This window comes from Blennius ocellaris (genome assembly GCF_963422515.1).
Source record: "Blennius ocellaris genome assembly, chromosome: 21".
Taxonomy (NCBI): domain Eukaryota; kingdom Metazoa; phylum Chordata; class Actinopteri; order Blenniiformes; family Blenniidae; genus Blennius; species Blennius ocellaris.
Window position 1 is genome coordinate 14,959,540 of NC_137670.1, and position 72,089 is coordinate 15,031,628.

Here is a 72,089-nt window from a genome sequence, read left to right on the forward strand (position 1 = left end):
ATAAGTCACTTCTTATCCGTATAATCAGGCTAAAATGGGATTTTAAAAAGGAACCGATTCAAATTAAGATTAAAAGATAAAATAGCAGCTTTATGACAATGAGTCAGGAAACACAGATGGTGTTAAATTTAATACAAACCAGCCAAAATTGCAACCACAGTCTAGATGGGCTTTGCAGATTGTCTTCAGAAAATGCTATTTTGCATTGAAATCTATTTTGTCTTCACGACAATATCCGAACGTTTCTGTCAACATTCCAGATGGACAATTACTCGTGTCACAACAAATGAGAATAAAAGTGTGGATCAGATCTTTCCGCCACCAGATCCAACGCACGTCTGTTTAATTCTCTCTAAATGTTTTCTCCAGGTCTCTTCATCCAGTCCTCCCATTCATTCCTCTAATAGACCTCTTCTATCCACAGTGGACCTATTAACCACAGATTTGTTTTCATCTCCCTGACACGCCAAGAGAGGAGTGTACTCCCCACACAAAGGAGCCCGGCAGAGCCATGAAACAAAATGTGAATAAAAAGACTAGAGGATATCATTATACACAAATTAAATCTCTGCTGAGCCATTGCCGGCCCGTCTTTGGCTAAGAATTGGAGTGTCTTAATTGCTTTCACTTAGCTTTGTCCATCCCAGCCATCGAGTTGCTTCCATTTAGTTGGAGTGCCACAAGATGGGGAGAAAGTGGCCTCTCTTTGGCCCTGGAGCATAATAGACAGTGGAGAGTGAGGATACACCCTCCAAATTGGAAAACACTGGGCTATGGATTAACAAAAATGAGCACCATTAGGCTGGCGGTAAGGAAATCAACCCAGCCCTCAGGTGTTTTGAAAGGCAGACTGAATGAAGTGGCAACTTTGGTTGATCAACCTGCCTCCAGTTGACCTCTGTGATTATTCAAGAGGCGAGGGATTTGAAGCAGTGTTTGGTATCAATTTACACTTTTAATAAATATCAGACAAGGACATTTGTCAAAAAAAAAAAGAAAAAAAAAGTCCCAGTTGAATAACAATATTAATTATGGTGGGTAATGATATGATCTGTTTTTCTTGCCAGTCTTCTGGGAAATACAAGAGGTCAATTCCATCGTGTCGTGAGGAAAAATCACTTTGTAATTTTCACACCTATCATCACGGTTGACATACTGTTATATGGGATTATTTAATTGGAAAGAAAGTCTAATTATTATATTTTTTATGTTCTGTCTTAGCTTGTAGCTATGGTTGTTTGTACTGGTACATTAGCCTAAAAGACAGAATAAACAGATCATATAGGAACATTATTATTGTTTACTTTTCATCATTTGTTTTAAGATGTATGCAGTTGAAACAGGCATATGAATAATTATTAGTTTGGCAATTAAGGAAATTGTCGTCTCATCAGCTTGCTGACTTTGTGTTTACTATTTTAACAAAAACCATGAAAATATTTTAAATTACAGGATAGGTGAACAGTACTACATTAAGAGATGTGTACTTTAGTGACAAGATATGAAGGCTAAAACTAGTTTACAATGCATAAAAATCCTTTAATAACACTGATGTCACAACTAAGAACCAGTAGTTTCCACTCTTAAAGCTTTGTTACTTATTTATAATTACAAGATTTCTCTAACATATCAAGGAGAGACAATACTCTTTACTTATGCAAACAGAGAGAACAAAGATATTTTTATACTTGATTGAAACTCAACCGGTATATAAAAGTTTTGATGGAAACTGGTGATATTTGATCGTCATAATCAGTTCATCCTGCTCACTGAACTAAGTAATTTCTAAAACTTTTGTCATGAGTTGCTCTGTTACAATTTCCTCATCTCTGTTAATCCTCAGCTCATTAATGCAATAATATGAAAGATATTGAGCAGTGACAAACATCGATGGCCGTCACCTCAATACGCGTGGTTCTGGCAGCGGCAAAACTCATTTTACAAATCCAATTTTTTGCCGTCTTTCTTTATAGTTTTTCTTTGTTTCTGCTTGTTTTGGTTGCATCTTTATTGAAGTCACTGTTCAAACAACTGCAGAAGAACTAGTCAAGTGAATTACAATGACCCACACAGCTCTCAAGTTAAACATTAGAGGAAGAGAGTTTAAACAATCGTTAGTTTCCTTCGGAACTGGATACTTTGTATTTGCAGTAACTGGCGAAGTAATTCCAAGTGTTTGTTTTATAGTGCGTATGTCACATGTATATCTTTTGTCATTCCGGCGAGTCAATGTTTAAAATGGATGCGCTCCGTACAGTATAGAAGTAGCTATATATGTTCTATGTTTAGAAATGTTGTTGGTCTGAATCAAACCTTCCTGTGATGAGCGTCTCAAGGCAGCAGTGTGATGTGCGGAAACTCTCGGAGAGCGACACAACAGACATCTGCAGACATGACTGTTCACTGATCTTGATCAGCAAGGGCTGTTCTCACACTCCTGCAGCTCAAGAGATGGAAGTGAGTGACAGGTGCAATGGAATAAAATCCATCATCAGCCAGCGCTTGCGTTATCAGTTTTTTTTTTTCTCGTTTTTTTTTTTTTTTCCTCCGACGTGGTAACAGTGCTTAGCGATTGCAGTATTATTTGTTTTCTTTCCGTGCTTAACGCCTGGCCTTGACGAAAGTTGACGGGATCCGTGTCCAACCGAGCGCGCCCCTCCCTCCAGCCTGTCCAAGTCCACCAAACTCTTCTTCCTCCCCACATCAGGTTAATCACGTGTAATTTAAAATCCAAGATTCCTGACAGTACATTTTCTGACGGTATTGCCTGTATGTTCTGCTTGGCTGTTTGGATCAAAGACTGGTTATCTCTCCTATTGAGCTGTTCTAACCTCTGTCCACTCTCATTACAGGAAGCCAGCAGTGAATTTCCTAAGCAATCAGGACTAACGTTCCCTGGCAGGTATAGACTACGACACTTTATCGAGTAAAAATGCAAAGCCAAGTAGAATATTAAATCAGAGTGAACGAGGGAATGAGAAGCCAGGAAGATCATCAAGCCTCCAGATGAGTTAAGGGCACACTTAGTGACGTGTCTGAAGATGAAGACAGCAGGGATGCACATGCAGCACCATATCACAACGTATATGGACATTTATTACATTACAGGCGTTACAGCACTCTTGTTACTGCGTACGTTTTCTTTTAGTACACACTTCGCTCTTCAGATCTGTTTAATGAGCTAAAATTCAGCATATACTTTCTTTCATTATATATATATATGTGTGTGTGTGTGTGTATAAAATGTGTGTAAAATTGAGCTTTTTTTGCTAAAAGCAACCTATTATTTATTGCTCATGCACATAATGAGGTGGTACTCCTGAGCCCATGCAGACTTTCCAAGTTCAGGTCCAGTAACTTACATTTCCTAAACGCAGTGGTGTCCAATGGTCTGAGGATTATGAGCATCCAATATTGACCTTCAGCCTTGTGCACACTGATTTCTCCCCAATTCCCATAAATCAATGCCCCCTTTTCATGTTTGACGTTTGTCATCTTAACAGTCTTCTCAAATGTTCTCTCCAGTTTTGACCATTATAAGACTATCTCTCACTGGCCATCATTATCTATTCGTAGACTTTTACATTGGTACAACATCTACAAATCCATCCTTGGACTGCTTCCACCAGCTTCCTCCTGCATGTTACACTAACAGACCAGTCACAGCCTCTGCTCACAGGCCGTAATCTCTTTCAATTTCCCCACCACACACACAGTTTGTTCAAAAAAGCATTTCTTACTCGGCTCCACTGCAGCTGCTTTTTTTTCATTTTTTTTTTTCAGTTTAATCTCACCGGCTAATTTTTTTTAGGATTTTATATATTTTTTTAAATCGCTTGAAACATCTAGTTGTTTCTAGTTTTCACTCTTCTTTTATTTAAATGTGTTTTGGTATGTGATTTAAGTGTGTTCTTCATTATGTTTAGGACTGTTTTTATTTATGTGCCTGTTACATTCAAATAATCTGGGTCAGCAAAGTAAAAAAAAAAAGTTATTTGATACGTATATGTGTATATCTTTTTAATGTAACAGTTTTAACATTAATTTAGCAACTTTTTGGGAATCGAACTTGTGAAATGGCAACAGCTGGTATGTTACCTGCGTTTTCAGGCTAAAAATAGAAGTTTTTATAGGGTTTTGTTATAATTTGAATTTCAAAATCATGCCTACTTATTGCAAATTATTATTTAGAATCATTGTTTAAATCTTTCTCTAAGCTTAAAGCTTGCCAACTCGGCAAAACTAACACCCGATGTGCAACTTATTTTTGCTTCATACGTATTGTTGGATAAAGAAATAAGAAACCTCCTCAACGAAGCGCAGGCAGCTTTGTTTTAAGAGGGTGCTAAACGGAGAACTTATCTCTGAGGCGCCGTTGTGGCGTCTCATAATGATCTGCAAGTTTCTTGCGACTTTTTGACCCCGGGGGGAATTTCCTGAAAGTCCTGATGAAAACACAGAGCGCTTGTAATTAGTTGACATCGGCCCTCGTCTCGCCCGCAGCTCCGATACAAGAATCGGCTCGCGCCACGAATCGGGGTTAAGCATGGTATTCTGGGTAAAACTAAAGTTCTTTTTTTTTTTTTAGAGGGGTGAGGCTGGAGGTGAGGGGAGATCTGAGGGTTTCTGCGCTGAGACGCGCCAGCTGTGTTTATGGATTCCCACTGCACCTGCTGGGGTTACGGAGCAAGTGCACTGAGGGATTAAGCGCCGGGGCGCTGGGAGACGTGGAACAAGGAACAACAGATTCATGTCGGGGAGGCATGTCAACACCTCCCCAGTGGGCGTCTGTGCTTAAGATATTCATTGTTGTTGGTCGCTACATAGGTTTGAAACTAATCTGTGCTTTTATTTATCCTCGGCTTGTTAATTAAATATGCCCGACTGAAAAGCAAGCGCGCTAAACAAAAAAGAAGCTGTGCGGGAAACGGGAAGACAAAAGCTGCTGGGCATTTAAATTTAGCATCTTTAGACATTTACGTTTTGCTGGAGTGTGCTAGTTCTTGATTACAGTGTTGACATTTTACTCGGAATTAACCTGACTAATGTCATTGAGCATAAAAGCCCATAGCTCAGCATTTCTCATGATCACGGGAGATGGATTAAGAAAGAAGGCTTTCAAATTGAATATACCTCTCCCTGCTCAGCCTGCTAATTGTGCCATTTACCACTACTTGAGTCACTGACCGACGCTATTTAGTCAAACTAATGATGATGCACAGTCCAAGCCATCCCTTGATAATTAAGCGAAAGCTCCATCTCTTTTTCAGTATTAGGTTTTTTTTCCTTTTTTTTTTTGGTTCCTTTAAATCACTTGTGCCATTGTCAGCCGGGAAATGACTTTTTTCAGATCCATTCTCTGTCACTTGTTATTGATTAACCAAAGTAAGAACTGTTAACACTCTCGTTTTGAACACTTGATCAGGTGGGCACACTGAGCGTGTCATTACTTTTTGCCGTTTAATGTTTTTCAGTTTACAGTTTTATGCCATGCTCCGGCTAAACAAGTGAATATTGTTGTAAAATAGGTTTGGAAGTTGCAGGAAACTAACTTGCATGCAATTTTCCGAGCCGCAGTTTTTCTTTTAGATAATAAATGAAACCTTTTTCTCAATTTTTATGCTACCAGAGTGACCTGTGGGTACTTGTGTTTTACCTATTTGATTTATTTCTTGGCTCAAACACACTTGATACCAATGTGTTTGATGCATTTACATAGTTTTTCTGTCAAAGCGTGTTATTGCGCGGTGGATCTTGTTGTGCTCCATGTTAACAGACATTTTCACGAGAAGATGAGAACAATACGAATGGCCGTGCAATAGATTTCTATTCTGTTTTATTCTATTCCCTGAAACATGGCGGACCTATTGTTTTGAGTTGCATTAACAGTTCATGGCTGTTGATGACTTCAGACTCACAGACAGACATGTACATTGCATGATGATGCCTTAGTCTTTTGTTTTGGGCCTGATTCGGCCTGATGTCACCAGTGCTTCTGAAGTGAAATGGCCCACATGTGTCCCTGTAAACACACAGCATTTGTTCTGAGCAGGGAGGCAGTGCAGAGTGGAGCTGAGCTCCCCATCCAGCAGCCCTGAGCCTGACCGAGCCAGGGAATAAGTAAATGAATAAATAGGCTGATGTTAAATTTTCCCCTCACTTGCTTCCACTGACACAAATAGGATCTACAGTAATTTATAATGCTGTTAGAGAGGCGGCTCTCTCTCTAACCGAAGTGTCTGTCACCTCGTGTGCAGGAGGCCGCTCAGTGCCAGAGTGGAGGACCTGCAGCACCCTGACATCCTGCTTTGCTATTCCGCACACACACGGCCCAAAGGCTAAGTGACATCAAGCCTCATTATTGTCATCACATGCCACATTTGTAACTGGTTAGTGAGCAAATTGTGATAAAATAGGCTGATGCCCCTTCTGAGCGTCTGTGGCTGAATAAGCTGGACTTTCCATAATGTCGGGAGCTACATTTGTGGAATAGGAAAGGAGGACGAGAGGCTGCTTTTGTGGGGGAAAATACCGGTTTTCTTCTGTTTTTGTGGCGCTTGCATGAAGGTGCGCCTCATGTGAATGTTTTGAGTGTTAGATATACTGATATCACTCTGGGGCAGGAGCCAATGAGCCGCGGTCATTCCAAAATTACACAAAGCTCTGAAGGATGTTTGCTGCACGGAGTTCTGTATTAACAGAGGACACGTCGTCTTTAGTCTTTAGTCTCCTGCACATGTTCACAGGCTCGTCTCAGTCGTACTGTTTTTATTTATTTTATTTCCTCCTTCATTTTGATCCGCGTGCAGGAATAATGAGGAGGAAAATCTCTTGCTTGGATCAACCTCAAATTGGTGAAATGAAAATCTGTCTTAAACAAAAGGAGAGACCCCCATGGTGTCTGGGTCTACAATTTCTGTCACATATATTCCTTGGAGGTTTCATGTGACAAAACACAGAAAGTTGCTTTGTCCCTCCTCTTGTCACGTTACACCCCTTACCCATAGGTTTTTTTTTCTTTTTTTTTTCTTTTCCCCTTCCTGTTGTCTGGCTGTCTATGCTGTCAGCCCGTAGCCTGGCACCTGCTCTCATGTTCCTAATTAGTCTCATTTAATTAATTATATACTGCAGCACATCTCCTTATTTCTGGCTTCCTCTGCATTTCTCCGTCTTTGTTTTGAAACTTAAGGAGAAGATGAGTTCTCGGCGAGGGGCCGCCGGTGAGCTGTACTTTTGTGACTTTTATATGCCGGCGTGTTGATTTAACTCACTCCGGATGCATTACTCACGACAAGGTGTTGATAAGATTACGGCTCCCAAGGCGCGTCAGCTGACATTTTTCCATCCAGAGATTTTTTGTGTGTGTGTGTGTGTGTGTGTATTTCCAGTTTCATAAAAATAATTTAAAAAGTGCCTTGTAATGCCGTTGTGCAGACAAGGCGCTGCCGTTGCTGCTCTCAAGTTGTTTGATGTGGAGAAGGAGCACCTGATAGCATAATAAGCAGGTTTCCCAGCTGCCACTTCATCCTCCTGTTACACCACAATGCATCATGTGCCGAAGAAAAGGTTCCATCAAATATTTACCACTTGATCAACGCGACACAATAGAGAAAGATCAAACCTTTGACTTATTAGGTCAAGCGCAGGCCTGCCGGGTTTCCACCAGAGGAAACGCAAACATCTCAGCTGGAGGAAGGCAACAGTTTTCCCTCTGTGGAAGTCATAGTTTTAAAAAGAGTTCAGGTCCAAACCTGATCAATATACGTATATATATATATATATATATATATATATAATCAACTTCTCATATGTGAGAGTTGTCCTCAGTAACACTGTTCTGACCTTGGTGGTTCAATTCTCCATCTCAGTATTGAGCAAAGCCCATATTGCACTCTGTGTTGCATCCATTCCCATCAGTGTATCAATGTGTGCAAAATATATAAATGTATAAATGATTGATCGTGTAGAGTGTGATGAGGCTGCTAAACCAAAAAAAAAAAAAGAATCCTGATACTTTCAGGAAAATGATTTGCGTTCTAGTCTTTCTTCAAAAATGCCACGCTAAAACAATCCAATAATAGTAAATAATTGTCATTCCATGATTTATTGAAGGGTTATACATTAAACTATATTACGCCAAGGGAGATATTACACAGTTTTTGTGAACTTTTCTAACAGTAACTGATTTAATCATACAAATTCAATGATGCTTTTTGTTGACTGGTTTACTTTTACAGAATCTGCTTTTTGTTTGAGCTGCTGAAAATAGACATTATAATAAAGTTGCATGAATGAGTGAAGTAAACAGTAGAGAGTAATGTGTTAGTTGCATTTCTCCAGTGATGTCATCGATTCTTAAAGGAGTGTTTGTGTTGTTTTGGTGTCCTGAGGTCATGAGAATGACCTGTCTGGTTGTTTCACCAACAACCATGGTTCCATGACGACAATCGAATACTCAAATTATCTGAGCGGGATTCAACTTCATCTTGACAGTTGAATGTTTTTTTTTTATTTCTCACAAGTAACAGCTGTTGCAACAAAAATATTTATCTGCTCTGTGCGTAATTACATTTTTTTTTTTTTTTTTTCAGCTGTTTTGATTTGGGTTTGTTTCTGAAGGACCTGTTTATGGAAAGGAAATCTGACAAGAAGTCGAGTTGACAGGCCTGGAGTGAGACAGTTAAATGCCCCTTGCTGCTCTGGATAATTAATAAATAAAGTACCAGGGGAGTCCTGTCATGGCTTCCTCTATGACAGGGGCTGTCTCCAGTGCGCTAAAGCATTAAATGACCAATTCCTGTCAGGCTAACTTCCACTGCACTCCCTTGGCACCCTCTCCCTCATCTCTCTCTCTCTCTCTCTCTCTCTCTCTCTCTCTCTCTCTCTCTCTCTCTCTCTCTCTCTCTCTCTCTCTCCCTCTCCCTCTCTCTCTCTCGTGCACACACACACACACACTGTCTCTCTTTCTTCCAAAGAGAGCTACTTTGCTCTCTTTGCTCCGAGTTTTTCAGCGACTGATGGCTCTAGTTCATTTCTGCTGAATTAATTGGTCCCTGAATGAATTCTGTTGACAGGGCAATTCATCATGTGTTTGGCCTGACAGTGACTGGGGTGTTGGGAGTGTGGTGGTGGTGGAGGGGGGAGAGGAGAAGAAGGAGGAGGAGGGGGGGTGGTGGCAGGAGAAGCTGGGGTTATGGGGGGGGGGGGTTGATGATTCTGCCCTCTCTTCCACCCTCTCCCATTATTCCCTCTCTGGCTACAGCAGGAATAGCCCGCATCAAACTCTGCTTTCTGAATATTTCCCAGCTCTCCGCCAGGCTGCAAACAAACATGCCCGGCTGACAGGTCCAGCTGATTAGGGAGCTCTTCTGTCTGCTTTGGAGGATATCCCCATTACTGGCCAGTCAGGTAGCCAGCGCCCGTTAGCTCGGGACCGCCAGCGCCTGTTACGTGGGACCTGACACATCCACTAAGTGAGGTGCATTGCATTAGGCTTTAATTGCATCATGTATCACACAATAGCCATTAGGGTAATTATTTACTGGTGAAGGGTAAATGAGGTTTGGCGCTGGGCTGAGCCAGTCTGGGTTTTGGCAGAGGTGTGGCGCTCACCTATACGCTCAACAGACCTAATCGCTGGTCATTTGCTTCAATTGGAAATATGCTGTCATGCAACCCTATTGCGACCCCACGTCTTTTTCTTTCTTTCGTTCCTTTTTTTTTGGGGGGGTCCTTTTTTTCTCACACTTGCTTTCAGTCAAGCAGGACACTTATTATGTCCAATCAATCAATGCTCACTCATTAGGAACCTCCCCTCAACTATCCTCTGGATGGCCTCACACAGCAAGAGTCAAAAATTACCTCATAATTGCTGCTCAGGCATCATAACAAGCTAGGCTGCCCCACTGACGTGGCCATACAAACAGGTCTAACGCGGGGAATTGATGGATACTGGAGAATCATATTATATATTGCCATATCCAATTAGATACAGCACATAAAGCAGCAGATCCATTCCCTCTTTTCACAACGTCCCAACCACTACTGCGATATGAAGACGTGAAAAGCATTTTCATATTTTCCTACACACACACACACGCGCGCTCCGCTTCGTTGTCGTCTTTTCAGTGTGTCACTGCAAATGATAACATCCTGAGGATTTATTGTACATTTGACACACCAGTAACCAAATTATAATTCAGTTGCTGCGCCGTATTCACGCGAGCACTGTACAAATCACACAGGAGGAGCGTTCAGTCAGCATGTATTAGTGTGAAGCGGCTCAAAAAGGTCAGCACTTAGATCTGACACAAAGTGGATGAGCCGCACTGTACAAAGGGCTTCTTATAACTGTCAAGGCTGTGGGCTTAACACGCAGTCGAACACGTGTAGAGCGACACCTGCTTCCTTGCCGCTTTTATGAACAGTAAAGAGTAAAGTAGTTTCAGTACTCATGCAGGCAAGAGAAGTTTATCACATGACATCACATAGATTATATCAAATCTGATTACTTCTCACTACAGGAAGAGGACTAACAAAAATGCCCTATAATGTTTAGAGGATAAAATGTATCTTTCTCTGAAATAACGAAAAGGTTAATTGACAAAAACAATAAAATAAAATAAGGTTGAGTAATTGTATCATTTGGAATAAAACACTCCCTATTAACTTTCTGTTATTTAATGTCAAAAATGTGTTCTTTAGAAATCTTCCCAATTACACTTATAATTGAAGTTTGTAAAATATTCTAAAGATTAAAAGAAAAGTTAGTTTTCTTGTATTTAACATCATTTTTAGGCATAATACCATATTCAGCAAGTTGTGCATTGATCTATGTTTTCCTCTGAACTAAGAATGAAAAATTGATTAAAATATTAGAAGTTAGGAAAATAATTGTGCCAATTATTGAAGTTTCTATTTTATGTAGTATTCCTTACAATAACACTATAGCGTTTGGCTGCTTTTATTTTTCCTGTTAATGTGTCTAATATTAATATAAAAATGTGAAAAACATCCAACAAACACCTAATAAGTCATTTTAGGTGCATTTATTTTGTAAATAACACATTATTTTATGGGTCAGTAATGTATACATAATCTTTAAATGGAACCAAAGCCTCGAGTTGGAAAAGATAAGTGTGATTTTCACGTGTTTGTAAGAGATTTAATTGCATATATATATATATATATATATATATATATATATATATATATATATATATATATATATATATATTCTCCAAAGGGTGCTGTTGTCATCTGGCATGCTGCCGTCAATTTGACTGACAGATACATCCAGGTTCACAGTTTATTGGTTTCAGAAGACGGAGCCAGATCTGCCAATTTAAACAGGAAAGTGACACAAAAAAAAGTTTCCCTCTAAATAGAATAATTCTGCTTCTGGGAATTCTCAGCTGGGAAAAAGGGGAAAAAGTCAAGCTCCCCCTTTTTCCCCCTTTAACAAGGGCTGTGAATGACAAACACATACGACGGTTAGAGGCTGACAGAACATCAGCTTTTGATGCTTCACAGGGGAGCTATGAAATAAACAAGAGGCAGAGAAATTGAATTACAAAGCAAAAAAAAAAAAAAAAGAGAGAGAGAAAAACAGTCTCTACTTGAGGACCCAGAGGTGTCAGGGTGCACTGCAAAACAGAGCCACTCAGTGTGGTTTAGAGAGGCTTATTTCTCCTTTTACAGGCATGAAACATGGAGTGAGAGAGAGAGGGAGAGAGAGAGAGAGTGAGAGAGAATAAAATAGCTATCAAAAGACAGAAATATAAACTTAATATTGCCATTACCCACCAATGCATGTCCAGTGAGTTAAACTCACTTTTGTGCCACTCAAACAACTTTGAAAATGGCATTTGGATCAAGAAATGAAGGTCTGAATCACTGTATTATAAAGCCCCATTCTGACATCACGTTTGAACGTGCATGCGGCCTTATCGTCGCTCTCGCAGCCCAAATCCTTTGCAAATCGCACGGCGCTAATCAGGACAGTGTCCACTTGTTGTAAATCAATAATGATATAACTAAGTCATACAAGGCGGCGGTGTTGGAGGGATTATGGAGCAAAGAAAGAGTGAAAATAAGCTCTAAGAGGGATTTCATGCATAAATCTCTTGCTGCAACTTAGCACAAATTGAATTCAGGCACACACTGCTAGAAAAATTAATTCAGCTTTACAAAGCGGGGAGAGGTTAAACACTTTATGTGCTGCTCACTGATCCAAATCATGGAGAAAACATTCAGAGGCATTCTCACTGTAGTCTCCTTCTCTGCACTTTCTCTGAGCTGCACACCTGAAGAGTAAATACGTTTATCTCAGAACAGTCCCATTAGGTGCGTCACATTCAGCTTTAAGAGATATGGTTTTAAATCTCAAGCAGATAAAGCATATTTGTCACATGATAATGCTTCGGTTTTTTTTACTTTTCTTTTTGCAGGACATAATGTTAATGGCAATTAAAGGGTGGTTTAAGGTTTGATATAGTTCCAAACCATTCCAATGTCTACAGTATAAAAATTTGATCATTTTAGCCAATATTTGAACTTTTTCTGAGTGAAAACCATCAATTTGGTTGTACCCTTTAGGTTTAAAACATTTAATTGTGAAGATAAGACTTTATTTTCATTTATCCATGTTATAGTTTTTGACTTCAACACAACAGCTCCTCTGATCATTTTTGTAATGAATCCATGAATCACTTCCACTGAAATATGATAAAATACTAATACTACAAAACTTTAAAATGTGAATTTTTACAGTAATATCGTGAGTCGGAAAGTCTCATGAATTCTCGGTAAACAATCTAAGAAGTGTATCTTGTTCAGCTGGAGCAAACACAAATACATGCTGGTCCCTTTTGCGTAAAAGATTTCAGACACTTTTTTTATTATTGTACAAGTGATACCAGCATAATGAAAGTGATAATACCCATGAACATGAAAGACATTTTTTCCTTACTGTATTTACAGAGAAGTGTCTTCACATCACACACAAAAAAAGCTTCTAAAAAAAAAAAAAATCAACCATTTGTAAATAACATAACATTAAATAAACTCCACCTACCTTTAGGTTTACAGCTGAATATGCATATGATGACCATCTCTGCACTGCATAGAATTTATACATATACTTTTCCTCATGAACAACGTGGGTTTTTGTCATAATAATAATAATAATAATAATAACAATAATAATACTGCTCTCATGATGCATATAGGCGGCCTGTAAAACAAACATTAACAAGAACTAAGTCTTTGGCAAATGCAAATACATTCACTTGACAGATGAAGAAAACCATCGTTCCAGCGTGATTTAAAGAAACAACTTGGCCCGAAACATGTGAGGGAGCTAACGTCAGGGAGGGGCATGTTTAAGGCATTGAGCTGAAACCATCGCCCTGCTTTTCGGTGTTATGGGAGTCGTCAAAATCCTCCGATCAGAGTGAATATGGACACTTCTGTCGCCGAACGAGAAAAATGGTGGTTGGACTTGGGATGGCTGTTGTATCCTTTTTCTGTGGTTTGAATGCCAAAGACTTAATCAACTTAAATAGAAATGTAAGCCGTGGAAACATAGAATAGTGCACACATCAAGGCAGTGACACGATGGACCTTGAATTACAAGAATAACAGTAACGGACTGCAGGTGGACGTTCCGGCTGGGAGTTGTTAGACTTGCAGCCAGTTTTCATGGAGATAAAGCAAATATGCACATCATTTTTCTGCATAATAACGCTCCAGTGTTGCAAACCTCCAAAAATAGTGCAAAAAATTAACACACATACACACACACACACGCGCACAAAAATAAAAATAAAATCCCAAAACACAAAACGTTTTGCCTGATGACCTTTTGAATCCTGACAAATCAGAAATAGTAAAACACTAGCCAAGCAGTCTGCAGTTGAGTCATCACGAATTATAAAAAATGAAATAAAAAAATTGTTTTAAGAATATATTTACTAGTTTCTTGAAGACTTGCAAATAGCGAGCCATGGTGCTATACTGTCATGGCTTCCACTATTTTCAAACTGTTTTTTTTTTTTTTTCTTTTCTTTTTCTTCTTCTTCATTTTCATTTTTACATCTTGATTGTGTATCACAGAGAACACGTCCTAATCTTCTCATGGCATCAAAAGCGATCGATTTACTCATGCTGGATGTTTGGTCTGTGACTGTTGGGATGGATAAAAACACAGTCTTGCATGTGTTGCTGCTAATCTCCTCCACATCTCTCCGCGCTGCCATTTGAATCAAGTGGGAAACAAATGGAAAAAGGGGGGGGAAAAAAAGAAAAGAAAAGAAAGGCTGCTGCTACATTTTAAGCTCTGAACAGTGTCCCTGCTGAGAGCCATCAAGAACAGGAATGTACAGTATTGATCCATGATGGGATGAAACTGTGACACAGCTAGAGGGGAAAATAAATTCTGGATATTTTCATCTTGGGTCTTTTTATTTTCCTTTTTTTTTTCTTTTTTCTTTTTTCTTTTTTTAAAGCACTGCAATCAGCCACATATTTCATAATGTTTGTGTAGCTTCTTCCAGCGCTGATGTAGTCCATGGGATCTGTGTTGTTGTTATTGTCTTTTTTGTTGTTGTTGGTGTTGTTGTCTTTTTTTTTTTTTTCTCAGCTTGAATGTCCAAAATAAGGAAGTCGTCTGGAGTCCCCCCAAAAAAAGAAAAGCCCGTTGAGTTTCTTTTTGTGTGAGCCGGTAACATTTTACGCGCAGTTGCTCAGAGTCCAGTCGACCGTGCCGCTCACACCGGGGCAATATGGAGGCTCAGGCCATGGTCCTGCAGGTTGATTTGGTTTCCGTGGTAACTAGTGACGGTCATAGGCAGTGGCAGCAGTGGGAGGGGCGGAGCCTCTCGATGCGGCGCTATAATAATAAGGGGAACCTGAAAGTTAACAGAAGAACGAACCATTTGAAACAACAAATAGTTTTTTTATCATACAATTTTTTTTTTTTAATCATACAAATATTTTCACAGGATATAGAAGATTTAGAAGAACAACAAAAGCAGGATCCCCCTCCCCCAATATAATATAACATGCTAGCTGCCGCTACAAGAACACATGTAGCCTATATATATTTTATGTCAATTTGACCCTTTATTTTTTGAAGGCATTTGGAAACTCCGCAAGATGAGAATAATTCTTCATTTTTATCCATAAATAACTAGCTTGAGTCAAGCTAGTTCTGGCATTTTCATGTTTTCCTGGACGCCAACTTCAAATCTGTCACCATTCACGCAATGGTTGTCGAACGCCAAAATCAAGAGAAACTTTTCGTTTGAACAACGTGGCAAGAACAGGCTGCGAACACTCCCCTGCAATGGCTTTAATCTCAGCCGTGGAAGAGAGAACAAATCTCTCTGTTCCTGTACGGAGGACATAAAGACCTCGACTCGGACACACTTGTGGAAGTCACTGGTACACGGACTCTGTTAACACGGATCCATTGAACGGTGGAAGACTGACGCCGCTCCTTTGGCCAAAGCTCAACTGTATCGGTTTAACACTTAAATGCTGGATCCACGTCTCGGCTAAACTGCAAGTTTTATTTTGAAGGTTTCTTGATGACGGCCTCGTAAAGGCTGCCTGAGTTGGCGCTTTATGGCAGCGACACATAGAATTAAACTCCATAGGCTACATGCTGCCTTAAAAACATAGGATATGAATGATGTTCTATAATTTATTATATTTGTATCCAATCAAATATGTTGGGAAAGTTGCACAACTGACCAAATGCCAACATTTTAAATTGTTGATAGCATAAAAATGCTTCATATGACGTAGATACATAGCGTTTGTTTCAAAGCTTATTTATCTCTTAATACATATTTTCTTTCAAGCTTTTAAGTTGAGTTGTATTAAAATGGTGTCAGTGGGTTTGGTTGGCGTGAAGCAGGAAGAGAGGAGAAAGGAGCAAACTTCCCCGTTGAAAAAGAAACAATTGGTTTACTGTCAATAGTAAGACAGATGGGAGGCCATAACAGGGTTGATAGTATTTTTCACTTGTCAAGCCCTTTTTTGTCTTCTCTTGATTTCTCTCTTGTTTGAAAATCCGAGAGAGGAAATCCTGAAGTGTTACTCATTTAACGTCCTCTCTCGCACTACTTGGCTTCCAACGAAAAATGAAAAGCCTGTTCGTGGGGTGAGGGGTTTAGTAAACGGTCAATTAATCATTCTCATTAAAGTTTCCCACTCTCTACTCACTTAGTAATGCTGGGTTGCTGAATCGCCAGGCTTCATTGTAGGTTGTGTACTGCGGATGACTGTAGGGGTTCCCCGAAAACTCGCTCCCTGCAAAACAAAACAACAAATCAATTAGCATTTCAATGCGTCAAACCATTACCCTTTCACATTTCTCGTCATTCAAAACAGGATGCAATTTGAGAGTGGAAATGATAGTCATCGATGTGCGACCAGTCAAGCAAGTAATTTATTTCTTTTTCATTTCACTTAAGTTATGCAACACTGAACAATACAGGATGTGACACTGAAGGCGGCTTTCCCTGTCCCATTTATGGATATCTACCCATTCTTCTTCCCCCAGTATATTCCAAACCAGTCTAATAAATACAGAGTGGTAATAAACAGTTTCATGCATGCATTTTTGATATGCTGCAATAAATCCTGCAGCCTTTTCTTGGAGGAATTTTACCGTCTCCAATCCGAAGTCCCCTGTGCTGTGAGCTTCTTGCAGCAGAATTACACTGCAGGGGAAGTAACTTGGAGCATGTCAGTGAGCACTGCTGTTGGTTCAACATGTTTCTTTCTTTTATGAGACAATAAAGGCTAGATTTTATATGAAGCTGGTGAGGAATGGCTTTGCTTTAACAGTGTTTTGCGCCTGTCACTAAATCTCGGTGGTTGTGTGTAGGATGAGTCGGTTGTAACACAAAACCACAAGCCATGGGATTAAGGTCCTCATCTTTTGCCTCGTGCTACATGGGAGCAAATGGAAAGTAAAAGTATGTTTGACTTCACTTTTCTCTATCCACAGGATTTAACTGCTTTATTAGCTGAAAGCCAAGGGACGCTTCTGAATTTGGAGTTGCACGGTTCAATCAGGATCAACAAAATATAAAGTCTGTTTACATTCGCAAAATCTATTTTTAGACATTCAAAAAAGCTTGAGATCAAGCTGAGCTACTAAACAATTACTAACCACTTTAAAATATACAAAACAAGATATGCTTGGAGGATTTTAAATAAGAGTAGATTAAGAGAAAACCTGATTGAAAGAGCCAGTAAACTAATCACATGCTCGAAAGTGTACTGGTTTTTTTTGGGGGGGGGGGGGGTTTTGGCAACAAAATTTACTTTACTGTAACTAAAGCAGTCAAAAACAATGGAGAGAACTTAAAAAGGCGACGCCACTAAAGGATATGCTAATTTACAATGTGAGTGAACTGGCCCTTTAAGAAACTCACTAAACTTCTTCACAAGTTTCATTATAAGTGTATCCAAGTAGATTACATGAAGAGCCAAATAAAGATTTTGGAAAAGATGCTGTAAAATGTGAAGGCAGTTCTTTATAATCAAAGAAAAAAAAAGACATGCGAACGCAGCATTGACTCGACTTAGTTCCAAGTCTATGAGCTTTAATCACTTCAGAGCAAATTTCCATCTTTGTTTTTGATGGAAAATATGAGAAACTCATTGAGCTCAGCACCCCCCCCCCCAAAAAAAAGCTGCATATTTGCCCTGTTCCTAGCGGTGAAACACAAAGCCAACCTCCTCTGAGAGACGGCGATTTGAATATTTACCGGGCTCCCATGCCTCTGCCTTTTGACCCTTAACTGTTTGCTGTGAACCTGAACTGCAGGTTAAGTAGAGGAGGGGAGAGGGATGTGCTCTGGAGCGCAGAGGCTGGGGAGGGCGCTGGGCGCTGTTTATCGAGGCCGCCGAGAACGGCCACGCAGGGAGATAATGAGCCAATAAGGCCGAGAGGGAAGCAGGAAGGAAGAGCGAGCGAGTGTCCTCTCCCGTGTCTCTGATCACTTATTCAGCTTGTCTAATCCAATCATACACACACAGCTAATATAAGTGTGCGTGAGCCTTTTACTCTGCAGGTCAATATTCATCCCCTCTCTGCATAATTTGGCTCTCAGGTCCTTTTTCGCTCGCCTCCTCACATCCTACACATGTTCCTTCTGAGGCCGACGCCTGCTGCTAAATGGGTCTTAATGACGACGCCGGGCGCCGACGTCGTCACGAACTCACCAGGAACCATTCCAGCGAGCGTGGAGGTCGGGTAGCTGCCCTGGCCGGTAGGGGGAACGTGAGGGGGATACCCGGGTAAGGTTGTGTTGGCCATGTCCCGACCTGCAGAAACAAAACAGAGGAACAGAAACAAGCTGTCAAGAGGTCCCGTTAGTTCCATTTTTAACGGAAAACAACCCGTAGGTTTTTATTAATACGTTACTTGTTGAGATTATCAACAAATAAACTGTAATAAAACTAAACAATTTCAGTCAAATGGACATATCGCAATAATTGTTTGATCCAAGTTATTATTATTATTTTTTTGGCCAGCCCTGCTCTAGATGACCATCTCTGGTAAAATAGCCTCCAACCTGCATTGAATATGTTGTTTCTTCACCATGATAATGTTATGTTTGTTTATATTTGGTTCAGTTTTTTTATATATTAGCTTGAAAAAATATCTGGGAAATGAGTTTAAGATGATGAAGAACTGTAATAATATAATAATAAAGTGTGTATTGAGCTGGTTAAACATAGTGTAGTAAATCATAGTGAGTGCTACTGACCTATTTAGCTTGATGGATCTTTGATATAAACAATATTAATGTTATTTTTATCTTATCCACTTCTGATGTAAAAGTGATGAAAACCTTATTTATATGTCTTGTTTTTGTTAGTTCTTATATGTTTCACGTGTGAGCATTATTATATTGGCAGCATTCAAATCATGTCATTAGACGTTTAGAAATGCAGAAATGTAGTTTTTTTCTCATTTTTAAAATTAAACTTTTCTCCTGCTGTTACTTAGCCTGGCCATTGTCCAGTTTTTACCAGAAATATGCCATCTATTGAAAATAGCAGCTCATCACCACCACCCAGTCAGTCAAAAACCCAAAATTGTGTCTCAACCTGCGAAGATTGTTTTTCAAAAAATAAAAAAAATAAATATGTGGAAACCATCGGTCTGTCTCAACATCGACCAGGTGGAGTAAAAACGGCCTAAAAGCTGTTGTTATTCAAACGTCTGAACTCGAACGTTGCTGCACGTCCTCATTAATGGGTTCTAAATATGGCAGCCTCTGCCGAACCCCCATAAGGCTCCTCTCCTTTCTGTGGCGGCTGTAAAGGCAGAGCACACAGGCCTCTCTGCAGAGCGTCACCCGTCTGGCTGCAGATATTCAGCTCTGTAATTGAGAGTGACGGTTGGGCTGTGCTCGCTGGCCACGGGGACATTTGGACGACGGCACGTAACCCCAATCTGGGGTAAGAGAGGCCCCCGCTATATTGTCAGCTGTGAGGGCCACTTGGACTCGGAGGGAAAATTATCTCCCAACGGAGCTTTAATGAGGAACAGAGGGATGAAATGCACCATAACACCACGAGACAACAGTTGTCCGGAGATACAGAGCCTAACTTACAACTGCAAAAACAAAAAAAAACAGAAAAATGGTGATTCAAAACAATTGACGTTATCGTTGTAGCAGATTTAAAGAGAACCCATGAATGGATGTTGTTTACTCCCCTTCGGTTTTTAGAGTGGGGCCTTCACTAATAGAACACTTTATTACTTTGTGATTGTGCTTCTGGAGTGAACTCATTTGTAGCTGGTCAGGAATACAATTGTTCATGGAACTGCTTTTAATTTGGCCTCACAGTTAATTTTCTAACTTCATGGCTAGAAATTAGAATGTTGTCCCTCTTTGACATGTAAAGCATAAAACTGATCGAAAGCCATCTTATAATGCATGAAACAGCCCCAAATCTGTTACGATACTTTATGTTTAGCATTTAAAGAAGTGCATCATTTGGAATATAGAAAACAATGAAGCTCACTTCTGTAGTAGCGATGGCGGGATGGTTAGTACAAAACACAAGAGAATTGACTATAATTGTACAATATTACAAATAACCCTTTTCATTGAGACGTGAATGTGCATTTTGTGGAGAGGCATGAGAGCAGGCCTGGATGTGAGGAGGAGGAGGAGGAGGAGGAGGAGGAGGAGGAGGAGCCAGGTGAAAGGAGCAAGAGTTTTCCAATGCTCTTTCTAATGTAAAATTAAGGTATATGGGGGAAATATGTTTTCTAATAATAGCTAAATAGACGAGCACACAATAAATGTAAAAAACAATCAGCATTAACCATTTTGTAAGGTTTATATTTTCTATCAAATTTTTCAAATATTGTTCAATACAATCACCTTAATTACCCTCACGGCTTTAGTTACTGTGTTTGTGATATAAATTGCCATTACATTCATATTTTGTGCATATACTTTTTAAGATTTAGATCGATGTCTTATAGTGTATTTATTTTTAATCAGAAAATGAATGGTAGCTCACTGCTTCCACTTGCATTTAAAAAGAAATATTTAAAAAAATAATTTAACATGTTGGCTAGAACCGAGGAAGAGATTTGGTCCAAGTTAATAAACAACTGCAAACCTTTAAGCCATTAAAAGAAAAGATGAGAAACATCTCCCAATATGACAAATGAGTCTTAATGAAATGCATGAAACATTTTGTGTTTAAAAAAAAAATTGGCGTCTCATGTTAAACCACTGTTCCCTATTGTTGGCACGTCACAGCACTGACGGTCGTATTGTGTGAGGGCCTGGTGAGATTCGGTCAAAGCAGCGAAGCACCAAGTCTGCCGCGTTAAAGAGCTTCACAGAGAAGAGTGAGGTCATGTTGGACCTTTCATTTGTAATAAGAATTAGTTAGCCACAAGCCACTGCACATAAGTCAAAGGGAGCCGTGGGAGTACTGTAGGTGGGGGGTCGAGCAGGGCCGAGGCCATTGTGTGTGTGTGTGTGTGTGTGTGTGTGTGTGTGTGTGTGTGTGTGTGTGTGTGTGTGTGTGTGTGTGTGTGTGTGTGTGTGTGTGTGTGTAGACACTGGCAACTATTGTCTAACTGTCTCTGCAAACACAGAACCTATCTTTTCTTCATTATTATTGCAGCAGCTTCAGCTGTCTGGCTTATTTAATAAAAGTAAATACTCTTATCTCTCCATTACACCGTGCAGTGAAAAAGGAAGCGCACGTTCAACGCCATTACTGTACATTGTAAAGTTAATAGTAAAGTTAATATCCGATTTAATTTATTCAAAATACAGTGAAGAAAGCGGTGCAATTTCCATGAGGTGGATTTTACCCGAACTCTGATGAACCACTTACTTTTATACCACTTTTGATCCTACCGTGTGACGTGAACATGCTTTGACACGCAGCGTGGAGACAAGCTCATTTATGGCAGGATGGTCGTCAATATCAGTCGTGGGACCGATCCAGTGCTTCACATCAGCGCATCAATACTGTCAGCTTATTGAAAACTTCAATTCATTCTGAGCTCAAAAAGCATCAACGCGAGACACCTTTTGGAGTTTCTTCCCTCAGCGTTCGCCTCACAGCATGACTGTACGCCGCTCCGTCTTAAAAGCCTGCGGCCTGTTTTTGTATGTTCCAGGATGCAGTTGGAACCGGCTGCCAGCAGCTCTGTGACTGTTGCTTTATGTCCCCCTTTAAAGCCCTCTTTCAGAGGGGCGCCGGTTCGGAGAACTCTCTGTACAGCAATGATAGCCTCATTAGCTGCTTCCTAGCCTTTGTTGTTTTTACAACAGAGATGTGTGTCCAGATTCTCATTAAAAGATGGGCTGCTTTATATTGTCTGCTTCCTCTGACAGTCCCCTTAGATAGAACGCCAGAGAATCAAGCGATTTATTTTCTACTGCCCTCCTTTTCTCTCCCTGTGAAAATCAATTCAAAGATTTTTTTTTTTGGGGGGGGGGTCTTCTGTTACAAAAGCCTGTTGATTTCTGTCTAAATTTGAAAAGTGGCTGGAAACTGCTGATCTGCATTTTTGTTGTTGTTGGTTTGTGCAGAAAAATCTGACTTTAACAGACACTGTAATGTCATCATTCAAACACTACACTTGTTTAGTAATTTGAATTTCACACAATGGCGGGAAGCTTCATATGAATGTTGGACCAACAAGGCAACAATGTCAAAAATATGCATTGCTATCACTCGAACATCGGCTCAGTTTCTTAAAGCACAAAACAGAAAAAGCAGGGTGACCTTCTTCTTCTTCTTTTTTTTATTTGGCACACGAACAAAGTCATTTGTGAATGACTCTTTTGCTTGCAAGAGTATTAAATTTAGCATGACAGGGACACCTTCATGTTTGCTACAACAACAACCAAAAATCTTTGACCTCCATTTCCTGGGCTATATGCAGAATGGGGCAATTTATCACAAGCCAAAAAATCTCAGCACCCTAATTAATTACAACTAAGTAAAGAATGTTTGGAGAGCCAAATTGCTTTAATTCCCCAAACGCCGGCTGAAAGTCATTCATTATCAAATGTGTGCTCAAAGGTTAGTTTGCTTTTGTGAAGACGAAATAAGCATTAATTTCGGAGCCTGTGTCGTTGTCCCCCCCCCCCCCCCCACACCCCCCCGCAGGGGGAAGACACACCAGCAGTTTGTCATGAGGCCACACGTCACCAGTGGCAGGTTCACCGTCTGATCGTTGCTCGTTGCTCACTGGACAACGGCAGGCCTCGGTACTTTGTGTGTAGTTCACCCAGAGATCAGTCACTCACCTTAATTGAATCTTAAGTGTGTGTGTGTGTGTGTTTGGTGGATGGAGGTTTGTTTATAAGAACAACAGGAGAGGATAACAGCGGAGAAAAGAGGCTGCTTGAGGAGGAGAGGTGTCGTTGACACAGGGGCTTCAAGCCTTCGGAGGCATTCATTAACGGGCCCAGCGGGGAATAAGCGTAAAGAGTGTTCAGTATGCAGTCACTGGGTATAGATGTGTAAAACTCCCACTGAATGCTCAGGGGAATCCGCACAGCGCCTGAAGAGGGCCCTCAAGATGTCTGAAGGGCCATCGAGAAAACAGGTGGACTCTGACTAATTTCAGGAAATACAGAAAGTCTATAGAAATAGTGGACAATCGGCCGTATCGAGGCCATCTCTCCATTTATTTCTCAAAATACACCAAAAAGTTCTGAGCTCCTCCCTCTGCTTTTCAGAAATTCACCCACGGCTCACACTATTTGAATTTCAAGCAGTTTCGAATGAACAAGAATAAGAAGCACTTCAGATGAAATCCATCTCTCGGAGGGAATTCATCAAAGAAATTACTTCCCATATCAACAATAGAAATTACCTCACAATATGCAATTGTCCTATCCACATATTCATGGAACCCTTTGGTGTTTTTATGGGGTAAGAGGGACTATTTAGCAGGTAATACAGCATTAATGGGGAGGAAAGGGAGAGAAAAAAAGCGTTTTTAATGGAAGTGGCTTCTAGCCTCTGAATTTCGATGATGTGCACAATGCCCTTAAATCCCTTTCTTATTTGAGCCTGCTTTGCAGGTACTTTTGAGCCCTAATAGGATAAGCAGGGGACACAAAAGATTTCTATCTCTCAAGTCTTTCACTTCACTGAGAATCCCGATCTCTGGCAATGAGCACTTCATGAATCATTCATTTTTAATAGATTATGCAAATTTCCGGGGGCATAAAATCAACAAGATCAATAACTGCGGGCGTTTTAATTGCTGTTCGAAAAAAACATTTTAAGGATGAACATAATCTCCAGTTCTTTCCCCTCGTAAAGACACAATTAATTTGAAATTGGATCTGGGCCTAAATACTGCAGATAATTTACTACTTTTTGCACGGCTTAAAATTCCTCTGGTAAGCTTATCGCCGCCAAGTAAACTGTAATACTCAGCCATTAGAGAGAGACCACACACCTGAATATCACCTATTATCCAGACAGGCAGGCAGTGAGGGAAAACCAAGTAGAGGAGCCACTAACCAAATAGTAATTACCAAGTGGAAGTCAGAGCGATGTTTGTTCTATTAGTTTGACCTCTGCCCGCTTTATTTCTCTGTCTCCAGTGAGATCTTCCACCAAAGAAGGACATTGGGAAAACAAAACAAAACCAAAATAAAAACCACGTATTTACTAATACAAACAGCGCTCGTGTGCTTCTCGTGTGCAAACACAGATATGTATACAATCCCATCTTTCTTCCTCTCAATGTCTCTTTGCACCTGTAAAGCAATAAGGAGAGCCTTTTCTGCAGGGACCATCTAAAATATCCCAGGTGCAAACAAAGCCGCCTGCAGAACCAGGCCCTGCTTTCTGCAGGGGCCATCGGTGCACAAAGGACAAACACACACCTTTCTTCTCAGGAGGCCTGCCTTACAGGGGGAAATCTACCTCCCACATATTAATGAGAAAAGGCTTCCTTTCTTTTCTCATAAGGCTGCTCGGCTGTCATCTGAAAAGGAGGCTGCTGCAATTTTCAATCACCCTGTCCCACCCCCACGCAGAACTCATTGCCTTTGATAGCCGCTGCATAATTATATGAATTTTAATAAAAGCTCTGTGTATTAATCTCGGGGCCCCCGACAGTCATCGTAAACTTTCAGTAAACTTAACCTTCTTCTTGGTAATAACACTGCAACAACGAAACAATATTTCAATTAGCCAGGCAGTCATTAAGTGTGACAGGGAGAGGAGACAACAAGGGGGTGGGGGTGAGAAGGAGAGAGAGAGGAAGAGAGGGAGAGGGAGAGAGAGAGAGAGAGGAGGGTGAAATAAATGATCATGGTGTTAGAGTTAGGCGGCAGAAATGCCAGAGCGTATTTACCGAGGCACATTACTCGTGCTCTGAGACACACAAACTGTCTCCTGGTGAACAAATCGCAGGAGCAACACAGCAGCCAGCCAGCAAGCAGCCAGTCCTGCACGGTGGCTGTTTGTGTGTGTGTGTGTGTGTGTGTGTGTGTGTGTGTGTGTGTGTGTGTGTGTGTGTGTGTGTGTGTGTGTGTGTGTGTGTGTGTGTGTGTGTGTGTGTCTCCTTCCTTCTCTTCCTCCAAGACCTTGCTCTGATACACAGTCATAGTTCTGATGTGCTGACACCCAAAGGTCCTTGTCCAGCGGTGACTGAACAGCTCTCATCCCCTCCCAATCTCTCTTATCACCCTGCTTGCTCAGCAAAAAAAAAAAAAAAAAAAAAAAATGGACGTAGTACAGCTGCTCAGCTTTCATCAAACCACCGCGCCACCTTTTCAGCTCAGAGTGAAATGGTATTAAAAAAGTCTTCACACTTAACTTTTTGGTTTGCCTTTATTGTCACACAGTTCATTTTGTCTCGGTCAATTGCACAAGAATATTTAGCACGGCCGTTCTTTTTTTTTTCTTCTTTTTTTTTTTTTACATCGATCCAAACCCCTCAGCTGAAGCTGTGGCTCTGCAGCGTAAAGGCGAACTGTACGGCACTTGATCTTACCTACAGGGTAGCTTTGCGACACGCTGGGGCCCAGGTCTGGATTGGCGCTAGAGGATAAACTGGGCTTGACTTCGTCCAAGCTGGAATTCAGGGCAGGGAGCGAGTACTCATTAGCCTGGGAAAAGGACAGTTGAATCATTACACAACCAAACAATACCTAGATGGAAATCCTCCTTTCTCCTCCTCCATTAAGCGCTGCACACAAGGCCTGTGCGAAGTATAAATTTGTATGAGAGTATTGTGTGTGTGTGTGTGTGTGTGTGTGTGTGTGTGTGTGTGTGTGTGTGTGTGTGTGTGTGTGTGTGTGTGTGTGTGTGTGTGTGTGTGTGTGTGTGTGTGTGTGTTGCCTGGTGGCAGTTCAAGCATATCATGAATGTATTTTGGTATTGTCTGAGAGGAAGTGGGATTTTGAGATGAGTGAAAAGCCAAGGCGTCAGCTGGCCCTTTGTGCTTGACTGCAGTCGTACCCCTGATCAGCCAAGGGAGAAAGCAGTTCTGCTTTGTTACAAACACACCATGTGGCCCTGTTTGAGAAACACCATTCACTATTTCTTCTTCTTTTTTTTTTTTTTTTTGGCGCTTTTTGCTTTTAATTTGACGTCTAAACCACCTTTAAATTTCATTAACATTCATCCGTGTATAGAATTGCGTGTACAACTTACACATTTTGTCACCTCGAAAACCATTCAGGCTTTTCTTCTGGTTTGTATTCACATGTTAGCTTAGAGGTCTACTTTGCGAAAGTCACAAAGAAGAACATACTTTTTTTTTTTTTTTTGAGCTCGAGCAGTATTAGCTTCAGCAAGTCAACACTTGTATATCCAAATGTACCTGAATAACTTAGTTTAATGGGGGTCATTGACAACTTGCTTCCCCCCCTAGTACATCTATTTGTTGATAATAGGTTTGGGGCATGATATTGTATGATAGCAACGTAAGATACCCCAATTTATGAGAGTACCGTTGTAAAAATGTAATTCCAAAGCAGGAGTGACACAAATGTAGTTGAAAACGAGAAAATTCGCATATTTTAGAATTTATTTTCATTAAAAAATTGCAATCGTATCTGCTTATTTCCATTTCACTGTGAATTTCTTTCCAAGATGTCTTTTCAGAACATTCAGACTATGTTGTAAGTGAGAGTGTATATTTGTGAGTGTGGCTTTTAGGTAGCTTGTCCTGAGCCAACCTCAGTATCGGTCAAATCAGGTTAGTGTGTGGCACTGCACTGCACTAAATATCCTCAAAATAGTGAAAATAAACAATTAAAATTTAGCAGATGCATCTTTGAAAATACAGATTAAACAAAACTTTAGTGTATTTTGTTCAAACTCAATCATTTAAAAAGAGAAAAAGATCTTTTTCCAACTTTCTTTTTCATTGTCATGTTCACTTCTTGTTTATATTCGTAAAGACACTGCCGGCAGATGTTAGCGGGTTTTCTGTTTTTAATGAGATGAGACTTCCGGAGTCTGAGTGTTGACAATGTTTGTCCATGGTTGGATGTGAGTGGCTCAGTGGGCCGCGCTCCCACAGGGGGACGCCTGTGACCCCACTCTTGTCTGCCACTATCACAGATAAACTCTAATTGTCTGCTACAACTGTTCACTGGCACAATGTCGGATGTTTTCCTCTATTCTCGCAGGCTTCAGACGCCAAACAGACGTTTTATCATGCAGATAAAGGGCAGGAGGGGGAAAGCTGAAAAGATAGGTCTGAAAGGGATGACCAAATGGCTAGCAGAAGTGTGGGAGGGGTGAATCCATTGAGTTTTGCATCTCCAGAATGGGTTTTTAATGCCTCTCTACAGCACCCAGACACTGGCTAATAGGGCCACATTTTCCCTTCGAAAAAAAAAAAAAAAAAAAAACATTAATCGGCTATGAAAGGGAAAGTTCTCTGATTAATATTGCATTATATTAAAGGTGAATTTTCTGGACTGTTTCTGGCCTCCTTTCTTTTTTTCTTACTTGCTCTATCCCACCTGCCCCCCCCCTAATTTTTTTTTATTCTAACCCCTTTTCCCCCTGCCTTTTAATACTCTCCCTGACGCTCTTTGTGATTGCAAGTCATTTCCAATTCGTTTTGGTATTGATCTTCCAGTAGAAATCAGTTTTGTAATTAGCTGCAAATTAGGCCCTCTTCTGGAGGTGAGGCCTGTCCCACTGATTTATCACCTGCGTAATTCGCCCCGATTGGAGAGAAATTAAAATGAACTCAATTAGGTGACTGCTTTTGCTTTATGGGTCCGACTTGTAGTTTGGTGGGAGAAATTAATAGTCTCTTGTTGTTTAATAGTATAATGAAAGTAAATAAAGGTTATCCATTGTAATAAGCTCTGAGCTTTTAATAAGCGGTGCTTTCTGGCTGTCGTTTTGGTGTGGGGGTGGCTGTTTTCCCCGAATGCCTCTTAATTTTTGAAATGAGGATGGATGGCTAGTGCGGTTTCAATATCAGGAGTCAGAACGGATGGAAGGTGTTTGTTATGAAATCTATTTCATGAAGGCATGTTGCAACAAAAGGCCGACTTTGGAGACAGGCGTTACACATAGAAAGATTTTGCCCAATTGGAAAATGAACAGCACTGGTTGAATAACATGGCCAGAATGAAGAAAAATCTAGGTATCGATTAATTTCATGTTGCTTTACTGTTATTCTCAATTACAGGGGGTACAAGGAATGTGTTTTTCATCACAAAATCAATAACGTGTGGGAGTTTTCCTGGTGATCCCTGCAGCATTATACATGCTGGGACTGTAATCCAGTGCTTGGCCGTCTCAAGACGTGTGTTTAATTAGCTTCTGTTTCCGTATATGGTTTGGGAATATTTGTGACAGCAGGAGTTGTTGTTTTTTTTTGTATATGATGAGGAAAAAAAAACAAAACAAAAAGCAGAGGCGGAGTGTTGTGAGGCTACTAACCTGTTCTGGTTTAATATGCTCCGATGTTGGGAAGACGTCAGGGTACGAAGGGCGCTCAAAGACCCGGTCCAACGCTTCCAGCTGCTGCTGGGTGAAGGCATCTGCCCTCAGGTGTTTCCGTAAACTCTCCACACTACCCTGAGAATCACTGTTTGGGCCAGAACCATCTGAACCATCTACAAGAAGAAAGAGCAACATTCGAGACACTTGTCCTCGGAAGCTGGCCTTCACTTCAAGCTATGCACTTTATATTCTCCTCATGGTTTTTTTTTTTTTTTTTTTTTCTTCCTGCACCACCACTGTGGGGGACCTGAGGAGGACAGAATGCAGTTTTTCTGCACCTTCTGGCTGTGGCGAGCCAGTGGCTACATCACACAGCGTTTCCCTGCTCCCCTCCTCCCCCACAACAGCATTAACACCATCATGATCTGAAAGCCCTCTGGTAATTGATGGATTACCGTCACTTGCAAATATATACATGTTGTGGCGAGCGTGTGTACTAATGAAAGCAGCGGCTAGTCCATTACAGCGCCTATTCATTCCACCCAGAGGATTTTCTTTCTTCCCCTCTTCTTTCTCTTCAACCCAAAAAGCTCTGCTGATGTTCACTGAGCAGGTTTAAAAAAAAAAAAAAAACACAATTTCCCTTTTTACAATTCAATACTGCTTTCATTCTCTGTGGTTCCATTTGGAGGAAGCGACGGAGGACAAGAGGCTGAATAAAATCGTACAGTCTAGTTCAATCATCCTGCTCTCCAAACACAGGGAATTCTCTCCCGACTCCTGACCTGATTACTCGACTGTTGGGAGAAGGATGTCTTAGCTTTTTTCTGTTGTTACTTGTGTGCAACGCTTTTAACACCTTTACAGTCCATCCTTCCACAGCTAGCCCCCCCCCCCCTCCTCCTCCTCCTCCTCCTCCTCCTTCCCTCCATCCCTTCCCTCCCTCCCTCGGCTCCTCAGCCCCTCTCCATTACTCCACCTCTCCTGCTTGCAGTGGCTGTGTCTGTAGGTCTCCTCCCCGGATCCCAGAAAGCTTCAGCTCCCTTACAAATCTGTCATTCTAAATTTGCGGCAGATTATGTTCTCCCCTCAGTGGGAGAGTGGTGATATATGATATGCAAGGCCGCTATTGATTGCCTGATCTGGTGGCAAGAGGGAGCTGAAATGAACTTGAAATGAACATCATGCCTCAACTCATTGTGCGTATAATACTCTACTTAATCCCACATTTTTCTCTGCCATGGAATTCAATTGATCAATCATGTCTGTGTGATAGTACCATTTGGGAGGGTTATTGCCATTCTATTCTGCTGCTTGACCTTTTTTCACAGGCTGAGGCCAGAGGATGAACCCGACTCTCCCAAAGAAGGGCTGAAGGAGCTATAAAAGACAGTGTGAGCAGGTGTGTGCGTGCGTGCGTGTGTGTGTAAGCTGAAATTGTGCTGATAGTTGCAAATATGTCACATTGTGTAATAAGTACTACAAATTTTACATTTATAAGAGCGCGAGATAGATAGATAGCTAGAGAGCCTCATAGTATCATTAATTACGTTGAAACTGACCGAGCAAAAACAATCACAACATGACTCATTTCTGCAAGCGCGTGGAATTGCTAATTATTTTTATTTACATTCACTCTTGCCGGATTATTGATGGCAGTAAATGAGGGAATCTGTTGACGTACACCACCGACGAACGTTGGCATGATTGTCACACGTGAGAGTGAGATGACAAAAATGTAAACTATTCCTGCCATTTCCCGTGTTCGCATGCTTAATATAAAGCCACAATCTCCTGACTGTTAGCTGGAGCTTTGCAGTCAGCCAGGCTCTTTTCAGTTAAAATGCCCAGGTGATCTCCATATTGCTGACAATTAATAAAAGCCGACTTGCATAAAAAAACAACAAGTCAATTTGTATATTTCCCAAACTGTCATATTAATCCTTGAAGATTATAACACAACAGCTAAAACAGAAAGTGAATGTGAATTACGGATTAATGTTTTCCCACAGCAACAGTTTGACACATTCAGGTGAATATTCAGCACACGCGGTCAAAGCCCCCCACCTTCGACTGCTGCCACATGTCACTTTATCAAACTCAATTGTTCACTTTGCTACCAAAGCAAATGGAGTCATTAATTACTCTCCATCAGCCAACCCGAGCCACAACACCTGATCAATACCCCCCCCCACACACACACACACACACACACACACACACCATATTTGTCATTCTCCACTGAGGAATACACTTCCCACACACAAGGCAAACCATCCTGGGTCAACCTACACACTTTTCCTCCTCACTACTGACTCTCCGCCGACAAATTGGCAGCAGTTGGTGATGAAGACGACGATATTCAGGCTCTTTATAAGGCCATGTGATTATCATTCCTCAAGTGTTGCATTACATGTATGCATCCACAAATACTTTCTGGGGAAATGTTTTCATACATTGTTTAAATTGTTGCTTCCATTTAGGTTAAAAACACAAAACCCTTTATACTGTATGGAGTCAACTGTTTGCTTGTGGTTTTCAACAATTTGTGTATTTTAACCTCATTTATAGAAATATTGTAACCATAACAACAAAGGTCATCAAGCTCAACAAGGTCATTATCTGAATTATCCTCAATTCAATTCACGGTGTCCACCGTTGGTCACTCGTTTCATTGGTTTGACAAAAGATGTCTGACTGATTATTAACTGAAAGTTACTTGAAGCAGTCTTCCGGCTTCCCCAAGGTGTCTGAAAGCACTTATCACCACAAAAGGAAGTCAAGCCCAATATTGGGATACATCCTAAACTGCTCATTATGCAGCAGCGACGATAATCTCTGACCACTGTGGCTTTGTTGGTGCGTTACATGCTTGTCCTGCTCCGTGGTGGTTTTATTGATCATGGCTGGCACCGAGTGTATTCATCTTGACATCACTCTGTATTAACACTCTGGTAACGAGGGAGCAGCCTCCATCAGATCAGATAACCAGCTCTATAAAGCAGACTCCTCTCTGCGGGTTTGGCACCCAGAGGTCACGACCCCAAGCGGGGGGGCATTCGCCAACGCAACTCCGGGATGTCTGACGGAGTGTCCGCCAAACAAAAACACAACAGTCGTCATGAATGAGGCTTAGAAAGCTGGCACAGAAATGAAAAAAAGGGAATGTAAAAAGAGGTTTGAGTTGTTAAGTCCTTGTTAGAGGCCGAGGAAGTTGAATTGGCACCTTGAGGTCATGAAACCCCCCCCCCCCCCCACCCTTCACATGAATGAGCTTCCTCCCCACCCCGTACTCCCACCCAGTCTGCTCCTTGTTTAAATAACATGTCAACATACATACACTCTTGCTCCCTAAACACATTGTTGTGTATTTCCCAACAATACACCTCCATAATTTCCCGCCTGATTCAATTCTCGGCTAAATGAAATCAAATTAAAACTCATTTGCATCAAATTGGATGAACTCAGCTGCATTTTGGTTTTTTAATTGAATGTTTTGATTATGTAAACATAAATGAAATATTGTCTTTGGAGTGTAATATGCTTGTACTGCATCACCAGATATATGTGTTGAACAGGAACGGACGATAAATTGCTAAGCAGGTTGAGTGAAACTATCGATTATCCAAATTATTAACAAGTTTGTTGACTGCATAATCAAAATAAACCACTTTTTTTTTTTTCTATTTCCCTGCATTTCTCAGTTTGTCATAGGATATAGTTTCAGCAATTTTTTCGAGACAGCTGTGGATCAGTTGTTCAAGTGGGTCATAATTCCAAGTGGTTTTGATCCCTTATCACACCTTTTACGCATGTCAAATTGTTTTGAGCAGGAAACGGAATCCCAAGTTTCCCAATGATCTGCGAGCACTGATTGGCAACCATCCCCATTGGTGTGTGAGTGAATGGGTGAACGTGATTGATCACGAGCAGCAAAATACCCCATGCAACACAAAGCAATCGGCCATTTCTGAATGCACATCACACAATTTATGGAAAAAACAAGCAGCCCATGCAAAAATACAGTCAGTCTTTAAGCATATATAGAGCTGGAAGAGGTTTTCGGTATTCTCGCTTAATGATGGCCTTTCATTTGTCACTTGTTTCTCGGCTTTTAAGTCTTTATTAATCTAATCTAATCAAAGCGGAGCTCGCACTTAGGTACTGACATTTTGCTGCACTCTTGAGTTCCTGTGTTGATTCTTCCTCTCCCCCCCAAAACAGATGCTGATACACAGAGCAGGGTGTGACGGCGGCCCGCTCCATCACTCATCTCCATCCACACGCATCGGTTCAGTCCTCATGACACTCAGAGACGAGAAATAATTAATTCAACAGCTACTGAAGCACAGAATCACATCCATTCTGACTGCCACTGGCTATTGTTGTTGGCTTTTGAAATATATGATGATCATCTTATCATGAAATTTCTCTCTTGGTATTTCTCTCATAAATCAAAAAGAAAGCCTGACACATACACACACACAGAAGAGAAAAGAAAGCTTTATGAAAGGCTGAAAATAAGAATCATCAACTGGTCTGATTGTGCAATTTGTGCGTTGCTCTAAAAGGATGTGTGATACGACTTTTAAGAGAGCAGACACACTTGGTGGACACTGCATGTTATCAGCAGTGACTCAAACTGGCTGCTCATGCAGTACTTCACCGACAACTCAAGCAGAAACATACATGGAAACAAATTTGTCATTAAAGATTTAAATAAAGTATTTATTTCCGTGTTGAAGGGGCTGCTCAAGCTTTTCCTTTGTCTTTTCTGAGACCCTCAGTGTCAGAGGCAGTGGGGGTGGTGGGGTTGGGGATGCAGGGGTGAAACCGGCCAGTGGGGTACTTGGATGTTAATCTGTGAGGTAATAGCTTTTCTCTGCAGAATTGCAAATTCTAATATATGTCAATTTGTAAAACGCGCGGGCAGCCGTGGTCACCAAAGACACCATCTCCAGGGTTCTCTCTTTGCCCCCCCCACCCCCTCGCTCACCCCCCCCCCCCCCCCCCCCCCCCACACTTTGTCCGTCTGCAACAATGGCTGCCAAGTGTAACATGCTACTTTTAATTTGCAATAACACGTGACAATAGCAGATTAATGGCTCTTATGACACCTGTGTCCCTGAAGCTCCTCTTGCCGAGACCCAGTGTACATAACGTGTGTCACACTACATTATCTCTACATCCCTCCTGTAATGGGGGGGACCCTTTTTTAAGGGCACCGCTGACTTGGAAACTTAGGAGCTGTCTGCCTGCTTGGCAGAGCGCCACAGCTACTGCCTAAAACAAATACTCTGGCCCACACAGCCAATCCATTTCAGCGGGGCTTGTGTCGCCCACATTGCTTCCCCCCTCCCCTAACCCTTCCCCTCCTTTCCTTCTCTCATTTTTTGTTCATGTTTTCAACCCATGATAATGACTGCTTGTGCCATAATAATCATGAGGCTTACCAAGTTAAATAGGGCTCAGGAAAGCTACTGTGCTGTGAGGAAATTTAATCCAAGCATTAACCGACTATAGACTACAGCCTACTGAGCAAGGCAAAAATATGTCTTAATGGCAAACAACGTGAAGAGAAATCTACTGGGAAAGCAGAAACGGCAATGAAACGCTAAAGACACGGCGAAAATATCCATTTTGGTTCAAAGCTGGGAAATACTGAGGTCAAGTGGGGTCTTGTTGCGTTAGAGAAATCAGCTGGCTTACATTCATAGAATTAGATTGTTACTATACAATAGTGTCTTTCTCAGGCCAAATGAAATTAATGAACTCAACTAATGAAAACGGTGGATAGCAGCTACAGCTTGTGATTGGAAATGTACTCTCAAATAGGCTCAATATATTGCTGTGAGCTGATGTGTAGGTGACGCAGCTTCATGATCAGTTCTCCAATTCAAATAGTGACATGTTTTTTTGTCTTCATACAATGACAAAAAAAAAAAAAAAAAAGGCACAGAGACCGTAACCTGATTACAGCCGAGACCCTAATTTAGAGGACGCGTCGAGTTACAAGGAGCAAAATCCCTAAATTGTGGTGTTTTTGTTTGGTGAAGTGCACTTTAAGAGAAGACGGCAACAGGACAATTGTGTCTACAGGGCAACATCGTATGTAATATACTATTCTTACAAACTGTGTCTTGCGGCAAGACATTGCTTTTGCAGCCGCATGTGTGTGGCCAAGGCCTGAGGTTTATGTTTTGGAAAGATAAAGTATCCGTGACCCCGTGGTTCCAGGTAGGCACCAGCTGGCCATTGAGAGAGTATATAAGAACCAGAGCCCCCCCACCCCCCGCACCCCACGTCACTCTCAGTACAGATTCTAGCCTGACACGCACACGCACACGCACACGCACACACACACACGCGCAGCTTTCTACTCTTTCATCGTAATGCTGGCCGAACACCTAAATCACAGAAATGGCAGCACATCAGGGGAATCATTTGAGACTGAATAGCCATAGAAACATGGCGCTGTCACTTGGAAGACCTCCACAAAACAGGCCGGCTCTCCTTCTCACACACGCATACCTTTTTCCTCTCCATGCCCTTTAATACCTCTTTGCCCTTCAGTAGCAATCTGCATAGAAATGTGTGCATTCTATCATTCAGTGACTAGACATTACACCCTGGCTAATATGAGAGGTCCTCGAACGACTGAAAATGAACCCTTGAAAATACCAGACGTTTGCATTATGCCTCCGCGATTGCATCTCTTACAGGGAAAGACTTGATTATGTCATTTGCCATGTCCACGTCATGCTGGTTTTTATATCTTTGCCAGGAAATCTACCTCTGACAGGTCATTAGTCATCCCTCCCTCCCCGCTCGCACATAAAACATCAATTCCACTCAATATCCCGCAAACCCCGGCGCTTCTCAACAAACGCCAGAACAAAGAAGACGCTATGTAAACTGCTGCCGTGCTCTGATTAGCTCCCATTCCAAAGCACCGCAGAAATAAGGCACTCATTCCCCACCCTGTTTGAGATAACTGCCCCTTTTCAGCAGCCACATCATCCCTCCACACCCGCACACGTCTTGTAACACGAGTGCATCTGTTTAGCTATTCTCATCAGCTTCTTATGTAGTGACATTAAGGAAGCCTATTGCTTACAGAACCAATAATCTATATCGCCTCAGGCCCCCTTACATCCACTAACCTACGACTTCGGCAGCAAAAGTGGAGCCACTTTTGTTGGGGGAGAAAAAAAAAAAAAAGGAAAGCCCTCCACAGAGCTATAGCGCCTTTCTTGACTGACCTGGGTGGTTGGCTACATCATCTTGACATGTAATTATCTAAAGCCCTTTAATCACTTCCATAAAGATTAATTGCAGGAGACAACAGCGGAGGTCGTGTCTTCAAATCAAAAGACTCCTTGGCAGGTTGACACAGCAGTGTAACAGAGTTCAGACTTAGGTGTTTTATAAGGGTCATCTACTGGAACTGAAGCAGGTTTTAATGCTGTAATTGCAAGTTCAGCAAAGAGGGTTTTTATAGCAGAAAGCTGCAAAGGACTCTTTTTTTTTATAATTTTTTTTTTTTTTACTTTTAGCTCTTTGGATATATTTTTTTTTTCCTTCTTAAAACAGGAAACTCTCTTACCTTCGTCTCTTTTCCTTTTTTCACCATTGGATCGTGGAATACCCAGAATGCCATTGATAGAGTAGGATCCTGCGGGGTCGTTGGAGGCGCTGGTTACAGGTGGAGAAGCTGTGCTTGGTACTGGGAGAAAGACAAGAAGCAAAAGAAGAAGAAAAAAAAGGTCAGCATACATATGAACAATCACAGCATGCTTGTATTGTACGTGCTGATGTGGTGTTGACGCTGTTGTAATACCGATGGTGTGGCCTGGCGTCGACAGAGATGTCCCATCCGGAGACGGGTGGAAAGGCTGTTGGACTTTTGTTCGGATGATCCTGAGGAACAAAGGAAAGAGCAAGTGTCACACAATTTATTTTCTATGATCCGCTCCTGCGTCCTGACGATTTCCCCAAACTTTCCCCTTGAGTCGAGTTGCCACAGCAGCCACAATAGTGCCGGATTAAGATATCAAACTAACTCATCGGCGGGGAGGGGACGTGGCCAGTGGTTCTACCTTTAAGGTGAGGTCTGGGAAAGAAAAAAAAAAAAAAAAAAGTCTTCATTGCACTTTTGGTCTGAGTGATCTTGCAAACAAAGCATGAAATCACATCAATTCACCTCAATGATCAGCTTCACTGACTCTACCTGGCCCGCACTAATCAGCTCCCTCTCCCCCGCCATCCCTTCCTCTCTCACCCCCCCCCCCCCCCCCCCCCCCCACCCCCCTGCTATGGACAGGGGTTTCACCGGGGCTGATCTCAGCCCTGTAGCACCGCTTTGCTTCCCGGATCAAACATCTCTGTGGGACCAGCGGCCCCCATGTGCCAGTGCGGATGAGGTTATATTGATCGGGGCTTGGGGAGAAAAAGTTGGGGATTAGTCACACGGGCAAACAGATGCAAATAGAAAGCTATAAATTATATGTGACAGGAAAGCAATAGTTCCTTATTGCCTTGCACAAGCTTACGCCAGCATTAGATTCCTTTAATCTGAATGGCACTTGGGGAGAAAGGGAGCTGTCACAATAATTTGTAAACTTTAAAACTATTCATCATGTGTGCCACCGGCGCCATTTAAGAGCACATGAAAAGGAATTCAGTTGAGCACTGTGCAACCTTTTTTTTTTTCCCCCAAAACTGTCCTCAGTCTGTATATTTTATTTCATCTACAATATTTACACACTCAGATTTGCAATGTTGAACCTAAGATCCTTCTCTTTGATTTCTGTCAACAATATCGCAGGAAAACAAACATCAGGTGTTTTAGGTTGTCAAAGTTACTGTAGGAGCCAGAAGGCTTTGTAGAAATAAATCCAACACTGTCACAAATAAACAACAACACAAGAAAACGCCCCTCGGAGGCAAAGCTACCTAACAACAAGCTTTCCCAGAAAGCGCATATTGATGAATTTTTTTCACTTCTCCCCATAACAGTTATTCGACCCCGTGACTTGTGTGTGCTGCATAAATCCAAAGACTTTATTTGGTATCCATGTTCCTGATATTGAATAAGCAATTTGGGAGAATGAATTAATGACCTGGCTGTTGCTGAAAATCCCCTGAAGAGATATTAAAATTGCTTTACTTCTGAATCAATAATATCGAGCGCCATTGAGGACCTTTTTTTTTTTTTTTTTTTTTTTTTAATGTCTGGCAGCAAGGTAGCGTTACTTGTTGGTGGTGGTGGCCCTGTCGCGTACAACAACACTGTCTCTGTAGCATTTAATAATGCATGCAGGGGGAAAGGTGTTTAAATTGAGCATCCTCTTTTGTCAACAGTCCTGAGGTCAGACTGTCTGGCACACAAACCCACAACTGGCCCCAGTCAGAATCATCCAGCTGGAAAAGACTTTGACTCCAGCGTTTCATTTTTTTTCCCCCCCCTGGGTCTTAACTGGGGAAAACCTTGTTTAAGCACCTTGAAGAAAACTTTCCTTGTCATTCGAATCACGAATGAAATAAATAAATCCCTGTTTGTACTGATTCTTTGAAAAACCTGCAATTGATTGTGCCAAAGATTGAATCATGAAGGAGATTCTCATTGATTTCGGTGCACTGTGTCTTTAGAAAGTCAAACCTATTGAAATATTTAGGCAGAACAAAGTCAAAACAAATGCTTGTGTGGTTGCATTGACGTGAACGCTTCCGTGTGTGTGTGTGTGTGTGTGTGTGTGTGTGTGTGTGTGTGTGCTGAGACTGACACTGAACTCTTCTTCTGTTTCCAAAAAAAAGGGAAAATATTCAGTATTAAGCCATAATAGAAATTCAAAGTAGCTCTCATATTTGGCTGATAGAATTACAGCTCTTTGTATTCACAATTTAATTTCCCACATAAACAAAGACACATAAGGCTCCCCCACACCGCTTCCCTCCAAAATAGAAAGCCTTAATTGGAATTGAAAAACTTTATAAGGCCCTTTTAATGATATTAATGTACATTTTGAATTTATCACATACATGTGTCTGAGCCCTCCTTAAATGGGGCTTTTTAAGCAGCCACGAAGCATGAAATGAATTTTCTTCAGCCTTTTCTCTATTTAAAAGATGTCTTGTGTGGAGCTGTCCATGCTCTCCCATCAGCTCATTAAAATGTAATGCTGATGCTGGCTCTATGGAACAGTGCCTCTTAACCAAAGTTCATCACCAGGGATCTCTGGTGGTGTGGGGGGTGAGGTGGAAGTGGGGGGCGTCCTGGATCCTCCTGAAGCTGCCATTCTCAAGCTATGGCATTGTTAGCAATTTTCTCTGAAGAGAAAACTGAAAAGTTTGGCATTAAAAATCTAATGACGCTGAAAGAGGCGTTTAGATGTCGCAATTATTGGAGAAATGTAGTTTTTGCACTACGATAACAGTTAATTTCCATCAAGGATAATGCGTGGTCTGATTACGTTTTTAGGTTGGCGTGATAACATCTTGCAGGAGGAGCCATGCAGCGTGGTCCTCTCTCTGTGCAGCAACCTCCAGCACATTAGATGTGCTAAAGAAAATTGGCCTGCTTTATAGCGCCACGGGATCTGGTCACCGAATATTGATCGGTTTTCATCTCGACAGATTCACTCAGTCCTGGATGTACTGCTGATTGTTGAGGGAGTTTGGTCTGAAAGATTGAATTGCACCTCTGAGACCGCAGGCAGCCTCGGCGTGCTGGCCTGCGCAAAGTTGCTCAAACAATATTCCGCTGTGGTGGGTGGTGGATGGTGGATGGTGGATGGTGGGTGGTGGGTGGTGGATGGGTGGATGGTGGATGGTGGATGGTGGGTGGTGGATGGGTGGATGGGTGGATGGGTGGCGCGCCTCAGCAGAGATACAATGTGATGAATGATTTTCAATTTGCGCCCTGCCGGCCCTCTTCATTACAGTGTTTACATCCGGCAACTAAACCACCCTGGCACCAAGAAACAAACAGATTCTACTGAATTGCGCGTCTTTTTTTTTTTTTTTTTTTTTCAGACCTCCTATTGCGCATTTGCTTTCCTACCTGTTAATGGATGAGACGCTGGGAACCGTGTCGTTGTCACAGACGCCCTCCGCCAGCAGCCTGTCCCTGATCTCCCACGCAAACATGGTTGGGTTTTGTCTCTTGTAGTCCGCGATTTTTTCCACCACCTTCGGCGTGGCCACTTTGGGTTTGGAGCCACCAATCACTCCTGGTTTGATGCTGCCAGTTTCGTAGTATCTGCAAAGATTATATCTTTAAATGAAACAATGACAGCGTGTAATATTCAATAGTAATACGCTTTGAGATCATGGAGTTGATGGCATTATATATCTATATTTATCTATCTATATTTATTAAAAAAAATTTGGGGCATGCAAAACTTTTTCAAGCAAACATTTAACATGACAGTTTTATTATTACGCATTTGTGCGCGAACGGGTTTTGTCAAGAGTGTAGGAAATGCAACAACTCGTTATAACACATTTTAATGGAACAAATGTCATTTACATTAGATCAACCACGCCACGAAAAAGAATCAACTCTTTCGAGGTGAGGTTTTACGTCCCTTCTGTCGGGGTCGCCGGCGAGCTGTTCGCCTACCTGCCCAGGATCTTGCTGACGCAGCCGTGGCTGACCCGGAGCTGTCTGGAGATGTCGCAGGGCCGGACGCCCTGGTGGGCCAGCTCCACTATCCGCTGCCTGACCACGTCCGGGAGGGGTCTGCCGTTCACAAACACCCCGCCGAGCTGGTTCACACCTCCGTGCCCTACGTGGGATACAACAGCAGCACACACAGACGTAACATTACATAAGGTCGTAGAGAGGCAGTGAGCTGCAGGTGAGTCACTTCTTCCTACTTTCTCTCTTCCTTTTTTTTTTTTTTTTTTTAAATTATAGAAAACAAATATTTTAAAACTGCTTAGATGAGGACATCTGAGATCACTTTCATCTCATTAAATTACTATTTGATATTCAATAGCAACTATGTATTCTCATTTTTTAATTAAAAAAACACTGATGTAATGCATTTAATGCATTACACCCTCCTGTATCTGCATACATAAAAAAAATTCAAAATGATTTTTAAAATTGCATTTCTTTTCTTTTTTGTGCTTTATGTTATTGTGAAAATTATTTACAATAATAATTAAGCGCCATGCTATTTATTCCGTGTTTCCTTGGACACGTAACACATACATTCAAAAAAATGAAAATCTATTTCCACTCATTAACCAAAATAATTAAAGACAGCTAATAAAGGGGTTGCAAAAACCATGGTCACAAAATTAAATGTGGCCAGAACACAGCAAACCGACTGATCAGAAGTGAACAATTACTATTATTATTTAGAATTTAGAATTTTTTGGATTTTCTTATTTTCATGAAATTAAAATAAATATTGCACACGAAAACAAACATGTTCTGCGTGGTGCAACTGTTTGCTTTTGATTTTTTGATTTTAAAATCAAACCATTTGTGCTCAATTGTTCGCTTTTAATGAAAAATATAATTAAAATATCTTTATTAATATCTATTTTTGAACATAAAATGTAAGTACTGCTTTACGTTCAAGACTTAAGCACATAAATATTTACCTCATGCATTAATACATTTCATAACATATAAATATATATTTTTGTTGGTTACGTTTAGCTCTTTGAAAGTCAACTAAAACAACCGAGCAGCATATTTGTATTGAGTCTCTTGTAGATATTCTAAATTATTATTATCGTTAAATTACCTGTAACGTGTGAATTTATGAGAGCACAATAAAGTTCATCAGAATCCAAAACAAACGGGATATTTTCCCCAACAAAACCCTCGACTCCTGTTATTAAGTTACAAACTATTTAATTTCCCTGCATGTTAATTTTAAATAATTGAAGGAGCTCTGATCACTCGTATTACAGATTATTTTGGAGACGAAGGCGCGATGAATTATTCACACACGTTCACCACGCGAACCACACTCCATGTGGACTTCACATGGACTTGGAGAGCTCGTTGTTTGTTAGATGATTTGAATAATAGATGTGTAAATAATGTGGCCCTGGCTTATTAAGGCCTGGGCGTCCGTGCGAAGCTGCGCGGGAAGCTGCCGGGGTGACACACGTGTAAATCGCAGGAGTTTACCTGCTCGCGCACCTTCTTTGTTTACAAGTTTTAATTTCTGCACATGGCTGCCGAGTTGCACCTGATCGCTTGGATTTCATATTTAAGGAGCATGTAAACACGCTTGTGTTTCTGCATTCGGTATCGTATTAAAATGCGGGTTTATTTACACTGTTTTCATTCCGGTCGTGGCAGTGCCACTTTTAAACGCACAGCGGATGACGTGTGCGCGCAAAAGTAACCGGTGCATTCGCCGCGTGTGCTGTAATAATATATATCCCCCTAGTATTATTGCGTGCAAAAGCTGCGGTGTGGGAGAAGCTGGGGTTGTGCTACTTACGGTGCATCGCGGTGAACGGGTCTGCTTTGCAGTGAATATCCATTGGATAGCAAAGGAAAGACAGATAATCAACTGAAGTCGCCGTCTCGCCTTCCTGTCAAGGATGAAAATGTGGAGAAAAAAATAGGATTCTACGCGATGGGGGGGATTTAGTTTGCCCCTCCACCCCCTGCGTCTGCAGCCGATCTGATGGCAACTTCTTCCCCCCCCAAAGTTGCCCGGTGTTTTCTTTCAACAGTCCGGTCCGGCAGCGGAGGTCTGGCAGGTGCACAGCATGACCGGACGGTTTGTTTCACTGATGCGCCCTGTGCTCAGATTATCGCTATTTTCGTTCTTTCGTTTTTTTTTTGTTGTTGTTGTTGTTGAATTAAATACAGCCTGTGGTGACCGGAGGTAATTCTCTCAGGATGCCAGCGGAGAAAAAGGAAAAAAAAAAAAAAAGAAGCAAGAAATGAAAACGTTGAGTTTCCAGTGCGCAGGGCCCGGTATCTCCTCAATCCCGGTGGTCTTGATTCGCGCGTCAAGAAGAAGAAGAAGAAGAGAAAAAAAAAAAAACAACAACCCGAAATCGAGGTACAGTATACGTGCTCACACACACTCACGCATGCACACCCACACACACACTCACGCGCGCAGGGGAGTGCGCGCACATCGGGAGGGTTTTCTCTCTCTTTTTTGCGCTGGATGCGTTAGGCTGGATCTTTGGGGCTGGGAATGAAGCCTCTCTCTCTGTCTGTGGTTCTAAAAGCTGCAACCCCCCCCCCCCCTCCTCTCCCCCTCCCCTCCCCTCTGCAGACCCCCACACACACCCGCCCACCCCCCCCCCCCCCCCCCCTTTTGCTTATATGGATGACTTGTCAGACAAAGGCAATAGATGCCAACACTTTGTGATTCGCCAACGCAAAAAAAAAAAAAGAAAAAGAAAAAAAGAAAAGCAACCTGGGGTCCAAATGAGGAGGTCTCTGGGTCTGACACACCGACAGGGAGGGGAGGGAGGAAGAAGGAACGGATTCCGAGTTGCAAATATCCGAGTTTATTACACATTATAACAGCTGTGAATTGTATGCTCGCTTAGTAGAAGTTCTGAATCAATTAAAAATAAAAAAAATGTTTCTTTTTGGGAGTTTTTCCCCTCCTTTATTACGCAAACTATCACCCAGTGATTTGGAGCATCTATCCAAAGCCTGATTAAAAATAAATAAATGTGATATATTTTTTCTGGATCGTCCAAATATATCTGTCTCCAAGTACAGGCCCCATAACATTCCTCCATCACTTTCCTTCCCTTTCAGATCAATGTAAAATATTAAAGAGGGCTGTATGTAAATGAATGTTTGCGTCTTGACCTTTATTACACTCAGCTGATGGTGTGATGATTGCGGTGGTCCAAACTGGGAGCAGTGGTGGTGGTGAGTGGTTAGAGGTGAAGGTGCTTTGCACGCCGCAGTTCCCCACAGCTTCTGTAGATGGCGCTGTATAGTTTCTCAAACACAGGCTGAAAGGTGAAAGTGGTCCAAAAAAGTAAAACTTGGGGTGCAGTTCAGTGCCTGCAGACTGGGAAGCAAACGCAATATTTTAGGAGGAATACAGTTGCTCAACTCGAGCTTCAAGGAAGGTTTTACTGGCTGCTGGGTTTATTTGTGACATATTGTGTGTGAAATATTGAAATTAAAGTATTGCTTTAAAGCTTCATCTGGTAATTTTTTAATTTTTCCTCAAAAGATGCATGCATCATAAGCCTTTGAATTTGTTTTAAACAATATAAAACAAATATGGTGATAATTTGTTATCATGTAAAAAGAAAATTCGTCATTACATTAATTTCATAAAATAAAAAGTTACAGTTCAGCAAATTATTCTTATTATTCTTATTCTTATTCTTATTCTTATTATTACTATTATTATTATTATTATTATTATCGTTGTTATTACTATTACTATTATTATTATTATTATTATTATTAGTAGTAGTAGTAGTAGTAATAATAATAATTAATAATAATAATAATAATTCAGGTATTTCTTTCCTCGGTTTGGGGGCTGGGCACCTCTTAGGGGCAGACGGACACATCTCGCGCTCTGCCTCCTGGTCAGGTTAGAGGATGATTTCTCTTTTTGTTACTGTTTTTGGAGAGAGCTTCTGGTACAATATGTAGCACTATAGGCTGTAATTTCACACCCGGCTGCACATTTCCCTTAAAGCTACATCCTTTTTTTTTCTCCCCCCCCCCACCACCTCCTATGAAACCCCTCCACCACGAGCCTCCTCACCCCTCCCTCATCCCCCCCCCCCCCTCTCGTGCCCTCCTGCTCCTCAAGATTCTGATCTCTCACATTAACAAATTAAGTAGGAGGCGGGAGAAAACAAAATGCTGGATTATTATTGAGATTATTATTATTATTATTATTATTAGATTTTATTTAAAACACATATTTGAATGAATAAATGTGTCCACTTTGGCTCGTGTTTGAGCAGCACGTGCGACTCTATTCGGTTAACACTCAGGTTAGAGGATCCTAAAAAGGTTTTAATCGTATATTAAATCTGATCCTTGTTATGTTCTGATCAATAATAAAGCCGAGAGAGAAAGAGAGAGAGAGAGAAAGAGAAACGAGAGCGTGAGAAATTAAGGTTGTAATAAACACACACACAATCACACGCGCGCACGCACGCGCGGCTGCAGCGTTTAAGACGATGCCACTGCATGTCAGGAGTTTGGAAAATGTTTTTGGAGCCTGCGTGCACCCATTAGGAGAGGTGTAATGTATTGACAGAGAGCAATTTATCTTTTGCCCCGCTTCCTAATGGCCTGTGCAAAGAGGAGAGAGGAGAGGTGGCGAGGAGGAGGAGGAGGAGGAGGAGGAGGAGGAGGAGGAGGAGGAGAAGAAGAAGAGAAGGAGCACCGGTGGTCCAGCAGCTCCGCCGGCCGATCAGCGGCTCGCTGTGTGGAGGATGGTGCTCGGGGTCGTCTCGGTGTCTCTGTGGTGGTGGAGAAGTTGTGATTTGTGTTGAGGTGTCACACCAGGTCTCCCTCCTCCTGCCGGCTGATTGTCTCGCGTTATTCCGACGTCACCAATCGATGTGCGTCTCCCTGCTGAGGGGCGCTGACACTTCTCTGGTTGTAAGTTGAATATTAATCCTTTTTGGATGTAAGGGAGGGGTTGTCGCCGATTTGGGAGAATTTGTGACAAAAACAAAAGTAATAAAGCTGCTTCAGGAATATTTGCACATCTTTCAAACTTAATAATGAGCAAAATCAGGAGATTTTCTGCATGTTTTAGGGTAAATTGATCATTTCTTTTTCAGGCTTCAACATAGCCCATGCATTGCGGTGTAGCAGATCTCTGCATCCTTACTATTCTTACATGCAATACATACAGACTGAGAGAAAACGCTGTCCACTGCATGTTGGGTTGTGCGCACCGCGTCCATGCGCGCAGCAGCAGCAGCAGCAGCAGCAGCAGCAGCAGCAGCAGCAGCCAGGCAGCCTCTCATACTCCGGGCTACAAATCTTGCTGGCGTGAACAGATGGAGCATCAATTTGATTCCATCCTCGACACCGTGAAAGATTGATTTTGCACTTGCTTTTAATTTTGCCCATAATTAATTGGATCATTACAACTGTTTTCCATTGATCCCCGGTTTAAACGTAAAATTAGAATGTGATCTATGTTTTTTATTCGTTCCATTTGTTCATTTATTTATTTGTGGTTTGCATGAACATCTCATAACACAAAAGACAACTTAAAATGAAACACATTTTTGTATTGTTTATTTTACAGAGTACAGTTACTAACTTGTGTAGTAATATTTCAGAACTTACAGCTCTGAAATATTTTTTCAAAGAAAAGCCACTGCAATGTTTTGGGGGACTATTTTCATATAGAGACTATATATGCATAATTCGATTTTTACATTTCTTTAAAGTCCATGTAGTTTAAAATAATTTGTTAAATCACATTACTGAATCTTAATGCATCTACAATAAAGACAAATTCAATATTTGAGTCAATATTTTCTTGCACAATCAAAACATTGTAGATACAAAACCTTGAAGTGTCACACGTGACTAAATGTTCCTGTACGTCCATTAAATGCTGATAATTAAATACAATTGGGGGGGGGGGGGGGGGGGTCATGAGTTTGAATCAACACACACTTCAATTAATTTCTTTTTGATATAAAGAAACGAATATTCCCTTTGAGAGTCAAATCTAAAGTTTATGATTAACTGGGTGTAAAATAAAGAATATCAAAAGATCATTTTAGAATTTATGTAGTAACTTTTGACTTTGATCGACACGTTGATACGAGTCGATAATCCAAGTTGGAGCTTCGCTTTTGTGCTTAAAGAAAACGTGTCAGTTTGACGTCTTGATGGCAAATCATCAAAAATTAAGAATATGCGTAAAAGTCAATGCTGTAGTTTATAGCTCTCGGGTCGTATTTCAGACGGTAAAACAGACACAGGATTAACTTTCTGCTTCTTTAAATCTTTTTTTTTTTTTTTTTTTGCATTTATCTGCACGAGTCCTTACATCGACTCCAGATCCTCCACTTGCATCTTGTTTTTGGTGTGAATTCCAATCAAAGTCCAATTCAGTGTGCAGTGTCTTCACTGATCATTAGTATACACACACACACACACACACACACACACACACACACACACACACACACACACACACACACACACACACACACACACACACACACACACACACACACACACACACACACACACACACACACACACACACACACACGCACACGAGAGAGAGCTGCAGTGCAGTGTTGTATTAAAGATCCCAATGCAAGTGCAATCAGGTTACATTACTTTGATTAGAAAACACTTTGTTAAATTACTTTTCATACCCTGAGCACAAAAGCAGTCAGACAGTGGAGTTTCTGAGCTTTTCCATGCCTCAGGTACAGCAAATCATTAAGAAAAATTAACATCTCATTTGCATTTGGGCATGAAAAAATAAAGCTCAAATGACAAAAATCATTATTTTTTAAAAATCATTATTTATATTATTATTATTAACGTTTAAACCATTTTCAATCAGTACATCTTCTATCTGATTTGGACTCTAAATGGAGGAATAAAAGTCTCGCTCTTCATTCATTATGCAGATTCTCACTGTTAAATATGCCCTGCAGTGCCAGATTAAAAATAGAAATATATCTTGTCATTTAAAAAAAAAAAAAAAAGGATTCTCCATGTTGCATTTATTGGACTGGGAACAAAGGCTAAATCCCCCCTCTTCCCCATCAAACTTTCCACATGAATAGTTAAATGTGTTCCCCTCTGGTTGTAACTTCACAAAGACTGGAGAGGCTTTGCAGCAAAAATCTTGAGGGCGTCAGAAATTAAAGTGAGGAATATTTGGGATAATTGTTGCAGAACATCTTAGAAATCTTCATTCTATTCCGCAGAAAATTAGCCCAATCACCACCGATGCCCAATTATGAGCTTTTTCTTTGTCATTGTGCACAAATAAAACATCGTCGTCGACAGAAGAACCTCCGGAGCTGCACAGAAGCTTCTGTTTCAGTGGATAAAGGCAGCGCACATTAGGCAGCTCCCCCATAAGGCCCAGGGTTCATCTCTGTGGGAGAAGCAGGATCCTTCAGTGGATCTCTCCCTCTCTCCCTTTCTCTTTCTCTCTGTGTGTGTGTGTGTGTGTGTGTGTGTGTGTGCAGCAGAGATCAGCCCGAGGCGGCTCGGAGGTGTCCCGCCAGCTGCCTCTGTCCCAACCAGACAGCCAACAGCTTCCAATCACATGTCAGCAATATGGGAAACAGAGCTGCTGTCCGGTGGGCCACTGACATGTGTTAGCCTATGGCACGTGAATGCATAATGTAGCAGTCACCTCCTGGTGGCAGCAGGCTTTGAACTCAGAGGATGTTTTTTTTTTTTTTTTACAGCAGAGACAAGTGTTGATTTCTTTAATTTCCTCTCCGTGTCTTGTTGGTTTTTGTTCCTTTTTCCGTCCTTGTCACTGCTAGTTACATCCTCAGTGTAATGATTGTGCGATAATATGAGGAACGGTAGCGGCACAGTGTGATTTGCTGATGAGTTTTGTGTGTCATGTGGGTGTGTGTGAGACGCTGTGTATACACATATATTCCTCTCCCCAGAAATCTACGGATGAGCAGCTCCCACATAAGCTCCTGATCACTTCTGTAAATGCTTCCTGTCACCTTCACTGGTGTAATGATCATGAAAATTGTGACCTTGATCTATGGAAAGCCATAATGTGACTGAATGGCCTCCTCCCACGTACTTTCTCACCCGAGCTCCGAGCTCAGAGGTACGCTAAAGGACGGCTCCGAGGAAGATTGTTTAGTGGTAATAAAACGTCAGTAGTGTGGCTTGTAATGGTTCGGGCATTCCTCCTCTTCACAGCCATTTGGCTAAATCTTCAGTGATGGAGGCCTCCGTGAATGTAGATGAGATGTTGCCGCCTGTCCTCGGGCACAGAGGAGGTTTTATTGTCTGGTGGTCCGACATGATCGGGCATAACTGTGTTTAGGGGATAGAAGACTGCAACATTGACGTTATGTCGCGTACTTATCATTTAAGGGCAGAATTTAAAAATCCTTCTGCCACCCTAATGTTATTGCGCTCTCATGTTGCTGTGAGCTTCCATCTTATTGGTTTATCATCATTATTTACTTCTGGACCGAGAGAGGAGAGCTGTAATCTGTGGCCACGGACATAAAAATATACTTTTATGACATCAATGGTATTTGACACAAAACTGAAGCTTGTATACTAAAGTGTCTTTGAATAAAGTCTCTGTTTACATGAATTTCAATGAGTCTGATGTGGTTGGCACAAGAGCAATGTTTTTCTCTCTCCAATGTTTGTATTTTCAATCCTGTGTTGCTCCAAGTGAAGATGGAAGGAAGAAAGAAAGAAAGAAAAAAAAAATCCCCTCTGTGGCATGATGCTGCTTTGGATTCTCATTTAGTCTGGAAAATCTGGTTTGCGCAACATTGTTTATGATCAAGCCCTTGCCAGCTTTTCATATTTAAACGAGCAAAGGTTTAATTACCAAATGATGACAGTGTCATATGGTGCCATGATGGCACAGGGTGTCTAATGAATGCAGAGGAGCGAGGGATGCGCATGCGACACTGAGTGACAGTGGGATGCACAGATCAAAACAGGAGAAGAAGAAGTGGGGGGGGGGGAGACAGTAAAACATCTGTAATTTGCAATTCACTAATGTTCAAGGGTTGCTCATGGATTAAGAATTTTAAACTATTGTCTGCCAGATGGAAGAGGAGACGGGGGAGGGATCCGGAAGGAGGAGGGGGCATATTTACATCTGTATATCAACCCTGCATTTAGTAATCAGACAGGAATAAAACAACACACACACACACACACACAAAACTGCCTCTAAAAACACTCTGGGGGTATTGCATCTATTACCTACTTTCAGGCAGTGCAAACATTAGAAAGCACATCTACTTCTCTTTCTTTTCCTTTTCACAGGTGTATTTACAATTTGCTGGGACACCATACAGACTGTGGGGAGTTGTTTTTTTTTTCTTTCTTTCTTTCTTTCTTTCTTTCGTTCCTTCTTTTGTGTGCTCAACTTGCTCTATTTATCTCCATATAATCGCGAGACAGTTTAGAAAGAGCTGGACTCAGGTCTGCTCACACATCAGACTTAATTTCACCAGGATGTTGATGCGCTCTGAAATATTGCGCCCAAGTAATATCAGTTAGGGGGCCGCCAAAAGATGTACATGCTTAACCAGGCATGAAACCTGGCTGAATTACACTGTATTTATACCTATTTCAGATCAGCGCTTTTGTCATTAAAATTTAGTCCGCTCGCCTGTCTTGTTTTATGGATTGGTTTAATGATGCACTGTGTAATGGCGTTGCAACGTATAGCCGGCGTATTGGCACATCTCAGTCCTCGGCTCCAATAAATAACCACAGCAACCTTCAACTTTCATCCTTCTTCTAACACAATCCCTGTGAATTTTATAGAGTGGGCCTGCTCTCTGCATGTGTTTGCAATAAGTCCCGTGTAGCATTCATACCGAAGTAGGCCGATATTTTACTTGCGAGTAGAAGTGGAAAGAAGGGCGACTCATATTGCTTCGATTTTGATCAGTTACCAGTAAACGCACCGTGCACTGCTTTTAAAAGCTATGCTCAAAGTATTAGTTACTTTCCTTTAACAGCATTTTAAAGGCATTGTCATTGGCATTGATATATGGAATATCCATTCGAGGCCGTTTCATTGACGGCATGGAATTACTCCAACAATTACGAGAACAGGATCAAGCACCAGTCTTTGAGTTTTCCATTAAAATGGCAGACATCTCCAGCAGCCTCTTACACCCAGCTGGAGATTAACCCTACGACTCCAGAAAGCCATCAGCAGCAAAGTACTTCCCTCAAAAAAGCCACTCACATAGAGACTTGTTACAGCATGTGATCGCATTGTCAAACAAAACCATTGGATTCAGTTTAAATGGATGAAATATCTACATTCAAACCACATTTCCCAGACAGACAATAAATACATAACAGCTGCATTACAGTAATAAGTTCAGTAAACAAATGTTGAGATTGATTAATTTTCCCAATTACAGTATTTGTGATTTAATGCTTCATTTTAAAGCATTAAAGCTCTTTATGTGCCATAACAGATAAGCACTGATCCAATAATAGAGGAAGTGACAACTTTTGAATACAAAAAAAAACATGCAATCGTAGTACTGTATTTCCCTGCATAGAAGGGTTTTTTTGTGTGTGTTTTTTAACATCCAAAGAATCAGTTTATTCATTTCCTAATGGTGTTAAAATCAATCAGTGAGCTTTTTGCTTCCAAATCTTTCACTGCATCATATTTGCTTGACAGAGTTGATAGTGATGAATTGCAACACTCAAGCAGGTCTCAATAGTCTGTCAATTGATTTTTATGCCACACGGAAATTAATGGAAACCAATGGTTGCAGGGAGTGAGTCGCAGTCTCCGGTTTAGGATCCAACAAGTGGCACTGGGCGTCTGAATGGTCAAGCGGGTGGCTGACACCATGTGAAAGGAGAAATTCAGAGTCAAACGATTTCATTTGTTTTTAAGTGTTTGTCTTGATCTATAGTTGTGTACCAGGCCTGCTAAATGGTGTGGTGGTTCGCTCTTCGGCCTCACTGTGAGAGGATGGAAGGATGGATGTTTTGCAACATATACAAATACATTTTAAATTAATTGTAAAGGTGCAAAGTCATACAGGCAGCTTTGTCTTGTATGGTGCTTCTGTCACACGTCTTCATTGGTTCATTTTATAGTTTTACTTGTAAGAGTCACATATGTGTCCTTCAATCATACCAGAGGGCGGACACTTGTTATTTTGTTACTATTTTATGAAAAAAAAAAAGAAAAGCGGAGTTGAGTCCCTATGTCCTGTGCATGCTGGATGGCAGACACATGTTGTAGCAGTTGTTTGCCAGCGATATATCCAGGCCCTCTGACTGTACAGGTCTCCCGTGGCTCTCTCCCCAGGACTGTGAAAACATCTGTCACGGCGGCTGCCATTTTCCTCTGTGGTCAGAGCGTCAGGTGAAGGTGCTGCCTGCTCGCCTCGTGACATGGCACACATGGGTACCTCCAACAACAGTGCTCATTAACAGGCAAATGGAGCAGGAGCCCCAGCAAATTGAGCAGCGTTTCGCCAGCGTCGGCCCTGCCAGATCGTTCGGATAGCCAAAGTGACATCACCAAGTGCCAGCCTCCTTTGCACCCCCCCCCACCCGCACCCCTCCACAACCCTCCCTGCGCCCACCCACCCCAAAAAATTAACATCCCTAATCATCTGCCAGGCTAAACATTATTCTTCATGATTCAGATCAGCCATGCTTGCCCTCCACTCACAGAGTATCTCCCCTCTCTCTGGGCCAAAAGCAGCCAGCCTTGGACTGATTGCTCAGCCTTTTGTGCCCTTCGTTTGTGAGAATGGCAAATCGATTCAAAAATCATCACCCATGAGCAGCTCTCATGCAGAGCTGGGCGTGTGAGTGTTGCAGATATGAAATGGAAATCAGGAAAACAGAAAGTGGGGCCCTATTTTTTGGTGGGGTTTTTTTTTTAGGGAATGGGTGCCACAGAGAAATAAACTCACAAATAAGTTTTCTTTTCTTTTTTTTTTTGTAACCCTCCTTTAATATCAAATGAAGCTGCAGACACAATATGTGATGAAAATGTAAACAAAACAGTTAAAAGCAGCGGCGTTGCATCTTAAACATATATAGGACACTTATTGGCTTTATGGAGGGATAAATTACAATATTTTGCAAACAATGTTATTTCAGGTAAGTAAAATCAGTTTTAAAGTATAAATCTGGTCAAAAGTAAACTTATTTGAGAATCTTTAGCTAAAATTAAAAAAAAAAAAGAATTGCCATATGATGCATTTCCTTTGTGTGAATGATGAGTACTTAAGTTTAACCATTTAAAGTGCTATTTGCAGAATAATATTGTACTATGTCATGCTTCTTAGTTCGTATCACAAAGTGCCCGATCGGTGTTTGTGTGATTATGAAAAATCCTAATGAAGTCTCAAAGAAAACACAAGATCCAGAAGAACTCATGCATGATTGTATTTGACTTACTGTGGTTAGCTTGGAAAGAAAGTGAAGAAGCGACGAAAATACCAACTATGGTCACTTGCCCAATAATGTTTTTAGCCGACAGCCAGGCAGGTACATTTCTTATAACACAAAAAACAATCTTTATCATAATTTGTTCTACTATGTACTTACGTTTAAAACAATATAATGATAATTTTGTCACTTTTAACACATATTATATCATCATATATGTATAATAATGCCTTCATAAAGCAAAATACTCTGAAACATGTTTTCATTTACATTAGTTTATTAACAACATGCAATCACTTACATCTTCTCCAGTGACTACGACAAAAAGAGGACCAAGCATGAGTGTTTCTCATTCCCACCAGACTCTTGCCCCAAGAGATAAACCCTAAAAAAAAAAAGAAAAAGACAGACCGCCAGAAGAATCCATCAGCAACAGGAAGAAAGATCAGCACAAACAGAATAGGAAGCTTGGCATATTTAATTAATTACCACACATTAGAACGTTTGTTTACAGAAATGAAGTGCTACAAGAGGTCTGATGTTAATTAATTTAAAGTGTACTTCCCCCCTCACTCCCCGCAATGTGTTGATGACTGCTGCTGAGGTACTTTCATGGCAGGTAAACCTATGTCTCATTGGATTTCCATCAATGGCTCTGAGGTGTGTATGGAACAAAAAGCTTGCCACACAGATTAGGGAGAGTGTTAACATGATTGCTGATTAATAACGCCAATTAGAATTCACTGCAAGTCAACAAGAAGAGCAAATCAGCGCAATTATGACGAGAGGAAGGGAAGATCGTCTCAGTCACAACATGGGTCCTGTAACGCGACTCGGCCGTGGCGTTGCTTTTCACATTTAGTACGTCCTGAAGTGGGAAAAAGAAAAAAAAAAAAAGAGGAAGAAGAAGAAGAACAAGTTGCACAAAGACGGATAACATCAACCAACACATACATCTTCCCACCTTCGGCTATATTTTTAGATTTTGCAGAGCGGTGAAAAGGAGAGAGAAGTGCTTATCCATGTGTCCTGTTGACTTTTTTTGTTGCCACTTCATCAGTGTGTCTGGAAGTGAGGCACAAGGCTGCACACACAGTATAACCGCGGTCTCGGGAGGCCTCTCTCTGGACAATGATGTATTTAAGCCTCTACAGAGGTCAGATGGACTCTGTCCAGAACATCACCTGCAATCAATAGTGTTGGTAAACCAGGCACAACTGAGCAGACATGGAGGGTCCTCTTCTAAACACACCGTGAGGGAGCCGCATGGGCCATTGCACCGCTAAAACTGGGAGAAGAATGGCTTGACGCGCTGCTACTTAAGCACGGCGGACTGGGGGACTTCTTTTCTTTTCTTTTTTTTTTTTGTCAGGATCCACTGGCAGACTTGCAAAAAAAAAAAAAAATGATGGAAGTAGAAAGTTTACTCTACTGGAAAATATAAACATCTATTTTTAAATGTTGTCTGCCTCACCTCCGTTGCTAATAGTTTAACACTTTTTAGTCGCATCACAGCTGAGAGGTTGCATTCGTCTCATCACCAAACCTCCTACAGTATTTATGATATCAGGAATATTTGAAAACTAGCAGAAAGAAGAGGACGAGAGCTTCGCACACCAATAACTTCACGTAACTCAAGACTCATCAGCTGTCAAAAACAAACAGTTAAAGCACAAGTTGACAATTCTACCGTCTGGAAATCCATATAAACCCTGTCTATCTAGTTGTTAAATGGTTAAAAGATTACACTGTAATGTTAGTGTCCAAACTTGAACATAAAGATTAAAACAGAAACTGAAAACACACAATAAATCCAGCATTAAACGGTCTGATTCAAGTGGAAATCAACATTTCCTTGGCCTTGTTTTTCAGAATGGTCCTTATAGGAATCAGGAAGTCTCCTGCAGCTACTGACATGTTTTCAGTGGTAATTTATATAATGACCACAGAGCAATATAATAAAGGGACAAAAATGAGCCCAAAAAGCCTCTTGCCTGAATTGATAAAGTGTCAGCTTTTAGGTTCAACACATATAATAATATTTTTCTTCAGTTCCATTAAAACAGTAAAACTTACATTTATTCCGGATTAATTACACATTACCTATATTGTTTATTCTCATGTTAGCTATCACCACGTACATCTTTAGAATCTCAAAGTATTACATCAATATTGCATCACATCAGTGATGTAATACAATCAGTATTACATAAATTTTGGATGCTACTCCTTTCATTAACCGGGTATCATCATTATAGTCAACATATTGAAAATGAGCACATTCGGAATCTTTAAAATGCCCGAAGCTTTTTTGTTTGTGACATGCGAAAAAGTAAATGAGAAAATATTTAGCTTTTCAAACAATGTGTGTTAAAATACTATCGAATATTTGAGAAGGACCATCAAAGATCGTCTGTGACTGTAAAAGAAAACAAGCAAAATTAATTAAAATCAACAATATTTGCATTAGAAATAAATGAACAAAGTAAAAACTGAATAACATGTTCTAAAAGTTGTGCTTGACCCATTAAATTTTCATAATAATAATAATAATAATAATAATATCAATAATAATAATAATAATAATAATAATAATAATAATAATAATAATAATAATCGTAATAATTCTTGATAACTCTTATTAGTTTTGGGTCAACATGTAAAATAACTTCTATATTATTATTATTACTACTTTCTTGGGTGTCTGTAAAGCTTTAATAGACCGTTTTAACCTAAAGTACCCCTGTTTACTCCTTTGAGACGTGATGTTGGTTATAATTTATGTTTAAAATTGAACAAAAAAGCTCATTCAGCTCACAAAAGTACAGTTCTCTGAATATTAATCTGCAAACATTTATTGATCACCTCTTTTCTAGCTCACCTCATTTATTTATAGTGCATTCGCAGTATTTCTTTTCTTTCTTTCTTTTATTTATTATAGTTGTCTTTTCCGATCTTTGTGCTGTTAAGTAACAAATGTGACTGCAGAGTGTCTAAATCTTTATTGCGAACGAGCCTTTCCACATTGGGCTGGATTCAATCATGTGTCTGTGAACTTGAGCCCTAAAAACAATGAATGCAGAGGCACCGAGTGTCAACTGCAAGTGGGTTTTGAAGAATTGGCATAGTCATTTAGGCAGCACCTCACATCCTTCACAAACAAATGAAGCCCCCAGCGCTTCAAAGTGAGATTGATCTGCTTTTGAGACTCGGCACAGAACACTGGGATTCTGAATATTGAGGAAGGTGCCTCTCTCCATGGAAACCCAGTGTAAGCCCCCCCCACCCCCATTCCTACTCCCCTCCTACCCCCCCCCCCCCCCCCTCCGGATCCCATCCTCCACTGGAGTGATGTAGAAACAGGGACCCGGTGGAGTTTTTCAACTTCATCAATATTCACTCATTCATCGTGAATCCTGGCAGCAAATTCTCAACTGTATTACTGGATGGATGTTCCCCTTTGTCACTCTGCGGAGTGTCTGAAATGGAATTTTAAATTAGAATAGAACAATTCCCAATTTTTATGGACTTCAGTCACAGCCATATATATCACTTAATGATGGAAAACTTTTCAATTTTCCCCGTGTAGGTCTTTGGCACTACCCAGCCATTAAATAGGTCAAGGATGAGTGTACATAGTTTACTCTCAATTCTATAAAAGAGATGGGAAATCCTGTGTTATGTTGATAAAAACTGCTTACTTGAAAAAGCATAATCAATAAGGAAAACAAAAAAAAAACCCAAAATGATTGTCTCAATACAATTTCTTCCCCCTTTCCCCTTTTATTGTTTTATTTAAAAACTTCACTTGCGATGAAAGGTTCCAAACGTGGATGTGATCAAATATAAATCAGCTGTTGATAAAGAGGTTTAAAAGTCAGTGAACCCATTAAGTGAAGGGATCATAGTTGGTCACCCTCGCTCTCAATGACCCATGTGAGCATGGGTCACAACATCTGCAAAAGCCTGTGACAGAGAAGCCGCGCTACTCTTTTCACGGTGCCTTGTCAATACATGTTGAAATTTGGTTATGGGATGATTAGCATGACAAACTGCCTGCAGTGTAATTAGATCACTGTCTGCAATAACAGAGGGGTTATGTCTGTGTCCGTGAGGTTCAAATGTGCAAAAAGAACAAAAAACAAATATATATATATATATATATATATATATATATATATATATATATATATATATATATATATATATATATATATATGTATTTTTTTTTTTTTTAACAAATGTATTCTTATGTCATAATGTGACAATATCTTTTATATTATGTTATTTTAGAAATAAATAAAAGGTCCTTATTAGCTGCTAATATAAACCTGGTCTACCATTTAGAATTCCTGGGTGTAAACCAAACCTTCAAATACAGATTAAATGCCCTTTAATCACTCATCTTGAAGTCTGAATTAATTACAAATCTCCTACAAAAAGGGTATTTTGTCATAAAAATGTTAATTACCAGGGGGCAATGACCTCCCTTTTGGCGTTGTGTATCCCCAGCTGAGGACAGGGCGTTTGTCCACTGTCGCCACTTAATGACGGTAATATTAAACACTCACAGAATGTTGTCGTGCTTTTGTCTTCATTCATATCAAAATGAAGTTCTTGGAGGCCCACGTTTATCAATCACGGCGGGGCTCCAGCTGTTCACAAGTCTTTGGCCTGGCTTCAACAGCCTGGCTTACAAATTGTCTGTGAATAGCGTCGAGCAAGGCCCCTTCAACCCCCTTTTGTCACCGTCTCCTGACAAATGCTCCTCGGCTGCCTCTCCCAGACACATGCCTCCTTCCTACCTTCTGCTCGCTGCTATCAGGCGGCCTGCTTTGCATTCCCGCATGGCTCACTGCGAGCCGCTTTATGTGCTGGAAGACCAGCGTCACACCAGGCTATAACAATGCAGTTATATCCTCTGCTCCCACTCTGAACCTTTTTCTGTTCCATTATCATGCACACTGTACCAGCATTTTGTTTGTTTGTTTGTTTGTTTTAGTGTATCTGACTGGTATTAAATAACATAGTGAAAAATCCGTTTTTCATTCAGTGGAGGTGTAAATCAGTTTACGTTTCATCAATCTGAGACAAACAGTCATGAATTTTGATTTCATATGAGGAATGATGGGAATCTGTTTTAAGCTTGAGTTTGAGTTGGTTTAGACATTTTTGACTGTGTTTGGTTCTAATCTTTTACTGAGCTTATTGAGATATTGTTAAAAAAAAAAACATTTAAAAAAAGCAGGGAGGAAAGAAAATATGTGTTAAAAAAAATGAATATAAAATCAGAGGGAACACAAGGCAGAGAAAATTGAAGATAAGCTTCTAACAACAGGATATTTCTTACAAGCTTATGTATTATATGTATCTGTACAATCAAGCTGATGATGCAAAAATGTAATTCTGTTTGGATTGAAGTTACAAAGAAATCAAAATGTTTTCTCTGTTGAGCTGCATTCCACTGTTTTCCTTTCAGAAATTAATCTTCAAATGAAAATGTGTGCATTTTTGTTCAAAAACAGTGATTGATGTTGAAGCTAAATAAATGAATAACCTGCTAAGTAGGGAGAAAACAAAGGAAGCACTATCACCCAAAAATTCTAGAAAACAAAAGGTACAATATTAGAGTATCAAAGCATGAACAGATCACCCCTTGTATAAAGTGTTTGGGTGAAAATTAATAATAAACCAGCAGCTGCAATGGAAAAGCTTCGTTCTTCACACACATGTTGAATCAAACTCTCAAAAAACTGTCGATGGAGGCCAACTGAGACTGACAAGCTTCAAGTGGCTGGAAAGCTGCCCACCAGCACTTTGTGGTCGACAGCACACAGTTTCAGTCTTCAGTGCTTCACCGTTTACGGACGGGCAGAGTCCCAGTTCATCCTGTCACGCTAAAGGTGAAAGCGCAACGCCTGAGCCAGATCTGGTCAAAGTCTTAAGTTTTGCCAAAAGGTGAAAAATCTAAATAAGAACCATGTTTGGCTGCCAGTTGGTTTGTTTTGATAATGTTGCTGGTGGTCAACGCTGCTGCTTCATAAAAAAGTCAAAAGTAATTTAATACAATAATTAGCAGGAGACAGTTGTTGTTCCACAAAATCCAGGCAACGTTAACCCGTTGGAGAGGTCATATAAAAACCTATTTATCTTCCACTTTTCTCGTTTTAGCCAGGGAACACTGAAGATTGGATGACTTATTCTGTAACAGTGTTTTTGTTGCTTCTGTCACCTTTTAATCAGGAAAACTGCCAACACAAGCTTTTGTTGTTCTATGTTGAGCATTAACTTCAAAGTCCCCTTTTATAATTTTTTTTTTTTTAACAATTTCATACAGGTGTCAAAGGTCCAACAACATTGTTTTCAAACATCCCACTGAACAAGCAACGTCCAAAACACGTCAGTCCGTCTCAGTGGCAATGTCTACAGTCGACAGCCAGAACTAGTTGAAAATAGACGTTCTAACCAGGCCGTAACCTGGACGTCTATCTGACAACCAGAACTAGTTGACAAATGACACATAAAAATAAAATGATGGACAATATAAAAATGATTTACATCTAAGACACCAATAATCTGTTGAAACAGACAGGTCACAATCTGTTAAGTCCAACTGCCTGTATAATTATTGATTTGTCATTAAAATATTGAGGGAAGTGGATCATGACAGGCAAGAGGAGACAGCATGTGAAGTTTAATGCACAATTTCTGAGTTATAACCATTTATTGTTTCGTTCACAATGCTGGTTTCTCTCTGGTTTCCTTCTACAATCCCCCCCAAAATACATGTAATTGGTAATGCTAGATTGACCGTGTGTCCTGTGTAAGACGGATGAGCTGACCTGTTTCTTTTGAAACAAATTTCCATGTACATCCATATGACGTCCAGACAAGATGTGAATGGCAATGTCCAAGAAGGACGTCTGAAAAAACCTTCATTCTGGCTATTTCCCCACATGACATCATGAAGAGAAGACGTCTGACTGGCCTGTAGGAGCAAAACAATGGCTAGAAAGTGAAGCAAGCAAGTAAAAGGGAGTTGAACGGCTTTCTTCACTTCTGGGGCCTTTCACACAGGCTATGTGGACACATATTACTGGTAGAAAACAATTATAAATTGAATTTTGAATAATAGGAGATCGTAAATGTCGTGGGACCCAAGTATCTTTCAGACCGTTCCAAAACTGGAAAACCATACACTTATGATTGTGCTTTAATTGTTGTATGCATTTATTTGGTTTCCATTGTAATGCAAACAAATTCAGTCATATAAAGGGACTTTTAATATAAAAAAAGATGTTTCAGAAACCACTTTACTGTTTCTTCATGATTTCTTCTCCAAAATGAAACTTACTGCTAAACTGACTTATTCAATGATTTTTTTTCTGAAAGATGAAAACAACCACTTGTAATAAATTGTAAGTTTTTGTAAATGTTTACTTTCTTGTTTCGTTGTATTTCGCATTTCATTAAATCTTGTTTCGTTCAATTCTTATATTAACACATCCTGGCTTTGGAATATTGAGGCAACACATTCCCTGGTGTCCGCCGCCGTTTGTTGACCAATCCCTTGAACTGATAATAAAGAAATGCTGCATCATGCAGGAAAAATGAAATTGTCATCCGAGGACAGATGAAATGTTCAGGTTGTCTTTTGTACCCATCTCAGAGGAAATAATTAAGACAGATGGGCAGATGAATTAGCTGTCCTCCAAGGTCAAACACTGATTGCCTTATTACTCTGTTATTTCACTCCGGTGGAACTGCATTGATACTTTTTCATGATATCTTGTACATCGGCGGCAGGAGAGGCAGCGAGAGAGATACAAATTGATTGTTTGGTGGCCAGATCAGTCATAGTCATGTTCGGCAGATGGATTAATGGGTTTGATGGCTGTTGCAGGTTGAAGCAGAGGGACTGGCTGGAGACAAGAGAGATTGGTTTGAACCCCGGGGAGCTGGATGGATGTGTGACTTGCATGTAAGGTTGCTTGGTTTTGTTTTAGAACGGGAGGCGGTGGGTGAAAAATGTGCGTCGTGGAGTTTGCCACATCCTCACAATGCACTTTTGCTCCTTTGCTATTAGACGTGATTGACTACCATGTTCATGCCGCCCCAATGTGTGTCAAGCACCCTCCCTGCTCTCATACTTAAGATGTCACCTTTAATACCCTATTTTTTAGATCCATGTCTGGGATGATCGTTACAGTTTTATATTCAAAAGAAGCGTGGAAACCTTGAAACTCCCCGAAAGTTTTCACATCAAAACGATGGCATTTGTCAATGTACGAGAGCCAAAACCGCCACATTTGATCCCTGAAGGGCCAAACTAAAGCTCCAAACATATGTGAAGCTTATAAGCCTGGTGCTTTATTAATATTGAGGATTTTAATGAAATAATTAAAAGCGTTATTGATTTTGCAGCTCCTTAATCTTCCTTATTAAGTGGCATGTGGTGTGTTACATCCTGAACATTTCAGAGAAGGTTAAATGAAAGTACCTGTGTATAATTTGTGCGACGATAGAGGCATCCTCTCGGTCAAATTACTTGGAATGTAATGTAATAATGCAATTATTTGGCTTGTGGTTGAAGATTTTTATCAGGTCAAACTTAGGATTTTTATCATCTTTAATAGCTCAGTCATGAGGGATATCTTGCTCACAGGAAAAGGAACTAAGGAATTAAAGTGATGAAATACTCACATTAATTCAATATTATTTTGAATATACTGTATATGTATGGAGTGTTACTCATGTAAAATCCACACTGTGTGCAGTCCTTCATATTAAACTAAAATCACAAGTCATCACTGTGTACATCCACTATTTGAATCAATACTCAAATATTTTGGAAATAAATAAACTTTTGGGGGATTTTCCTCTGAAGCTTTTCACGGTTGGAGCTGTTTGTTCTTCTTGGAAGAAGTGAGGATGTTGAGATCGACAGGATTAAGAACGAGTACATTTGAGGGAGAGATCATTTGGTGGGATTGTGTAAATACCTGAAACGTTGAGTTATATGTTCTAAATGATCCTTTCCACAAGTAAAATATAACAAAGTGCTAATGGATCTGACGCGCTATCATCCAAATTCACAGCAAAGTGTGCATGCTAGCGTTTTGTTTGCACATTCTTGTTTTCCGTCCGCTTCCCCCTCTAAAGACAGAGGGATTTACACTTTATCTCCTCAAAGAATCCCTGAATCTGGTGAAATTAATCAACTCCTGCCTGTATTTGCAAATATTTGTCACAAGCATTTGATTGGGGTCAATGCCTCAATACAGTATCAGGGGAACAAGAAGTCCCATAATGATTTATTACCAGCCCAGCTGCACATATTATTATGAAATGAGTTTATTAGTTTTAAAGCCATCGCAGTAATGTGCTTTTGCTTTAGGGGAGCAGGCATGGATGACGAGAGCATGCATTAACCAGTTGAAGGCTCCATGCTTCTACATGTAATTTGGTTCAGTACATCATGCGCTTGGCAAAACAATTCAGCTTTGATACAGGAATGTATGACTTAGAATTATGAATCCCTTGCTTTCACCCTTGCTGTATCTTTCCAGTGTCTTCATCTGCAGGAAAAGAAGTTTTCCAACAGAACGCTGCAGCATGTGGCCCCTCACTTCTTGTTTTCATAGTCACAGGAGAATAATAACTAAACAAGAATGTTGTTACGCTGTAATGGGAGAGAGACAAAATGGTTTCTCTCACCATTATCAACTCCATTTCTTCTTCCATTCCTTCTGATGATCAATTAGATCTTAATGGATACCCCGCTGCGCCGCGAGATGATGACCAACATGTTTCTGTGTCGAACTAAGTAAATGACAAACCCACACAGACTTGAGGCCTCCATTCAAATCGCTGCCTGCATGTTTCCGCCGGAGATTACATCATTTTAAACGCTTTCGTCGGTAGATTTCCTTCAATGTTTTCAAATGATTAAATTCCACTTTCTGGAGTATAATAAAATCCTTTCTATGTGAGTAAAGTACGTGATTAGGTAATACATTTAAGTCCCTTTTGTACGGTGATGTTATGTAACTGTATCTGTACCTTAGTACAATAAACAGCATGCAATCGATGTACGTTACTACTACGTAACCCCACAATTTCAATTAATATTCTAACATTTTAATTTGCATATTTGTAGCCAGTAAGTTACTCACTTGTTTTATATCTGAAATTGTTTATAGTTGTATACTATTTGAAGTCTTTATTGTTTGTTTGAGAGCTGTGCTTTGAAGATAGACAATTATTAGTCGTACACTGACACAAATCCCTGCTATTCACCACATTACCTTAATCACCACTCAATTTTTTTTTTTCCAAGGTCATGAACTCTGAATACTTTCTAAACGACAATCTCTGGGACGTGTTAAAACTGAGAAGTTACCCAAGTAAAATGTCTTTAACTGACGAGTGACTTCTATACTCTGAATCCACACACAAGGAGAAGATTTACCTCCAGAGACCTCGGTTTACATTCTCACTCTCATCTGTGGTCAGGCTTCTAAAGCAAAAGCTTGTTGTAGGTCTTGGTTGAAAAAGCAAACACATCTGAACTCACTCTGTTGTTTTTTGTTTGTTTGTTTGTTTGATTTCTTTGTAATTTTTTTTTAACGGTCCTCAACCAGACCACAATCTTTCCTCAACCCGTGAGCTTTTAGATCCCCTCAAAGACGAACTTCATTGTCACTATCAGCCATAATATGATGACCATCTTATATTGTGTGATTTTTTTTGTTTCTCCATCCAGCAGCCTTTTATCACAGGAAACGGTTATGTGCTCTATGTTCTGATACTAAATGAGCTTGTTTGTTTTGATCACACCAACCAGACCACCCGTCCACTCCCCACCTGCACTGTCGCCGCCCTGTGACACAGTCGACACTTCAGTTTTTCCTTTCTTGGACCATTTGTGATATCGATATTGAACACTCCAGACCAGGAGCAGTCCACTTGAGCTGCAGGTTTGTCGACGATCCAGTTGCCTCCCCATCCTGATTGAACCCTTATCAATACTTAAAACACATACTCATCACACTTAACCCATATTTCTGCTTCTAACACTCAAGGTTCAGTGTGTCCAAACCCAAAACAGGTTTAATAGAATAAGATAATCCATGTAAACAACCATAGGGTCCCAATGTTGTGACTGACCGGTGCATACGCCAAAACTGCAAATGTTTTGGCAAAATACCAATCAAACAGGTTTCCAGTAAATTATTTTCATATAATCAGCACAAACAAAATGTTGGTTGTAGATGAATAGTTCTGGAGGATTTGATCAGCCAATGTTCACTAAATGTTGTTTTCTCCTGAAAGAGACTCATAGATGACTTAATTGTCATTTATTAGTCTTTGATAATAGTAGACATTAATGTCCCTAAATAAAGCTAATAAAGAGCAATACTGTACATATTTCTTCTTTTTAGAATTCTTGGTTCTTTGATTTTATTCTGCTTTCTACATTATCACATGTTATCCTATTGTATTGTGTTCATTTTGCCATCTTGATTTTAAGCACTATTGGACTGCTTACAAAAGATGGGCAACCGATGTTTAGCTGTTATTAGATAATGTGGTTGGATTGATATAAAGGAAGAAATCACGGAGTTGTTGTTTATTCAATTGTGCAGAGAGCTGAATTAAGATGACAAAAAAGCAAAGATCTGCACATTTGACTATTATAGGTGTTATAGGTGACTAAATATTCACTAAATAGGTTTGTTTTTGGGGTTTTAGTAATTCAGGTTTGTCAGCCAATCATATAAAAACCCATTTTCAGATTTAGAATTCACTTCAATTTTGCAGATCTGTTCTTCACATTTTAAATGTTCATCCGAGATCGCTGAGCTTTAATGCTTCATGTAAATCATCCAAACCTCGTCATACACATAGAATCTGATAAAAGTAAGTCAAGACAGCGTATGGCTTTTCTTTTTTTTTTAGAGCAATGTGGACACTTAACTGAACGTTAACATCTGTCTTCATAATAGAGTGCAACAGTATAACATGGTGTTTCAGTCCGATTCTCATTTTAGCAGAAATGGCAACTCCCCATTTCAAATGACAGCACCATTAGTAGGATAAATACTCTGAGTGAGAGCAGCTAGAATCACCAATATTCACCAGGTGACGTCCACACTGCTGCTCCCCGCACAATGCTAAGTCCTCTGACACAAAAAGCCTGAGCAACATCCAAGGCTGCCGCTTGTCAGCCGGGGAATATATAAAGATAAATGATATTATGTTAAATTCCACTTAATGACAAATTTTTAATTTTCTGAACATGGTCATTTTCTGGCTAGTGAATCAAGTGTAAGGAGCTAATTACGTGAGGATCTGAGCAAAAATAACTCCTCATTTTCAGGGATAATGGAAGAGAAATGTTGTAGATTAATGGCACTATTTATCTTTTTTAAATTTCGATCTTTCTCCGGTGATGGCTGTGCTCCCCAAGGAAAATATTCATAAAATGAAATTGAAGTCGTAACTTAATAGGTTATTAAAAAATTTTGAGCGCATATCACTTCTCTTTTCGCAGCACTGTAAATTTAAATTGAAGTGTGTGGCATTCAGAGTCACCAGGTTTGGGATTTTTTTGTCTTTTTTTTTTATTTTTTATGATGGCACAATAGAGAAGGAATATGCATCTTTGTCAGGATGTATTTGCTATTCTAATTTTATGGCAGGCCAGATTATCCAAAAGGAATGTCACAGAGTTGGCTGCTGACAACACCTCAGCCTTCAGCCATGTGTTTCCATTAGGGGCCCTGAGCTATCCAGGGGTTTGTTCCCCCTATTATTTTCCATTTCAGTCTTTTATCTTGATTTAAAGTGAGGCTTGCTGAATATTCTCCCCCTGCCAGTCTATTCCCCGTTTAGGAAGTGAGAAATGCTGCGCCATATAAGGTTTCACAGGAGGGACTTGTGCTCTCGGGGGAGGTGATGTAGATCGGTTCAAGGTGGAATAACTATCTTTAGCCATGCGATGTGTTTGGAAATGCGGCGGAGAGAGAAAGACTACCTGCAAGGAGCGTACAGGCAAAGCAACCTGCAGTCGTCTCTCTCTCAAGGTCATAGGGCAGACCTTTTCCTCTCAGCTAAGTTTATGGTACATTTCTTACTGACCGCTTTGTGCCCATTACTAGGCTCCTCACAGTCCAGTAAATGTGTCTCAGTTATTGGTCAACAGCAATGAAACTGATTTTATTTGACGAAACTTTTATGTATTGTGTCTTATGAGACTAAAACTTTATATGCCGAGTATAATTTTTGTGTTGACTTGACATTGGATTTACCTTTTCACCGTTCTGGCTATTTAGTGAGAAAACACTTTTAATGATAGGAAATTGAAAAATATGTTGTTTCCTTAATAAATAGATAAAATCAAGCAAAAACATCAACTTCATGCCAAATTTGATCAGAATGTTGTATGTATGTATGCATGTATGTATGTATGTATCGTGTGTTATATTTTTTGAGCTATGAACAGCCATCCAAACCAAATTAAATAATATCACAGTGTTTACGATTTTCTACTATGTTATGCAATCAGATAATAGGAAAACATTGCAATCTTACCAAACAACAACAAATAGTGCAATCACTATTTTAGAACACTTTTTAACCGCATACCAGACTTAAGTGTCACCATTTAAATGGTAAATAATTAGCAGCCAGCCATCTCCAGCTATACAATTAAAACCTACTTTAATTGCTTTATCTGAGTCTCATAGTTAAATAGTTCTAGGTGGAGGCTCTTTATTGTGTATCTGTAGTCAGTGATGACAGCAATTAGTTTTTTTTGTATACTCAGAGCCACGTTAGAGGACCAGAAATGAGACGGACATCATTCAATTGCTTCAATGCAAACGGAAGCGTGGGGATGCTCCAAAACACTCAGCCCGCACAAAGAGTCAGCCTGGAGAGCCTGTCAGTCAATCATCCTCTCCAGGAGACTCATATTACTTACAGTCTGAGAAATTGTGATACGGGGGGTCTCCAGTTGGTTTGAAATTAATAACATTTTGTTCCCCCGTTTCAAAAATGGACACAGCGCAAATTTATCATTCCTCGGCCACGGCGCTCTGTTGCATCCCCTTAAGGATCCTTTCTCTCTCTCTCTCTCTCTCGCTCTCTTTCTCCCTCTTTCTTCCCCCCTTTTTTTCAATTTATATTTAGAAATTCTGCGAGCTCAAAACCTTAAAGTATAACATATAGGAACGCTCATACAGTCCTGACCTGTTTATGCGGTATAAAGTTGATAGGTTGTCAGGCCCCCAGCGAAAAGGCCCTGAATGGAGCGAGCTATCCTTTAAATTGCCGGGGTGATATTTGCGGATAATAAAAGAAATAAATCAGACAATGTGGCTGAATATTTCATTTGTTATCCATATTCCTTATGGGCACAAAAAAAAAAATAAAAAAGGTACAGAAATGTAAAAACAGCAATTCCACTTTAGCCCCTCTGGAATTGTAACACTTGAGATGCAGTTTTCATGTCTGAAGACAAAGTGCATGCGTTCCCACAGCCTGCAACAGATAAATCTAATAGGCAGCCAGAATTACTGGTTGTAATGTTGGGTAGTCTTAACCTAGTCTGCTCTTTCTCTGCTTTTATTTCTGTCAATCTCTCAAACTAATGGACACTCTGCAGAAATAGCCCGGCACTGCTTTTTCTTTCTTTCTTCTATTTATAGATTTATAGAATGGAGCACGAGGCCAAAAAGAGGTTAGAGAAATAAAACTAATAATGTTTCATTTTACAGTGTGTAAAAGGCGCTTTGCTGAAAACGGCCACGCGCTCATTCCTTTTCAACTCCTGTCAAATTCACGTGATATCTGGATGCGTTTTGCTCTTTAAATTTGAGCACTTGAAGTCAAATGGCTTCATCTTTTTGTTCCCCTCGCAACATGGAACACCAAGAATAATGCTAATTTGTATTAACAAGTATTTACCGGGTTTGCGTGTCAATTCTTAATCCAATCCAACTTAACCCCATTATTGCGTGAGTGAGATGTGTGAGCGTCACACTGAGAAGCACAATGTCCTGCCGCTGCTCCATGATGGGTCTTTTGCAGCCCGGGGCCCGGGGCATATCGCTCATCAACCGAAAGCCGTTGTACATTATGTTTCTGAGACGACACCTCAGACCTCCCACTACCCCTGAGTGAGATTTCCTCCCTTCCGCGGTGCTGCTTTAATCTTTATTTCGTCATGTCCGTCCTCCCTGGACTTCTAATATAGTGTCTCATTTCTTTTTTCTTTTTTCTTTTTTTGTGCCCATTTTCTGCTAATTCACCACCATCTGCCTCAGCATCTGTTTGAGGAGAAACAGAGGGGGGGGGAGAAAAAAAATCTTCTCATTGATAGAAAGTCTGTTCTTTCTTCGTCCTCTTCTTCTGCTTTTTTCCTCTTCTTCTTCTCCTCCAACTTTCTCACTTGCTCATTGTGTGTCCTGCCGTCTTTGACAGAGCCAAAGCGCCCGCCCCTTTCTCTTTTTCCCTTTTCGCATAAGCCCCTTCAAACCCTTTTTAAGTCTAATGCTACATGTAAACCTCTAACCTGCTTCCTCTCTTGTTCACGGAGGCCCCCCAAAGAGGGGAAAAAGGGAGGCTACGGGTGGGGGTCATATCCTTTCCATGTCCAACCGCTTAGTCAATAACCACTGTCAACAGCAGTGGACAAAAGATCAGAAAAGTGCAATTGTAATTTCTGGACAATAGCAGGGAGCTCTCATAAGGCCGGGGCTGAAAAAGGACACCACCACCCCAGTGCCCCCCCCCCCCCCCCCCCCCCCTCTCTCTCTCCTCCCGCTCCTCTCCCCAGCTTCCTCCCTCTCCCCTCTTTGAGCGTCGCTGACAAAAGGGAAGCCTGCTGCATTGCCGGGGAGAGCCACGGGATCACCTCAGTCAGTCTGCGGATTACAGACATTCTTTGGCAGGGCCAGTGTTGCTGCGGAGAGCCCCGGTCCTCGTGGGCCCTGAGAGGCTGCAGCGCTGCCTCGGGCCCCAACCCCTCCTCCTCCTTCTTCTTCTTTTTTTTTTTTTTTTGTATTGTGTTCACATGTTTGACAGACACAGAGCCCATAATAATCTCTTTCCCGCAGGGACCTGCACCATTTGTTTGGCAGACCCTACAAACAGTTTCAATCCCTTTTCTCCCTGCCTTGTCCTCGCTGCTGTAGCCCATCGCCGTCATCTAATTAATGCAGCCTCCCTTTTCATCTCCACTTCCTGTTCATTGTTTGATCCTTCCCCCCTCCTCTCTTAAGTCTCAGATTTAAAAGTCACTGCCTCTGCTGGTTATCATACCATATTTGAGTGGCTGGGGGGATTAAAAAGGTGTCTTTTCTGTGGATTATGACTTCCTTACATATTCATTGTTTTACCATCATTTCTTTTAATATCCTCAGAAATGCAGTTAAACAGGTCAAGATTCATTTTGACAGAGTAAAAGGATTAAACAGTTCATGCTCGCCTGTTATTTGAAGCAGCCTCATGTGATTTAATTTGCAGCTAATTGTGTACTTTTACATTGTTGGAGAAATTAGCATTTTAATTAGGATATCCCAAGAGGCATAGTTATATTCTGAGACAATCTGCCTGAAAAAGAGTAGATAGCAGTTACATAATGATATATGCAGACTGATTACAAAGACAACAAACTACTAAAATATCAAAATAAGAGCGACATTGCAGAAATATGCAATATAAGTCCACAAATTTTAATTCTCAAATAGTGCCCTAGTGCTTACTATACTACATTTTATTAAAATGTCATTGTTTTATTTGTTTTAAATGATCTTAAATATCTAAATATTCAGTCCCGTGGAGGAAGGGTGAAAGGTTAAGCTGTACAAAACAGACTGTTATTGTGAAAGTCAAATAAAAGCAGACTACTCAACAACCATTCACTTTTCAGAAAACCATTCACTTTTTTTCCAAGTTTCAAATCTCTTTCATGATGTGAAGCTGAGTTTAGAAATTGAATTTCAGTTTAAAAAGATACATAAGATAATTAAATTGTTCAGTTTCTGTATGTTTTTCTACTTTTTGTTTTTGTTAGCTAATAAGATATATGACCTTTCAACATACCGTCAATGTTAATATCATGCTTTCTCAGTTGTCTTCATCACTGTTATTAATAAACTATTCAACAGAACCCTAAAGAGTTTCAGGAGTGTAAACGTGAGCATTATTTCAGCATTGTCAGTTATCACATAGTATCACATTCATTTATTAATTTTCTTTACACTGAAAAACAGAAACATCCTTGAAGGGAAGTTAAGTTAAATACATAATAGGAAAAAGTCCCACACTGCCTGTTCAAATTGCTTTCAAGTCGAAGTTTTATAAAATTTTTCACAATACAATGATGGGTCATGAATTTTATTATGACCATCACTTTATACCCTACTCATTATAGTAGCTTTGCCCAAATTTTCAGGATGTTTTGCGAACATGTGATGTCAAACTGGTAAACTGGGTCAATTTAGATGATGAGTCCATGTTGCATAAGATTAAATGTCAATAATAGTGTATATTTCAATTGCATTTATCTATTCACATCTAATATATTTCACTTAATATTATCCCGAAATTGTTCATGTTGCAAAGTCTTAGTTATGAAACAAACATTTTGAAAACTTTACATTCTGTGCTCGTCTTATTTCCTAATTTAATTCACAAAGGCTCTAATATGCAAAACTCATCTCACTGAGATGCTCCATACTTTCTGTGGCAACAAACTACTTTCTTTTGCAAATACAAGGGAAAAGTTCCTCATAACAATCTGTTTAAAACTTTGTTGGAGGTTGTTTTCATGCTCTTAGCTTTTTACTGTAGCTGCCAAATGTATAGAATGTGTATTGAGTTGAAGGGCTGCCGTTACCTTTTAATGACACTGGAGATATACAAGAGTCTCCATATGGGCTGATATACAGCAAGTGTGCGCGACTCCAGCGATCTATTTATGACCTCTCCCTCTGAGAAAGAGAGATTTGAGGAGCTATAATTGGTTCTCCTCACATGTATTCTCCCCAGTGTGCGCCCTGCTCTCTCCACAGGGAGCACTTTGATGATAACTTGCTGCATTACACGCTAACTTTTCGGCAATGGCTACACGCTCTGTCTTTATTGCCCTGACTCCTAATGGCTATCTTGAAGTGCTGCCTCTGGCAATCCAGTTGCAAATAAATAGAAGCTGACATAGTAATTTACTCAAATCTTCTCTACAGTTTTGCCCCATTCTCCCTCCAGAGATTACCCCTGTAACAACAATTATTTCAAATGTCATTGATTCCTGCCTTGCAGGCACAGGCGAGATGAACATAAAATCTTTTCACATAGTCAAAATTAAAATATTCAGGGTTTTTTTTTGGGGGTGGGGGGAGAACGGGAAGGGTCTCAGGCGGAGCACAACAAATGCACCCTGTGTTTGGTTGTGTTTGTGTCCTGCATCAGACATGAAATCAGCTGTTTTCTTCACCAAATGACTATTAACCTTTATCTAATAGGGGCAATGGCTCTCATTTAGAGAGAGCACCCAGCGGAGGACGTATAATTCGCTTTCAGTGGAGTCTTGTCAGTTCGGCGCATTAAACAAGACGAACACATGACCATGGTGTTGGTGTCGAGTTGGACAATAATAAACAGGCAGAAGATTTTGTTTTTTGAACGCATTTACACCTGTCCCGTCAAAATATTGAACATTCTCCACAAAACACAATCGATGGCGGAAACCATAAAACATAAAACCATCACTATTACAGCTGTGTTATCGTTGCCGCCCTCGTCGTTAGATACATGTGTTGTTTGCACATGTGTGTAAACATTTGAGTAGCTGTGGGGGGGGGGGGGGGGGGGGGTCAGGAGAACGTCTGTGGCTCATTTCCTTGTTTCGTGTTGTTGTGCAAGGCACAGTTCAGTGGAGGGGATCTGAACATGTCACAGTGTCATGCCAGTGTCTCTGTCTGGTTCTACATGACCTCTTTCACCCTCTGCTCTCCTCTCCGAGGACTCTGCCCGGCCAGACACACCAGATAATGTAATAAAGATATTTCTGCTCCAATAGGAAATAAAGAATGTGTTCTTGTGTGACCAACTTGTATTGGACTGTGCTCGTCTCCGAACCAGAGCTGGCCTGCTGAACATGAGTGTCACATTGTGGTTCATGTAAAACAACACAAGACAGTGTTTTATTTATTTATTTTAGGAACATTTGTTGACAATGAAAATGTTTTGAAAGATGAAAATGTTTTTAGAAGGTAGGGTGGGGGGGGGGGGGGGCCTTGCATGTTTCATTCACTGCAATTTCTGATAAGGAATCATGATCAAATTAAGAGAACGAGTGGAGTTTAGAAGCAACATTAACTTTAGTGGGGCGCCAATTGGAGGAGTAAATATATATGGAAGACGACTTACAATTTTAAAATAAGACAACACAAAACCAAATGTTTAACAAGATAAGAGGTTGAATGTAAAAAAACCAACAAAA

General features: G+C 40.6%; 1 protein-coding gene across 4 annotated transcripts; it reads right to left on the reverse strand.

Moving 5' to 3' along the window:
* Positions 1–14,768: 14,768 nt before the first annotated feature.
* Positions 14,769–41,982, reverse strand: pax2b (paired box 2b; the record flags this gene model as incomplete). Of its 4 annotated transcripts, none has more annotated exons than XM_080517772.1 (10): positions 14,769–14,890; positions 16,231–16,317; positions 18,244–18,345; positions 25,541–25,655; positions 28,462–28,637; positions 36,071–36,190; positions 36,305–36,384; positions 39,527–39,724; positions 40,088–40,253; positions 41,940–41,982. In XM_080517772.1, the coding sequence occupies 10 exons, from the start codon at positions 41,980–41,982 to the stop codon at positions 14,769–14,771; spliced, it is 1,209 nt and encodes a 402-aa protein (XP_080373898.1). The 4 variants fall into 4 exon arrangements, with proteins under 4 accessions (XP_080373898.1, XP_080373896.1, XP_080373899.1 ...); XM_080517770.1 differs by having other exon boundaries at positions 28,462–28,698; positions 36,063–36,190; XM_080517773.1 differs by having other exon boundaries at positions 14,833–14,909.
* Between the last annotated feature and the right edge of the window lie 30,107 nt (positions 41,983–72,089).